Source organism: Erythrolamprus reginae, chromosome 1 (genome assembly GCF_031021105.1).
Source record: "Erythrolamprus reginae isolate rEryReg1 chromosome 1, rEryReg1.hap1, whole genome shotgun sequence".
In the NCBI taxonomy this organism is placed as follows: domain Eukaryota; kingdom Metazoa; phylum Chordata; class Lepidosauria; order Squamata; family Dipsadidae; genus Erythrolamprus; species Erythrolamprus reginae.
Window position 1 is genome coordinate 306,098,022 of NC_091950.1, and position 72,089 is coordinate 306,170,110.

The 72,089-nt window shown below is 40.6% G+C and overlaps 2 protein-coding genes across 4 annotated transcripts in view; both read left to right on the forward strand.

Annotated features, from left to right (window-relative positions):
* Nucleotides 1-292: 292 nt before the first annotated feature.
* Nucleotides 293-60,068, forward strand: PKIB (cAMP-dependent protein kinase inhibitor beta). Of its 3 annotated transcripts, XM_070733465.1 has the most exons (4): nt 293-587; nt 24,270-24,323; nt 55,783-55,960; nt 58,280-60,068. In XM_070733465.1, the coding sequence occupies exons 3-4, from the start codon at nt 55,813-55,815 to the stop codon at nt 58,357-58,359; spliced, it is 228 nt and encodes a 75-aa protein (XP_070589566.1). In that variant the 5' UTR covers nt 293-587; nt 24,270-24,323; nt 55,783-55,812; the 3' UTR covers nt 58,360-60,068. The 3 variants fall into 3 exon arrangements, with proteins under 3 accessions (XP_070589566.1, XP_070589564.1, XP_070589567.1); XM_070733463.1 differs by lacking the exon at nt 24,270-24,323 and having other exon boundaries at nt 297-587; XM_070733466.1 differs by lacking the exons at nt 293-587; nt 24,270-24,323 and adding an exon at nt 34,740-34,843.
* Nucleotides 60,069-69,497: 9,429 nt separating this feature from the next.
* Nucleotides 69,498-72,089, forward strand: part of FABP7 (fatty acid binding protein 7) — a 6,587-nt gene continuing 3,995 nt past the window's right edge. Inside the window, exons 1-2 of the mRNA XM_070739636.1 lie at nt 69,498-69,670; nt 70,667-70,839. Coding sequence (XP_070595737.1) covers nt 69,598-69,670; nt 70,667-70,839 — 246 coding nt within the window. The 5' untranslated portion in view covers nt 69,498-69,597. The remainder of the gene's footprint in view (nt 69,671-70,666; nt 70,840-72,089) is intronic.

The following is a 72,089-nucleotide window of genomic DNA, read 5'->3' on the forward strand; positions in this document are numbered from 1 at the left end:
AGGACTATATGATACACAAGACTCATTACTGTTATACATGGCTGGTGTTTCAAACAGCTTTTGTGCCACAATACACATATAGAGTTGTACGCCTTCAGCATGATTGAAGTGAGTCCCGCTGTGTAAGATTGCAAATAAATCAGCTGAGATTTCCTCCCCTCCGTCCTGCTGCTTCCCCCAGATCCAGCTTCTGTTACCAGGCGGAAATCCCTTCCTCCTGGGATAAGATGATGGGGGGAGGGTGTGTGTGTGTTTGTGTGTTTGTGTGTGAAAGAGAAGCCGGCAGAAAGGTTTTCATCAGATCCACTCAGAAGCCACCCAGATCGAGCGCCCGCCTCCTTCCCTTCCTCAATTCATTCCTATAACGCCAACCGCTGGTGATGTTTGACCGCCTCCTTCCTGGTTGTTAAGTTGCGCGGCTGGCGGCGAGTTGTGTGGACGCTGGAGATCGTGCGCGCAAAAAAATAAACAAACGCAGGCGGGCCGGGGAGAGCTGTGGCGGGATCCCGTCTCGGGGCAGCTGGCGCCTTGCTCCCTCAGCTTCCCCCACCCCCTTTCTTCTTTTTTTCGCTTGAAACGACAAAGCGGTAAGTCCCGGACAAGGATTTGCCCTCTTTAAAGATGGGGCGGCAAACCCCCAAAGTTGAATTTGGGGGGGGAGGGGGGTCCGGCGTCGAAGCTCCTAAACCAGGGCACCATGGAGATCGACTGACGCTGTTCCGTCTCCCTCCAGTATTTCTTTCTGCTGAGGAGAAGCGCGCCACACGTCAGCGCCTTCGAAGCGTACAACATTACCTTCCCTACTTCCCTTTGTGCGCTTCTCCTCGGCTGAGGACTTTGACTTTTTATTACGCTGACCCCTTGTTTATTTCTGATTCAGGAGGGGGAAGAGCAAGTTGGGAGTTGTTGGAAAGGGTGGACTTTGCCGGTGAAGGAACCTATATTTATTTGTCTGTCTGTCTGTCTGTCAAACATGTATAGGATAGTAGTAATCTGTATAAACATAACTTAAGTAAAAAGTAAGGATAAAAGAGGATAGTAGGACAGGGACGGTAGGCACAGTGGTGCGCTTATGCACACCCCTTACAGACCTCTTAAAAATGGGGAGAGGTCCACTGTAGGCAGTTTAAGGTTAAAGTTTTTGGGGGTTTGGGGAAGAAACCAGAGAGTCAGGTGGCCCTTACAGACCTCTTAGAAATGGGGAGAGGTCATCTGTAAACAGTCTAAGGTTAAAGTTTTTGGGGTTTGGGGAAGAAACCAGAGAGACAGGTGGTACATTCCAGGCATTGGTCCCTCTATTGCTGAAATCGTATTTTATATACACTGCTCAAAAAAATAAATAAAGGGAACACTTAAAAAACAAAATATAACTTCAAGTAAATCAAACTTCTGTGAAATCAAACTGTCCACTCCGGAAGCAACACTGATTGGCAGTCAATTTCACATGCTGTTGTGCAAATGGAATAGTTGTGCAAATGAAATATTCAACGAGAATATTTCATTCATTCAGATATAGGCTGTGTTATTTGAGTGTTCCCTTTATTTTTTGGAGCAGTATATACAGAAGTCATATTCTATATCCTTGTAGAAGCAGGACACAGGTAGTCCTCGACTTAACAACAGTTTGTTTACTGACCCTTCAAAGGGTCCTGAAAAATGTGACTTATCACACTTTTTTTCAAAGTTGCGGCCTTTGCGAGCATTCCCCCCATCGTCCTGTAATCGAAAATTCAAATGCTTAGCAATTGGTTCATACTTATGACCGTTGCTGTGTCCCGAGGTCATCTGATCAGCTTTTGTGACCTTCTGACAAGCAAAGTCAATGGAAAACCAGAGTCGCTTATCAACTGCAATATTTCACTTAGCAGAGATGGAAAGAAAAGTTGTAAAATGGGGCAAAAGTCACCTTTCGCTTAACAACGGAAATATAGGACTCAATTGTGGTCATAAGTCGAGGACTATCTATATCTCTGCCACAGTCTGCCTACTGCCTACTTTTGGGGTGCTGGATGAGGTTGGGGGTTCGGTGATCATGCCTCCTGTCTGTGCATACCTGAATATTGTTAATGTTGACTAGAAAGAGGATGTGCTTAAATTAAAGCTGTATTCTAGCCAGTGGGAACATTTTAACTGCAGGTTAGCCACCAACAGGTGTTCATCATATCATTTTTCAAAGGAAGCCTCCAAGGAAGGCTTTAATGCATGTATGTGAATGTAAACACATTTGTGTGGGCTAAACCAAACTGTGGCTTGTTTCGCCTCAGCATAATGTGAATCCAGTTATTGTTTATTTAAAACCACAGCTGAGCAAAGAATGGCTTGATGGAATGTGAGACTGTCATCCCATTGAATGAAGGGAGAAATTTGGAAATTATGAATTGTGCATAGCTTTGGAATATAATTGTTCGCTCCTAGACTGACAGCTTTGCCAAAAAATACAAAAAGCACAGGATAGATCAAAAATTAGAAAACAATGGCTTATTGAAAATCAGCATGTGAGCTTTAGAGTTTAATCTGTAGAGCTGCAGGCAATTTCTACTTAATCTGAATCATACAGGACTCTCAGCTGTACAGACTTAAGCACCAATCACTATGCCCCCCCCCCATTCCATTTGTTTTCCTTGTTTTAAAAGTCTGTTATTTGATGAAGAGTTTTGCTAAAACGAAGGCTTGCATCTATTGCAATGGTTCCCAACAACATTGTTCTAATCCTCCACACTCCTAGGAAATATTTGATTAATGTTTGCAAAAGTAATTGTCACTCATCACTAAGGGACACAAGCCCCTCTTTGTTGCACCCCCTGAAATACCAACTTTTACTCTCTGGGAGCACAGGGACCCCAGGTTGTAAAAAGTCTAATCTATTGTGAAAATCCAGTTGGCTTAATGAAGGCATTGCCAAGATGGATTTGTGACCCTGGTATATTTATAATTTATGGTAAGGGAAAAGCATTCTGCAGATGATCAGCAACACTCTTTTAATTCTTTTCAGAAGGAGAGGCATTTTGCACCCCAGTATGTACAATATCCCATTTATAACACCTTAAATAACAAATGTCCAGCAATCAGAATAGAGCTGGAAGGGACCTTGGAGGTCTTCTAGTCCATCCCCCTTCTTGTCCTGCCCCTCTAGTGCTTTGGAAAATAAATTGATCCCCTCTTCTTTGTGGCAGTCCCTCAAATACTGGAATAATGCTCTCATGTGCTGTCTCTCCCAGTCCTTTTTTTCTCTAGACTAGCCAAACATAAATCCTGCAACCATTCTTCATATGTTTTAATCTACAGGCCTTTAATCATCTTAATTGCTGTTCTTTGCACTCCCCCCCCCCCCAAAGTCTCAACATCTTTCTTGTAATGTAGTCACCCAAACTGAATGCAGTATTTCAGGTGTGGTCTTACTAAGGCTTTGTAAAGCGGTACTAATATTTCACATGATTTTTATTCTATGCCTCTGTTTATACAACCAAGGATTATATTAGCTTTTTTGGCTGCTGCAGCATACTGCTGACTCATGCTTAAGTGATCATCCGCTAAAATGCTAGAGTCCCTTTCACTTACTGTTTTTGAGCCAGGTTTTGCCTAATCTGTACTTGTACCTTTGGTTTTTCCTGCCCAGGTGTAAAACTTTGCTTTTTTCCACATTAAATTTAATTTTGTTAGATAGGGCCTATTGTTTAAATCTGTCAAGATCTTTTTGGATCCTGAGCTTGTCTTCTGGGGTATTGGCTATTCCTGACATCTGCAAATTTGACCAGTTCCCATTCTATTCCCTCAACCAAGTCATTTATGAAGATATTGAAGAGTGGTGAGCCTAAGACGGAACCTTGTAGTATCCCACTGCTTGCTTCCCTCCATGTAGACCAGCGGTGGGTTGCTCCTGGTTCGGCTCGGTTCTAAGAACTGTTAGGGAGGCTATGTCCACCCATTCAGGATGTTTCTGCACATGTGCAGAAATGTCATGTGTACAAGCAAGTGCATGTGCGAACTGGTAATAAAGGGTTTTAGAACCTACTACTGTTGTAGATAATAATAATAATAATAATAATAATAATAATAATAATAATAATAATAATAATTAGATTTGTATGCCACCCCTCTCTGAAGACTTAATGTAGAATTACTTGTTAATTAAGAATTACTTGTTGAGTGCTGTGTGTCAGACACTTACAAATCCATCTGGTCGTGATGCTGTGTATCCCACATTTTTTTAGCTTGCCAAGAAATAAGTTGTGGTTTACTTTGTCAAATGCCTTGCTGAACTTTGTATATACTGCACTATGTTCACAGCAATTAGCTGGTCTACTAATTTAGTCAGTTTGTCAAATAATGACATAAGATTGGTTTGGCATGATCTGTTTTGAACAAACAGATGTGCTGGCTACTTTGTGTCTAGATGTTCACAGATCTGTTTCTTTGAATTATTTTTTCTAGTATCTTCTCAAGCATTGATGTTGTCCTGTTGGTCCGTAGTTTCCTAGGTCTGTTTTCTCCTTTCTTTTTTTGAAGATATACAATAATATATAATATAGCTGGGATGAGAGACTACTTATTTATTTCACCTGTCTACTGCTAATTGGCCACTTGATTATTAACTAACTCAAAGAGTTGCTGAGAAACAGCAGCTAAGGACTGAGTTGGCAACTCCCAGGTGAAATGTTTTTCCATTCATGTACTGAACTGTTTACTCTTCAGTTCACTCCTCTTATCAATTGATAATGTTCTGACTTGGAGGGCAACACCAATGGCAATGTTTTTAGATGGGATGTGTGTTTCATATGGAGCAATAGATTCCTACACTGCTTTTGACCTATTTCATTTATGTCAACACTGCTAGTAAAGTCTGGAGAAAGAGGGGGGATAATAACAAGAGGCTGCAAGGCTGGGGATCAAGAGTTATGCATTTCCCCATTAGAGCTCTCCCTAATCCAGGCCTTTAAACATTTTTTAAAAAAACTTTATTTCATTATAATTGCTGTGCTAAAAGATGTCTTCTAGGGGTTTTCCTGTGCACCAAGCAAAATAATATTTATTTAAAGGAGGCTTTGTTCTGTAATATTTTCCCAAGGGAGAATGTAGAAAAGCACTTACACAGCAGCATTGATGCTGCTGATAAATTCTCAATCTTCTAGGAAAATTCAAAATAGGTAATTGCCAGGAGAAGTAAGTATATAATTCTTTTGATAAGTTAGGTCTTTTTTGAAATACTGTAGTTAACATGGGAAGAAGAGCTTTTGTCACAAACACTCCAGGCAAAAATTCAGTTCCTCCCCTCCCCCCACCCCAACCAGTGAGAGGCTTTGGAAGAGAGGTTAAAATTAGTCCCAACTCTCTAAGGACTTTTTATAATTAGCAAAAATGCCTGATATTCATCACCATTTTCCCTGAAAACTCTTCTGGAATGGAAGCCAGTTCTATTTATTGGATTGTGACCGAAATACCAGTTTATGATAGCTGAAAAGCACTTACTCCTCCTTTTATTGTTTAATTTATTCTACTTGTCCTATCTTGAAATCTGGTGCTTAATTACCTAATTCTGTAATTGCTGATCATTGGCTATAGAACAGTACCACCTGTTTTCAAAAAGGAGAATTAAAAAAGCTGGCTTGGTGACTTTAGGCCACTTATTCTGTTTCAGCCCAACCCACCTCACAGGATCGTTGTGGAGAAAATAGGGAGAGGCATGAATGTTAGGTACATACACAGTTTTGAGTTATTTATAAAAATACTAAAAGCAGGATATAAATAAACAAATAAAGCAGCAACTATTGAGCCATGGCAGCGTAGTGATTAGAGTGCAATACTGCAGGCTACTTCTGTTGACATTGCTAGCTGCCTGCAATTTGACAGTTGAAATCTCACCAGGCTCAAGGTTGACTCATCCTTCCATCCTTCCAAGATGGGTAAAATGAGGACCCAATTTGTTGGGGTCAATATGCTGACTCTCTAAACCACTTAGAGAGGGCTGTAAAGCACTGTGAAGCATTACCTTATATTAGTGCTGTTGCTAACTCAAGCAAAGATTCTTTAGAAGAATTTTTTAAAAACTATAGCACACTTAACTTGAGTGGGGAACAAAACATCAAAGACTGAATAACATCAGAAAGCACAGGAGCGTAACCAGGGGCGGGTTCTAACTTACCTCGCTGCTGGTTCGCTCCCTCCTATGCCTTTTGGGCGTGCCCTATGGCAAAAAACATGCAGTGGCATTTTTTTATAAAAACCAAAAACAATATGGTGACACATGCGCAGTGCTGGAAACTTGGCTTCTGCACATGCACAGAAGAAAATCCAGAAAAAATAAAAATAAATAAAAAATTCTAAAAAGGAGATGGCGGCACCCATGGACCGGCATCAATCGAACTGGTTAATGAACTCAATCTGTATAGTCTGGAGGACAGAAGGAAAAGGGGGAACATGATTGAAACATTTAAATATGTTAAAGGGTTAAATAAGGTCCAGGAGGGAAGTGTTTTTAATAGGAAAGTGAACACAAGAACAAGGGGGCACAATCTGAAGTTAGTTGGGGAAAAGATCAAAAGCAACATGAGAAAATATTATTTTACTGAAAGAGTAGTAGATCCTTGGAACAAACTTCCAGCAGGCGTGGTAGATAAATCCAGAGTAACTGAATTTAAACATGCCTGGGATAAACATATATCCATCCTAAGATAAAATACAGGAAATAGTATAAGGGCAGACTAGATGGACCATGAGCTCTTTTTCTGCCGTCAGACTTCTATGTTTCTATGTTCCGTGACATCACCAGAGGGTTGCTACAGATTCGGGTGAACCTCTGAGCATAATTCAATAAAAAGAAAAACCAACACAAAATAACCAGGGACAACATTGGAATGACATATCTTAGAAAAAAGAATGTTTCCCCAAGTGGCTAGAATCTTTAATAGGAATACCGCAGCACAATACATCTCACTTTTAAGTGCCATATGTTTCTGTAGTCAGTTTGTATAAATCTCTTCCGTATGATCAATAGAAGCAAAGTAAAAATCTCCTTCAACAGAAACTATCCATGCAGTTTTCTTGGCAACAGACTGAAAGCAAAGAATTTCCTGTGCTTTGTTTACAGTATTTATAACAGTAAACTCTTTGTGGGAGAGTCCAATCCACTCTAGATGTACTGTACAGTAGTGGGTTCTAAAATCCTTTACTAGTGGTTCACACACATCTTTCTGCGTATGTGCAGAAATGTCCTGGGTGGGTGACTGAGCCTTACAACGGGGCCGAACCAGGAGCAACCCACCACTGGTACTGTGATTTTTTATGGATCTCTATTGAGAAACTTCACTTCCTTCCTTTACCCAGGGTTTATTTGTAGTACCAGGACATTACAAATAACGGGAGTTTTTCTTGTTCCATGTGTGTGGAAGAGACATGCTGACACAGTTCCTGTGTGGAATGCTGACAGAGGGATAAGAGGAAAACAGATTCTATTGGTTATAAGGAAACTCAGGGAAAAAATATTGTGACAATTTAGAACTGACTGATTCTCTTGAACAAAATGACTGATTTTTACTATGATTAATCTGAATCAATCCACCTTAAAATGAAGATCACTTCCTTGAAGATTATGGATCATCTACCACTTTTCTCCAATGGGGGTTAGTAGATAGATGTTTTCAGTAATGGGCTGCTGCCCCATGGGGGGGGGGGAGAGAGAGAAACGCAGTGGGGGTAGTAAGTTTATGCGCTATTTATTGAACACTTAATAGTTTTTTTGTTCTTCCTTCTCTAGTACCTTAGTATGACCCTTAATTACTTTTAAACTGGGAAATAATTATGTTTTTACCCAAAACTGCTTTAATCATTTTAATCATTATCTAGAACTGAACTTTTGTAGCTATTTTAAGAAAATTGAGCTATTTGCCTCATCTGTTATTATACTGAACCTTGAGGGTTCAGTACAAAATCTTAAAATGTTACTGTGCTCCTCAACAAATAATGCTGTGTATCATTTGTCCTTTTTGTGGCTATTCAAATAATGTGACTAGTGTTGGGCAAACCGCACCCGCACAATTCGGGTCTGTACCGAATTTTGTGGTGTTCGGCATACCGAACCCAAACCCGATTTTTTTTAAAAAAAATTGTGCTCAGTTTGGCGTTCATACCGAACACCGCGAAAGCCACCGCCTGGCTGTCATCTGCTGAGAAGAGAATGGTCCGTGGCGCCAAAGCTCCACCCCCGGAATCCCATCGTTTTTTATTTTTATGGATGTTTTATTTTTATTTATTTTTATTTTTACGAAAAAGGACGCCGCAGCGGCGCCACAAGCAAAGGGAGGTCCTTTCAAGTAAAAATAAAAATCATTTATCTGCTTTTCAGAATGCTTTTAAACCAGAGTTTACATTTCATCCCTGCTGCCAAACATCTAAGACTATTTGATATTATAATTTCATGTCCAAAACTGTGATTACAAAAGCTCTACATGTGACGTTTGTTCAAAACCAGCCACAATTGATGCAATTTTAAGAATTAAAGGGGAAAATAAACCTTTCACAACTAGGATTATATGTTCAGCACAGCAGTAGAAACTCCTTGGAGACTGAGTTTCCTCCAACTTTTGATTGATGTTGTTTCTTTAGATCTGATTCAGGAAATTAAGTTACAGTGGTACCTCTACTTAAGAACGTCTCTACTTAAAAACTTTTCTAGATAAGAACCGGGTGTTCAAGATTTTTTTGCCTCTTAAGAATTATTTTCTACTTAAGAACCCGAGCCCGGAAAAAGTTCCCAGGAAATTTGAGACCGGCACAAGGCCCGGCCAGTTTCCTGCCATTCCCCCTTTAATCCCGGCCATCTCAGGCTTTTCTGGGCTGCCAGAGGAGCCTTTTAGTGAGTGAACAAAGCATTTTCCTTTCTCTGGGCACTTGGAGAGGGAATAAACCAGTGCTCCCTTCACTCTGGGAAGCGACTGTCCTCCTCCTCTTCTTCCCCCTCCTCCTCCTCCTCCCACCCAAATTTCAAGCTTTTATTTCTTTCCTAATGGATTTGCATTATTTGCTTTTACATTGATTCCTATGGGACAAATTGCTTCTACTTACAAACTTTTCTACTTAAGAACATTCGTCATGGAACGAATTAAGTTCTTAAGTAGAGGTACCACTGTATTTGTATTATTCTTTTATGTTAATTAGTCCTTGACTTATGACCACAAACGAGCCCAAAATTTATGTTGTTAAGTGAAACATTTGTTAAGTGAGTTTTGCCCCATTTTATGACTTTTCTTGCCATGGTTAAGCGAATCACTGCAGTTGATAATTTAGTAAACCTGTTGTTAAGTGAATCTGGCTTCCCCATTGACTTTGCTAGTTAGAGGGTCACACAAGGTGATCCCATGACCCCAGGACACAGTAATGGTCTAAATATGAACCAGTTGCCAAGCACCTGAATTTTACCTCATTTTTTTTCTCCAGCATAGAATAAAATACCGCCGGTGGTCTTCATCCCCCGGCACATTTTGCAGGGGACACGAAGCCGCCATTTTAGACATGCGGACGAGATCTCGGTCAGGGTGGCCTGACCAATGACGTGTTCGGGCGGAGCCTGCCAGCCCTATAAAAGGGATGGCAGGCTCGGAATTCGTCCTTTTCGCCCAGACTCGTCATGGAGGCAAACACCCACGCGCCCTCCCTATCTTGCAGTGTGCCACTGGGGGTCGCCCTAGGGGGCCGAATAGGAATTTTTGGCGGTCTGGGCACTTGGCCATGACCGTTTTTTCACCTATTCCATACTGTGGAGACGGATAAGAGGTTAGGGGGTGCTTGCACCTGTTTAGGTTAATTGGCTTACCTTTGGTCATTTGGGTAGGCAGGTTAGGGGCGGAAAACTGGGTGGTGGTTTAGCAACTGCGTGTTCTCCATTGGGCATCTTTGGGGATGATTGACAGGTTCTCTCCAAAGGCTTGTGGTATTGGCGACCTGAGCAGTTGGGGGGAACCTGTCTTTGGGTCCCGCCCATTTAATTCCCCTTGTAGGGGTTAGCCGGCGGGACCTCCCACATGCAAGTGCATGGCAAGATCTCAGGTGAGGGAGTGGTCCCTCACCTGGATTAGCATGGAGCTACGCCCATAAGTTGCCCCGGAAGTTTATTCTACATCATTTTCAGCCTCGGAAGCAATTGTTTGACCCTGCGGGTCCTTGTTAGGGTTATAGTTAATTATGCTAATTGCTAATTTATTTAAATAAATTATGCAAATTTATTTTAATAAAAATGACACAGTTTTAAATCCAGCTCTTGTGTCCATGTCGTTACTCCGGCTCTCCTGCAAAACAATTCATAGTTTCCAACACAAAATCAAGTTTATTATCAGACATATACAATTTTTTCTTTTTTCTTTGTAATCATTCAATGCAGGCTCTTATATCTCTTTCTTTCACAAAAGGACTGTGGAAACATATAATATCGTATATATTCAAAAACCTCTTAAAATATAGCTTTTCTCCATCTAATATTAAAACATTACAATAGTCTTTACATTAATCGCTGGTATGAATTTTGATCACATAGTCATGGGGATGCTGCAAAGTAGTAGTAGGTTGCTACCGGTTAGTAAAGCATTGTTTCCCAACCTTGGCAACTTGAAAATATCTGGACTTCAACTCCCAGAATTCCCCAGCCGGCTGGGGAATTCTGGGAGTTGAAGTCCAAATATCTTCAAGTTGCCAAAGTTGGGAAACACTGCAGTAAAGGATGGTACACTGGTAGCGATTGTTGCGCTGTGTGCATAGCTTCAGCTATCTTGCACACACATGCATTGCGTCCCAGCATAGTTTTGCTTCTGCGCATGCGCAAAAAGCAAAATCACATAAGGGAACGTGTATGTAAGATTTCAGCAAGTTTTTTTTTTTTGCTTCTGCACATAGACAGAAGTAAAAAAAGTCATCAAAATCTCACACATGTGAGATTTCATTTCCAAGATTTTGTTTCCTGTGCATGGGAAGAAGGCAAAACACGCTGGGACATGCATGCCAGCTAACCGAAACTGTGCACGCAATGCACCAGTAGCAGCGGTAATGGGAATCCATCCATGTTGCAAAGGTCATAACTGTGAAAAACAGTCACGAGTCACATTTTCCAGTACTGTTGTAACTTTGAACGATCATTAAGCAAACTGTCGTAAATCAAGGACTACCTGTAGTTAGCAGGATTTTGAGGAGGATTGTGCTGACAGAGAGTGTCTGACCCAAAGACATCCCACCCATTATTCATGATTAAGGCAGGACTACGAATTCACAGGTTCCTAATTTCTAGAACAGCACCTTAAGCACTATACCAAACTGGCCCTCCTGATTTTAAATCAGTTTGAATATCTTGAATTTTGAGATGGATAATTGACCATCAAAGAATTGAGGCAGCCTGAATGTCCATTTTGATTCAGACAAATATCTTATGTGCATGTATAACTGTAACAAATGAGCTCGTTTTGAAAATAGTTGGTATGTTTGGTCATCAAAGCCCCATTCCTTCTTCTTTTCCTTTTATTTTATATTTAAAAAGGCAACGTTTTCTTTGTCCTGTTGTGCCACTTTGGAGCCAGTGATCACAACTGTACTGAAATCCTTTTCATTGTCTGAATCAGATAATTTTAGCAGATTAGACAAATCAAACAGCCAAAGCTTTCACTAAGTTGGCACAAGTATTTGCAGAACTAATAGCATGCGTATGACATTATGACTTGTTCAATAAGTTGACTGTTGTATGTGATGCCTTAATGAGCAAATGGGCAATTTGGTTTCTCATAAATCATCTGATCTTTTTTCTGCAACTAATTCAATTGCATTGCGTCTGTTGGCTTCTGAGGACCCGGATTGTGGGGGCAATATGCTGGCTTTGTTAAAAAGTGCTATTGCTAACATGTTGTAAGCTGCCCTGAGTCTAAGGAGAAAGGCGGCATAAAAATCAAATAAGTAAGTAAGTAAGTAAGTAAGTAAGTAAGTAAGTAAGTAAGTAAGTAAGTAAGTAAGTAAGTGAATAAACAAACAAACAAACAAATAAATAAAGGTAGCTTTGAAAATTTGCTGATTCTTTTTAGTTGGGATTTGCTTTAATGGCAGGCAAAACCATTACATGGAATAACCAAAACCAATTAGTAAGCAACATTTAAAGTAATACTTCAGCCAGGTTCAGCTGTAAACCTATCTTGAAAATATACTATGTGCACCAAAATATTGTTAAGAATGGTCTTAACAAAGACAAAGCTAAGCCAATTTGGAAGTGCCTTCAAAAATTGTATCTCCTTAAACTGCTGTAATGTGGCAGGATTTGTCCATACTAATTATATGTCTCTTAAATTACTGTTTATTTTCTTAAGAAATTGTAAGAATACACCTGAAGGGTTGAAAAGTTTGACTGAACAGTTCTGAAAATGGTGTATTGGTAAAGTGCTGACCTAGAAACCAGGATCTGTCAGTTCTAGTCTTGACCTAGTCCTGAATGCTATCAGGGTGAGTTTGGGCCAATCATTCTCTCTCGGCCCAATACACTGCACAGAGTTGTTCTTGTGGGAAAAATAGGAGGAAGAAGAAATATTAGACAACCCCAACTCCATAAAAGACCTTGGTAATACTGATATCAAATGACCTAAGTACCGAAGCCCACTGCAACAACATCGCAAAAAAAGCTTCAAGAGTTGTTAACCTAATCCTACATAGCATACAAAACTTTTGCCAGACCAATCCTTGAATACAGCTCATCTGTCTGGAACCCACACCGCATTTCATTAGAAAGCATCCAGAGATACTTTAAGAGAAGAGTCCTCTACTCCTCTACTTGTAACAGAGTCTCCTGTCCTAAGTTTCTCTCTTATTAGTATCAATATCATATATATAAACAGTGTTATTTCTTTGTACACTACCAATATGTACTTGACAAATATATACAATTAATAAAAGAAATAAATATGTCTGCCACTTTGAGTTACTTATAAAGTAATAAAGTTGATATAGAAATTTAATGAAATAAGTAAATAAAATGAAACCCAGTAGAATGCCCAACCACCCTGGCTTGTCAATTTAGGTTTCCCGATGCCAGCTAAAACCAATCTTGGGATTTTTTTCCTCTCCGCTAAATGTTTGCATTGACTTAATAACTGCTCATTTAAATTGCCTGCAAAGTTAAGCTTCTCACATACAAACACTAATTGAGCCCTCTCTGCACATGCCAATCTCACATATGGATCCATAAAAATCCATGGAAGAAAACCCCATGACTATGCACATACTGTATTTATTCTGCTCCATTTTTTCCCACCAGACTCATTAAAAAAGAAGGTTCAGGTGATTTTGTATCATCTGCTGCATATTAGGACTGCATATGTTATTTTTGGCTACATCCACAGTGATTTTAATGTATTAAGAGATCATTGTAGACTTGGAGGAACATAGAGGTTGGCTAGACCTGCAGATGTGTGCTATAAAAATCCAGGCAATGAATTTCAGAAATGGCATATAGAAAATTCTACTTCCAGTGATTTTCTAAATTCTGTTATCCACATCTGAGTTGACCAAAAAAGTTCAACACAAGAAAGTTTGTAGCAATAGAATATTGGTACAGTATCTCTAATTTGTCAATATCTTTTTTTCAACAAGGAAGAAGGCTTGCAAACCATATGGTCACTGTTTTGTTCCGTTAATAACATTTTACTTCCCTCGCCCAGTTTTTTCAATGTTATATTTATCAATCTAGAGCACATGTTAATCATTTAATATTGAACTGTGTAGCTATACCTTTTGTTGATTGGTTTAGCAATATAAAGATAATTAAGATGGGACACAGAGAAGATAAGATGATGGGGCAGCTGCACAGAGAAAACAATTGGATATAAAGTGAATAAGAATTCTAATAATAAATAAACATTGAAAGCATTTCCTGCCGTCATACCCTTAGAAAGTCTAATTTGGAACATCTGAGCCTTTACAGCAATTGAGTGGAGCTAAGTGTTAAATGTCCAGTGAGTCTAAAGTACATTTCTTGGCCTTTAGCACTTCCTCTTTCTTTTAGATGCTTACGTCAGGATGTGTCCTTTCCCTGATGTGAAACTGTTTAGAGCTTTTGATCCAGGAAGTGGTATATCTTAGAATAATCTTCAGCCGTTTCATAGTCTGGTACAATTAGCAAATATTATTTTCTTTGTTTTCTAGGGAGTGATTTTTTAAAAAAAGAATGAGATCAGCTCTGAGAAAGAGTCCCTTTTCTAACAATTTTGCACTTTGGTCATAATTTATTAGCATACTGTATTTATAGTCCCCAGGACAGGAACTGTAGTCCAACTGCTTGGAACTAGATTTAGAGAATGGCTTTTATTATAAAATGGCTTTTATAATAAAAGTTTAACTGAAAAAATCTCATTCATTTGATTATCTCTAGAAATTGTAATTTGTCTACTTATATCTGTACTCTGAACATCTGTGTTGCTATGTGTTTTCTTTTTGCACTTTTTCAATGCATGGAAAGGTAAACATTTGCATTCTTATTGTATGCTCATTATTATAATTGATTAGCTCTTAGATGAGGAATTATACATTGTGTATGTGTTTCCCCCCACTTTCCAATAAACAGGACTTAAATATTTGGGGCTGTTACTGTTGTGACAAGTTTATTTAAAACAGATTAAAATGAATATTATCTTTCTAAAATGAACAAATATTTGTCACCTTCTCATGTGAACCTCGACTATTATTGACCTGGATATGAGATATGTTCTGATGATCTCTCAGCTTGGTTATTTTCTTGCAGGCATTTCATTACGCAAACTAGGTAACATCATCAGTGTTAGCACCGGTGAGCACCAAGGACCCCTCATTTCAACACTGAGCCACAAAACAAATATTATTTTTTATTGATGTATATTCTTCATTTTAGTCATTTATTAACCATGGCCTCAATAGAAGGCCCTGGCTCATGGAATCCAACCCAGGTTGTAATAGGACATTGAAAAAACAGGGCTAAAGAGGAAATTCTGAAACCAGAAGTAAGTTTACTGAAAGGGGAAAGCACTCAGAAAATATTCCATTGAACAATGTGCTATCTTATTGCAGAAGAGACGGAGTAACGACTCGGACACAAGAGCTGGATTTAAACTTGGGTCATTTTTATTATAATAAATTTGCATAATTTATTAATTAAATTAGCATGAATTAGCATAAATTTGCATAATCAACATACTTAACTATGACCCGGAACCAAATGGACCTGCAGGGTCAAACAAACACTTCCGGGGCGGAAATGACGTAAAAGGTCAACATTCCTGGGCAACTATGGGCGTAATCGATGCTGGTCCAGGTGAGGGACCTCTCCCTCACCTGAGACCCTGCCATACACTCGCATGAGGGGGGTCCCGCCGGCTCACCCCTACCCTGGGACTTCAATAGCGGGACCCAAAGACAGGTTCCCCCCAAGTGCGCAGGTAGCACCCACCATGGTCTTGGAGAGAACCTGTCAATCATCCCCAAAGATGCCCAAGGGAGAACGCGCAGTTGCTGAAACCACCCAGATTTCCGCCCCTAACCTGCCTACCCAATGACCAGAGGTAAGCCAATTAACCTAATTAAATGCATACACCCCCTAACCGCACATCCATCTCCCCAGTGTGGAATGGGCGAAAAAACAGCCTGGCCTAATGGGCGAGGCTGCAAAAAATTCCCATTCGGCCCCCGCAGGCGACCCCGAGGCACACTGCAAAATAGGGAAGGGCGGGTGGGTGTCTGCTCAGGCAACCAGGTCCGGGCGAAAAGGCTGCTTCCCGGCCTGCTGCCCCTTAAATAGGGCCAGCAGGCCCCGCCCGGACCCGACGTCATGCCCAGCCACGTGGGCAGGGCATTCCCGGCCGAAATCTCGTCTCGCGAGATTTCGGCCGAAAACAAGATGGCGGCCGCCATCTGAAGGGTCCGAGTCTGCCCGGCCCTTCAGCAACATCGCCGTGGGGCCGGTGAGTCAGCCGGCGTTATTGCAGAAGAGACGGAGTAACGACTCGGACACAAGAGCTGGATTTAAACCTGGGTCATTTTTATTATAATAAATTTGCATAATTTATTAATTAAATTAGCGTGAATTAGCATAAATTTGCATAATCAACATACTTAACTATGACCCGGAACCAAATGGACCTGCAGGGTCAAACAAACACTTCCGGGGCGGAAATGACGTAAAAGGTCAACATTCCTGGGCAACTATGGGCGTAATCGATGCTGGTCCAGGTGAGGGACCTCTCCCTCACCTGAGACCCTGCCATACACTCGCATGAGGGGGGTCCCGCCGGCTCACCCCTACCCTGGGACTTCAATAGCGGGACCCAAAGACAGGTTCCCCCCAAGTGCGCAGGTAGCACCCACCATGGTCTTGGAGAGAACCTGTCAATCATCCCCAAAGATGCCCAAGGGAGAACGCGCAGTTGCTGAAACCACCCAGATTTCCGCCCCTAACCTGCCACGGAGCGGGGGTCAGATCTCTATCTTGGCCCCCCGACTCCCCCCTCTATCTGCGCCAGCTCACGCAGAGACCTCTGCAGGTCCTGTAAGAAAATGGCGTTCCCCTGTTCTGACAGGTGAACGCCATCGGCCCGGTAAAGCCACGGCCGATCTATAGTGATGAGGGGATGGGCAACTACAATCCCCCCTAATTCTTTGACAGTTTTTCCCACGGCCTTATTCACCCTACGTCTAACCCGGTGGATGGCCCTAAGGGAAATGGCGTCCCTCCAAACGATCCGTGGGAGGATCTCTGACCACACCACTTGCGTGGTGGGCCATAACGTGCGAAGCCGCCGCAGGTCTTCGCGCGCCTGGACGATCAACGGTAGACCGCCAAGCAGGCATAGGTCATTGCCACCGAGGTGCAAGACCAGCCATCTGGGTGCGGCTATGGGCTGCCGACCACCCAGTCCCATCTGGGCGCGACCCTGGGTAGCCGCCCGCCCAGCAGCGCCGGGTACCGCCCTGAGATGCTGCGTACCCAGCAGCGTCGGTAGGAGGCCCTCCCACCGCATACCCCTCCGGCCCATCCAAACAACATTGACCCACCGTCCCAACGACAGCTGGGTCCCGATGGCACTTCTGGCTGCCGAGCGGCCGGCCCAGAAGACCATGCTGTGGCCACACAGCAGCGCCGTCGGTTTCTGCCTGGACTGGGAACCTGGAAGAGGACACACACAGAGAGGTTACCTAGCCTAAACCCTGCCCCGGATCCTCAGCGGGCCTAACATAACCCAAATATGCCGCTGACCGCCAGCGGCCGATCTCCTGAATCCGTTGGGCCGGGAGACCAGAAAGTGCCGCGCTAGTGGCGGCGCCGATACGGAACGAATGCGTTCCATAGCCGGCGGGATCCATGCCTACCTGAGACATAGCCTTAAACACTATCGCCCAGAATTGATACCGGGTCAGGGGGGAACCATCCTGGTGTATAAAAAGGTACCCACGCCCTGACCCGCGCAAGACACAAAATTGCTGCAAAGCAGCCACCGGGCAAACAGACTTATCGGTGGCTGCGCTAAGTTCAAGTCTAACCCCTCTGTGCAACTGATCTGTCTTGGAGTGTCTCACCAAAAGAGAGACACCCCCCTGTCTAAAGGTCAGATCAGCGAGCTGGAAGGCGCGGAGCGACAAGTCAGACTGCGAGGAGGCCATTGCCTCGCTGACCCTGAGGGCCCCGAAAAACATAACGCAAGTCGCTGCCCTGAACAGCCGAGCCTCGTAAGGAGAGGCACACAGACTGCCAAATGTCTGATTAATCAGAGACAGCTGCTGAACCGTCAGGGCCCGACGAGTGTCAGAGGGAAACCCCTGTCGCTCCCTCACCCAACCTTCCAGCATCCTCCGGATGCGAAAATCACCCGTAAAATCACCAAACCCCCCCGCCTTGGACAGAAAGGCGAGGCCGGCTAACCTAGCCCTGATAGTCCTCACTGAAAGGCCACGCCCCTTCAGCAGGACACAGAATTCAGCTAGGTGCTCAACCGGGGCAGGCCAGCAATGGGGGTAACCCTTACCCAGCCTGAAATCCCCAAACTCCTTACCTGCACGCTGATAAGCTCGCAGGGTACTAGGAGCTACCGATAAGGCGATCGCCCTGGAGGCCTCGTCTCTCCAGCTCTCGAGAGCCCGCCCAGGCTCCACAGGTGGGCTGGAAACACCTCCGGCGACTCTCGGGCCCACGGGGCCAGGGTCCGAAACCTGGACAACTGACCACGGGACAAGGCGTCAGCCACCCCGTTATCTAAACCAGGGACGTGCCTAGCCAAAAACAAGGCGTTCAAAGACAAGGACCTGTGCACAAAATGGCGGACAAGCCGCATCACCCTATCACTCTTAGAGGACAGGGCGTTCACGACATGGACAACCGCTAGATTGTCACACCAAAAATGCACAGTCTTATCCCTGAACTGCTCCCCCCAGAGCTCTAAGGCCACTATTAAGGGGAAAAGCTCCAAAAAAGTTAAGTCCTTAACCAATGAACAGGCACTCCATTCCGGAGGCCACGCCGACCAGCACCACTGGTCACCTAACACTACCCCAAAACCGCAAGTCCCTGCGGCGTCGGAACACAGCTGCAGCTCCGCTTCCAAAAGAAGCTCCTGCCGCCAAAACGACAACCCGTTAAAACGTTCCAAAAACTCCCGCCACACGCAGAGGTCAGCCCTGACCCCTGCACATAAGCGGGTACGATGGTGGGGCAAACTTAGCCCCTTCATCGCATCATACAACCGGCGAGAAAAAGCCCTACCAGGCACCACTACCCGACAGGCAAAATTAAGAATCCCAGCCAACTCCTGGAGCTGCCGAAGAGTAACCTTCCTGCAGCCCAGGACCGCCTCAAGCTTGGACCTGATTTTAATCAACTTATCCAGGGGCAATCTGGAAGATTGCTCCACTGAATCCAATTCAATACCCAGGAAGGTAATCCTGGTGGCAGGGCCCTCGGTCTTCTCGGAGGCTAAAGGCACCCCCAATTGAGCACAAAGGGCTTCGAAGTCCCGCATCAAAGCAAAGCATTGCTCCGATTGCGCAGGCCCGGCCATCAAGAAATCATCAAGGTAATGAACGACAGACCCCAGGCCACTCCGCCTCCTGAGCACCCACTCGAGGAAGGTACTAAAGCTCTCAAAGAGGGAGCAGGAAATAGAGCAGCCCATCGGCAATGCCCTATCCACGTAAAACCCACCTTCGAAATGGAAGCCCAGCAGCTCGAAGTCGCCTGGGTGAATGGGGAGGAGCCGAAATGCCGACTTAATGTCGCATTTACCCATAAGGGCTCCCACCCCACACTCCCTAACCATAGCCACGGCCGCATCAAAGGATGCGTACCGGACGGAACAAAGCTCGTCAGGAATGAAGTCATTCACTGACTCCCCTTTCGGAAAAGACAAATGGTGAATCAACCTAAATTCACCACTCGCCTTTTTGGGGACCACACCTAAGGGGGACACACGAAGATTCGGAAAGGGCGGCTCCGGGAAGGGCCCAAGGACCCTGCCCTCAGCCACCTCCTTTCGAATCTTAGCCCGTACAATGTCTTCATGTCCGACAACCGACCTGAGGTTGTCGGACATGAAGGCCCTCCTAATACCCACATAAGGGATCCTAAATCCCTCGGAGAAGCCCCTCAAGAGCAACTCGGCTCTCGGGCGAGGGTGGTAGTCGATCAACCAACCCTCAAGCACAGAAACATTAATTGGGCTGGGCCCCTTTTCCTCCAGCTGGTGGGGGAGGTTTTCCTGGACCCCCGCCCTTCTTCTCCGCCCCTTTCTTGGGGCGGGGACAGACTGAAGCCGCGTGGGACCCCCCACAATTCCCGCAGGCATGCTTGTACTTACAAAAGGGACGAAAACACGCCCCTTTTGCAGCAAACTCATGACAAGCGGGCGAGGCCCCCTTGCCAGCCACACCAGGAGTCGCCTTGGCCGGCGAAGCCGCGCCGGGCTCCTCCTCCATAAAGTGCCCACTATCCGTGCGCTCACACCCTTCCTTCCCGGACATATGCGTGGCCCGGAACCACAGGTCCGGGACCACCATATCCCACGGCAAGTTGGGCTCCACAGACATCCTCATGCGGAAACCCTTATCATAATGGCGCCAGATGGTGCCCTTATATTCAAAGTGGGCCCTGGCAATTAAGTCTATATACTTAAACATGGCAGAGGCCATAGCCGGCTGCCGTTGGATCACTACCGACCCATAGGTAAGAAAGGCATACAGCCAGGAGCTGAAGCATTTCGTTACCTTGGTCTTCTTCGTTTTCTCCCCCGGGACAATCTCTTTCTCCTGCTTGGGAACCTCACGGTTCAAAAGCGAAAAGAGATCCACGTACTCGCCCCGCCAAATAGCCTCCTTGACCGACGGGTGAAGGTGGCAACCTAGAGGGGTGGACGGAAGCCCGCACGGTATGGCCCCCGCTTTAATACAAGCAAAGGGGTCCCACACCGAGTTGGCCGCCACGCCAAAAACACCCGCCCCATGGGGGTAGGGGAAAACCGGGAGCGGGGGCATGACAGGAGGGGCCGGAGGAACCCACCCCCCTGCCCCTGGCACCGCAGATGTCCCCGCAGGACCCGTCCCGGACAGCGGAGCAGCGCCAGCCGCCGACTGCCCTGGAGGAGGAACCGGCGGAGCCCACACCTGCCCGCAGGTGCCCGCGAGGGACCCCAAAAGGCTGGACCCACTCCCGACCCCCGCCGGGGGAAAACCCGGGGCGGGGGGAGGAAGGAAAGACAGGGATGTGGTGTGTGGTGCAGCCTCACCTGCCCCGTACGGGGTTGAAGACATCCACGGGGGGCCCAATGGTGTGGGGCCCGGAAAAGCCGCCATCGGCCCTGCAGGGGCCTGCCGTCCGAACGGAGCCGGCTGCCCAGCCTGGGCCGCCGCCGGCTCTCTCCCCAACGCCGCGGGCACTTGATCGCTGGACGCTCCGGGGACCGCACCGCTCCTCCACTGCTCGAGCTCATCGAGCCTCTCCAACACCCTGGCCCAAGACAAAGCAGGAGAAACATCAGGTTGAGGGGCAGGAGGCAACGAGACCACCCCCCCCTGTCCAGGGACCACCCCAGCAGCCCCCTCCCTGCTGGCCCGGGCCCGGGCAGAAGGCCTAAGAGCCCTCCTGGGGCGCGCCGCTGGCGGAGCCATAGGAGCAGTGGCGGGCCTTTTCTTGGGAGCCATCACCCTTCTTCCCTTTGTATGCAATAAGACACAAAACCTCCTAGGAGAAACCCCCAGCACGAGTGGCAGGCCCAACTCCCCAACCACAGGGCCCTACTTAGGGCCCGAGAGCACCTGCTACCCCTTTAACCCCTTCAAGGGACAATCCTTGCAATTATATATAATTGACTGTATTTATGGTTTATGTATTATCCCGATAGCAAGCCTCCCTGCGCAGGCAGGCCTGAAAAGCCTGCAATCCGGTAACACCAACCCTCAAAACCAGGGCCCAGACCCAACACCCCCCACCGCGCCCTCCTCCCAGCCGGGAGGAGGTTACCAGTCCCCCTCGGGCCCGAGGGGGATCGCTGAAGACCGTTCGAGGGAAAGGAGAAGGCCTCAAACGTTGTCTTGAAGATAAGTATTGGCAGCAGAGCACTCTTCGCCCCCTCGGCAGGCCACAAAATGGCGGCCGCAACACGAGGGAGACTCAAAATGGCGGCCGAGCAGCACCAAACAAGTGTCTGCTCAGGCAACCAGGTCCGGGCGAAAAGGCTGCTTCCCGGCCTGCTGCCCCTTAAATAGGGCCAGCAGGCCCCGCCCGGACCCGACGTCATGCCCAGCCACGTGGGCAGGGCATTCCCGGCCGAAATCTCGTCTCGCGAGATTTCGGCCGAAAACAAGATGGCGGCCGCCATCTGAAGGGTCCGAGTCTGCCCGGCCCTTCAGCAACATCGCCGTGGGGCCGGTGAGTCAGCCGGCGTTATTCTGTAGTTGTCACGCTTGTTACCATATGTAGGGTGCAAAAAATCCAGACAAGCCAGCAGCAAAGAATGTTTTCTGTTTCTCATTCTAGCTTGGATATGATCGCTACATTTGGATCACTGTTCATGTGCTTTATGCTTTACATACTAATATTAACAATAATAATATAGTCAATTTATATGCTGTCCTACTCCCAGTGACTCATATAAGTATGGTTATCTCCCCCTTCCTTTTTTGCTGACCTTATTATGTTTATTATGTTTTTTATTTAGTTGGACTGAGTGTGTATGACTGTGTAGTAGATAAGTTTTTATAATGTATTTTTAAATTAGTTTTTTCAATTTTTAACATTAGATTTGTATCTATATTGTATTGCTATTGTGTTGTGAGCTGCCCCGAGTCTTCGGAGAGGGGCGGCATACAAATCTAATAAATTATTATTATTTTTGTTGTTGTTGTTAAATACGGTGAATGGAAGAGGCAGACAGAAGTCTCTATCTGACTGTCAGCCATTTTATAGGGAGCTGCCAGACAGACTAGCCCAGTGATGACCAACCTATGGCTCGGATGCACAGGTGGCACACAGAGCCATATCTGCTGGCAGACAAGCCGTTGCCTAGCTCAGCTCCAAACAGGCATGTGTGTGTCGGCCAGCTGATTTTTGGCTTGCAGAGAGGCTCTGGGAGGGTGTTTTTTGGTTTCCGGAGAGCCTCCTGGGGGGATGGGGCAGGGTGTTTTTTTTACCCTCCCTCAGCTCCAGGGAAGCCTTTGGACCCTGGGGAGGGTGAAACACGAGTCTACTGGGCCCACCAGAAGTTGGATAGCAGGCCATTTCCAGCCTCCAGAGGGTGGGGGAAGCTGTTTTTGACTTCCCCAGGCATTGAATTATGGGTATGGGCACTCGCACATACACATAAGTGTGCGTGCATGCTCTTTCTGCACCCGAGGAAAAAAAGATTCACCATCACTGCTCTAGCCAATCAGCAATCAGTATTTTCCCTCCAGAATTGAAATAACCAGTTTGTTAAAAGAGCAGAAATTATATAAGTAGCCAATGTTCCATCATTCATTCGCGTTGGCTTAAAAGCAGTCCTTGATTTAGATTACAATTTTACCAGAATTTCCATTGTTAAGCAACAGTAGTTAAACATGTATCAAATATTACTACTTTTCCCACCCACCCCTTTGGTTGTTAAACAAATTACTGTTCTTGTTAAGTAAATCATAAGTGAATCTGGCTTCTTCCATTGACTATTCATTGGAAGCTGGCTGGGAAAGTTACAAATGGTGATCACATGACTCTGGGACACTACTGCAGTCATAGTAAAAACTTCGGGGTTGCCAAGTGCCCAAATTTGGATCATATGCCTGTTGTGATGGTTGTGATGGTCCAGTTGTAGGTCACTTCTTTCAGTGCTGTTGTAACTTTGAATGATTGCTTAAACACATGGTTGTCGGTCAAGAGCTACCTGTAATATACCAATGGTAATCTAGCAAAGATTAATGAATGAATTGAAAAATAAGACTCATAGTTTTTCTCACGTTTGTTACTTTTCTAAAGGGGTTTCAACTTTTCAAACCTAGGCAGTAAAAGTAGTTGCTGTTATGAGGGAAATAGGAGGAAGAAGGAATGCTGGTGTGTTCTCTGTTCTGTATGTAAGTTGAGAAACTGTCAACTGTGCCCATTTATTTCTGGTTTCATGACACCGGTTTGGTTTGGTTTAGTTTGGTTTAAAGGAATTAGACAACATGAATGGTGAGGGACATTATCAATTTTGGTCTTCTTTTTGCATGGCAGGACTTCTTTTTTTCATCCCAAGATCCAGAGGGATTTGACAACAGGTCTGAACTCTCTTGTTACTTGGTTGGGTCTTCTTGGTAGACCCAGAAGCTAAACTAAGCAATGTTAGGCTGTGTACATCAATGAGAAACTAAATCTCGGGGCTGTAAAATAAATTGGAGGTTTTAACAAAAGCATTCTGAAATAAAACAATTTCTGTATTTTCCCAAGAAAACCATATGAGACATGCTTTTGACGTCAGCAGGAACTTACCATGGTTTGAAGAAGGCCAATTTTTATCAGTCAAGGAAAGGAAGGGTCAAAAAGAAGATGACAGCAGGCCACCATCCAGCTGGTTTTGTGGGAGGCTGGGGAATAAAAATGGACTGGCATGGAATTTTACAGACAGATTGCTCTATGTTGAAAAGTTTTTCTAACTCTTTCCTCCTTTAATAGATTTGTATGGGAAAAAATATACAGTAGGAAATGTGAATCTTACAGATAGAAGGCAGTGTTAACCAAATCCTTTTATTTTTATGACTAAGGCAACTTCACAGGACAATCTTTCCTTAATTTCTTTCAGATTCAGTTTTCATTCTCTCCTTTTAAAGTGAAAAATGGGCTGAAATGTAATAAGGTAAAGTTCCTTTCTTTCTCAAATATTCCAGTTCTTCTTAAAAATGTGAAGAGGAGAGCCACAATCCAGAATATAACATCTATGGAAAGTCTTTTAATGTTCTTTTCATCAATCACCTTCCAAGTTTGCTTATAGAATTTGAAACAATCTTTTGGGAGGAAGGTGAGGAACATTCTTTGGAGTGGGGGGAAAGGTTAAATTGGATACTGATGTATTCAGTTGTTGTTCCAGGGAATAAGGGTATTAAATTTGATTGCTTATTTACCTGTGGGATGCCCAATAGGTTAAAAAAAAGAACACAACTATTCCATTGAAACACCTCTTTTTTTCATGTACATATGTTATAGTGATAGAATGTAGTGGTGAGATAGATGCATGCCCAGGAGGGAGGGGGTGCATTTCGAAATAGTAAGTGGCCACTTACCCATATATTATATGTAAGGAAAAAAGGTGAAGACAGCCCTTCACAGAGTTTATTGTAGATATAGATAACAAAGTCCTCACTCTGGCAAGATTTTGCCTATCGGTATGAAACAATAAAGAACTCGGAAGAATTGTTATGTGTCATTCTTGGTTTTGAGACTAATACCGGTAGTTACATTAATCAGAAGACTGAAACTGATTTGGTTTTGGTTTTAATTTTCATACTGATTTCAGTAAAACACATTTTGTGTTAAAAAAAACTCTCCCGGTTCTATGTCTGTTTTTTACATAATTTCTTTTGGTATATTTTTTAGTATCAATGATATTCTATAGTAATTGGACCAAAAGTGACAGCATAGACTAGTGATGGCTAACTTTTTTATTATTGTGTGCCAAAATCATGTGCACGTGTGACAACGCACACCTGTGTGTGTGCTGACACTGATAATGCAGTGCGCGTGCTATCCCCGCACTGTTCCCCAGCCTCACCGTGCATGCACGTATAACCTCCCTGCACTACCCCGCCCCCTCTGGAGCCCAGGAGAGGCCATTTTAGTCCTTCTGGAGGCTCTGGCGTCTGGGGAGAGCAAAAATCTTCCTCCCGGAAGTCCAGGCACAGGCCAAAAATCAGCTGGCTGGCAGGAGGCGCATGCACATGTGTGGTGGAACTGAGCTAGGCTAATGGCTCACATGCCCATAGAGAGGGCTCGACACGCGTGCAATAGGTTCACCATCACAGGTATAGACTGTAAGAGGAGAGACCAAATGATTGTACTGCTCCATCAGTGCCAAAAATTTTCAACCCATTTAAAATAGTGAGATTTATAAATACCTTAAGCTAATGATGTTTTGATTTCCTAGGTTGATTCATTGCTTTTCTGTATAAATAGGAATCATTGAATATTAACTTTATTAAAAAGAAGAAAAGATAGAAGCTGTGATGTTTAAACCTCTAGTTTAACTATTGGGCTGTTTCTACATATTTTAAAAAAGCTAATCTTCATTGTAAACATAAACTATGGTTTTGTTAACTGTAATTTACCACAGTGATAATTGTGAACTACTGCAATGTATAGCTGGAGCAGCGCAGCAAGAGAATTCACCCATTATGTTAAACCATGGCTCGTATACCCTAACTATGGATACCATAACTGGCCTAATTCAAACAATAGAATGATTTCTCTCTGGTTCACTATGGAATAGGAAACAGTTATTTCCTTTTTTCCAGCTTCTATATTGGGCAATTATTAATTTTATTTTTTTTTTCTGGAAAAAGATTCAGAAAAATGTATGAATCTACATAATATAGTACGTCATACATATGGGTCCCTGCATTTGTATATTTTGAAAAGGCCTGGCCCAGCTGTTGAATGCATCTTTAAAGTATCAGCCAGATGTTTTCATACTTGAGAACAACAAATACAGTATAAAAAAATTCAGCAACACCAGCATTTTTGTTCTTTGCTCTTAAAACGCCATCTTTAAATGGCTTCCCAGCAGCTGGGGAACGCCTCTGAAAGCTTTTGTTTAATGAAGACTCTGGAGGAGATATATGTTCTCTGCTAATCTGCTATTAGGATTTATTTAAGTCTGACTGGGATGGAAGATGGATTGTGCCCATTACTGATCTGGCCATACTTATGTAAACAGGTGGGATGTTCTTCTCTGCAAATTGGCTAGAAGTTGTGTCTGTGCTTAGAGAAATGCATCTGACCACTCTGAGACATTATGTAAAAATCCATAATTAAGGGAGGCAATTATAGTTACCTCTTGAGGGTTAAAAACTTTTGGTGATTGGATATTTGCTTTGAAGGAAGAAATTGAAGGAAGTTAAAGGCTTAAAAGGAATTGAAGATAAGTCTATACAGTATCTGTATCTTGAACAAACAGTGACTTTCTTTGCTGGCAGAATGTTATGCATTATTTCCATGTTTTCCTCTAAAGGCAGATCTCAAGTCCCTTTGCTCTACTCATTTCATTTTGTGATGGGATTTGCACCTTGCGCTTAGCCATCCTGTAGCTTGTTTGGTTTTAGATTAGGGAGCTTTGTAAACCTAATCATAGCCTGGGGTTAATCATCCAGACTGACTGCCAAGAGTTTTTTACAGCAGAATGTGCTGTGGCTGTGAACAAAAAGCCTTCAATAAGAAATGTTTGGCTTTTCTCCAGGGTTTTAAAAACTAGCATTCACCTGTTATCCTGAAATAAATTCAGATCCTGGTACTGATTACTAGCTTCCAGGGACTGGCAAGTGCTGGAGCAACTGGGACACTGATGTACAAATGTATTATTAAGGTATCATTATGGGTTTGTTGTTTGTTTTATGGGAAAACATTAACCCTAATAAATTAATAAACATTAACCATTACAAAAAGATTCTGAGATTGTTCTAAAAGAAGTAGTGTAAGTAATGCCCTTAAGTATGTACCTAAGATCCCATATGAGACATTGGAAAAGTTTTTAAAAGACAATGGGATTCTTCTATTGATGGTTCTCAATAATTAATTGGGTTGTTAAGCACTTTTGTACCTGTCTTTTTCCCCATTAGGCTGGCAACCTGTTTATACAAGCAGCCCCCTACTTACAACAGTTTGATTAGTGACCATTTAAAGTTACAACAGTGCTGTGTATGGAAATATAGAAACACTGCACTATAAATTGATGGAACATAAAACCTCTAAAAATGAATCCCTATCTTCTCAGAAATATCCAAAATGAATACAATACAATATACAGAACTAAAGAAAACAAACACACTAGATACAAATACTCAATATTAGGTTGCTTGATAGTGATAGTCAACAATATGGTTGACAAATTATATCTTCTATATAACCAATAAATATATGTATGTAGTGAAATAAAATATTAATTGATAATAAACAAATAACTATCTATGTGCCTATATATATAGAACGCCACTGAAACTGAATATGTTTTATATGTTATTCTTCTTTCTTTCTTTCTTTTTAATTTGTACGTTCTGTTTGTTTAAATTGTTTTTCTTTCCTTTCTATTTTTATATGTTGAAATTAAATAAAGATTTTTTTAAAAAAATAAAGTTACAACAGTACTGAAAAAAGTGACTTATGACCATTTTTCACACTTTATGACCATTGGAACATTCCCATGGTCACATGATTCATGTTTGGATGCTTGACAATTGGATCAAATTTATGAAAGTTGTAGTGTCCTGGGTCATGTGATCACGTGTTGCAACTTTTGACAAGCAAAGCTGATGGGAAAGCCAGATTCACTCAACAATTGTGTGACTAAGTTAACAATGGCAGGGATTCTGTTAACAAATGTGACAAGGAAAGTTGTAATATGGGACAAACCTCATTGAATACATTTCTCATTTAGCAGCTTAAATGTTGGGTTCAATAGCAGTCATAAGTCAAGGACTACCTGTAATAACTGCCTCAATTTTTAAACTTTTCATCTCAGCACACACAACAGGAGTTGTGTTTCTGAAAAAGTCTTGTTCCACAAAAGCAAAGAACTGAGACAAAGCAAGAGCAAAGGAACTAGCTTTCCTCTCCTGCAGCTTTTATTTCATCATCAAGCTATTTTTTTTAAAAAAAAAAGCAAAGCATCATGAATTTAATATAAACATCCTTGGCAATGAGGGTAGTTGTTCTATAAATCACATTTGTGGTTTTTCTTATAAGGAGAATTATACAGTATGGTGGGAATCATATCTGCAATTCTTGTGCATCATTCTTAACTATTTTCCCCTAGAACTATATTTCATCTAATTAATCTGGTATGCAACAGATGTTTCTCACCCTAGGTTGTGAATGCTGTCTACTAAAAGAAAAGGAACCGGTGCAAAAGTCCCAATATAAAAGCCATCTGGTGAACTAATTGTGTTTCACTTCTCCTTTGATTGCTATGATGCATAAATGTATATTATTTATGCATCATATTTATGCATCAATTTTATATATCTTTTTATTTTAATATTAGATTTGTTCACTGTTATATTGTTTTTTATTATTGTTGTGAGCCACCCCGAGTCTTTGGAGAGGGGAGGCATACAAATCTAATAAAAATAATAATAATAATAATAATAATAATAATAATAATAATTATTATTATTATTATTATTATTATTATTATTATTATTATTATTATTATTATAATAAATGGGGGCTCTTCTGCACCTGTGGAGGCAGCAAAATCACACACGGAGCCAAAGGTGCACAGGTGTTTCGGCAAGCTGTTTTTGCTTCCGCGCATGCCGAAACACGGGTGCACCTGTGGCTCCATGTGTGATTTTTCTACCTGCACAGGTGCAGAAGCATAATCGCATTGGCCCCACAAGCACTTACGAGCTGTGGCGGCGAGCGCAATTTAGCGCTCCGGCTCATAGCCCACTGCTGCTTATATGGCCAAATTATATGAAATCAATATATAAACTGACTTGAAAGACATTTATCTTTTCAAGCTGTTGTGTGAAGCAACTGTTAAAGGGATGTGTATCAGATGGAATGAAAATTTTCAATGTAGCTATTGGGTTCACTACCAGTTCAGTAAGTTGTATAATTCCCTGGTGGGTCTATTTTATGCAAATTTTGCATAAGATAATATAAATCCACCCATAAAGCTTATATGGCTTGTTCCATGTTGGTTTCTAACTGCAGATGTTCAGGCATCCTATGAGCTATCCAGAGTCCTGTGTCAGTATTTCTAGATTTTCAGAAATTTCAGGCTTTCTCAAAATAGCCATAGTTTATTAAGTAAGTTTTATTTATTTATTTTATTTATTTATTTATTAGATTTGTATGCCACCCCTCTCCGAAGACTCGGGGTGGCTCACAACAGTAATAAAAACAATATAGCAGTGGAACAAATCTAATATTAAAAAACAGATAAAACCCTATCATTATTTTAAAAAATCAAACAGCATATTCATACCAACCATAAAACAAAGTAAAAAAAAAAGCCTGGGGGAAAGGTGTCTCAACTCCTCCATGCCTGGCGGTATAAGTGAGTCTTGAGTAGTTTACCAAAGACAACTCCGGGGGGAGTTGGTTCCGGAGGGCCGGGGCCGCCCTAGAGAAGGCTCTTCCCCTGAGGCCCGCCAAACGACATTGTTTAGTCGACAGGATCCAGAGAAGGCCAACTCTGTGGGACCTTATCGGTCACTGGGATTCGTGCAGTAGCAGGTGGTTCCCGTAGAGCTCCATGGTTCCAATGATCCATTCCATATATAATGCAGGTTCATAAGCTATTTATAAAGATCAATGGTGGGATTAATGCAGTGCTTCTATATAATGGGGTGAGCCCTCCAGGATGGGTGTGTGGCCCCGAGGAATGTGCTTTTTTTTTTTTTGCTGCAGGCAGTAGGGGAGTTTTGCACTAAATAATAGCACACAGCACAGAGCAGGAGATATGAAGCGCAGATAACAAACCCTTGAGAGACCCCATGGAAAAATAGGATGAAAAGAAAGGAGAGACAAAGATAATGAGACAAATGTAAGTCTCCTGAAAACTAAGATGAAATGGCTGTGGGTTTTGCTTCTCAAGGACAATTCCATCTGTCCTTCCATTACCCTGGGGGGGTGGAATTATTGACCCCCTCGGAGAGGGTCCGCAACTTGGGCGTCCTCCTCGATTCACAGCTCACATTAGAGAACCATCTTTCAGCTGTGGCGAGGGGGGCGTTTGCCCAGGTTCGCCTGGTGCACCAGTTGCGGCCCTATTTAGACTGGGACTCACTGCTCACAGTCACTCATGCCCTCATCACCTCGAGGTTCGACTACTGTAATGCTCTCTACATGGGGCTACCTTTGAAAAGTGTTCGGAAACTCCCGATCATGCAGAATGCAGCTGCGAGAGCAGTCATGGGCTTACCTAGGTATGCCCATGTTTCACCAACACTCCGCAGTCTGCATTGGTTGCCGATCAATTTCCGGTCACAATTCAAAGTGTTGGTTATGACCTTTAAAGCCCTTCATGGCATTGGACCAGAATATCTCCGAGACCGCCTTCTGCCGCATGAATCCCAGCGACCGATTAGGTCCCACAGAGTGGGCCTTCTCCGGGTCCCATCAACTAAACAATGTCGGTTGGCGGGCCCCAGGGGAAGAGCCTTCTCTGTGGCGGCCCCGGCCCTCTGGAACCAACTCCCCCCGGAGATTAGAACTGCCCCTACTCTCCTTGCCTTCCATAAGCTCCTTAAAACCCACCTTTGTTGTCAGGCATGGGGGAACTGAGACATCTCCCCCGGGCATATACAATTTATGAATGGTATGTTTGTATGTATGTTTGTTTAGCAAAAGGGTTTTTTAAATATTTTAAACTTCAATTTAGATTTGTGATGAATTGTTTTGTTTTGCTGTGAGCCGCCCCGAGTCTGCGGAGAGGGGCGGCATACAAATCTAAATAATAAATAAAATAAATAATAAAATATGATGATACAATACTATATTTGTATGACAAACAAACAAATAAATCAAGCAAGCAAGCATCTGTAGCACTTGGCTTCACTGTGACTACGGTAGGAGATGAGGAAAGGCCAGTATGTTTAGTGTGTCTAAATATGTTGAAAGTGGACAGCATGAAGCCAAATAAATTAAGGCATTATTTAAACTTATTACACCCCAACCGGGCTGATAAGTCACTTGTGTTTTTTCAGTAAAAACATGTCGAATATTGCAAACAATCATCCCAGTGGAAAGTTGGGGGCGCACAAAATGTTTACTTCTTCCTGGGATGGATGTAACAGAAAATAATTGAGAAGCACTGGATTAATGCAGTGTATCATACCCATATTAGGAAACCAATTAGAGTATTATGTCATTAGTTGTACAAATTCAAATAATAATTTAAGGTCAACAATTATTTTTTAACAAAAGGGGAAAGGAGAGAACATCAAGAAGGTCTCCCCAGGACTTTAATGTTTTTTTAGACCCACATAATAGTCTTGATCAAGACATAGTTAAGCATATTTATGTATCAAGTACTTTAATATAGATGAGGAAATACCTCTATCTCTGAACCAAAATACAATTGAACAGATATTTTGTTTATGTTTTGTTGTGTGTACTTTCTTTGGATTTCTCTGATTTACTTCATTACATTGGGCTGGGTGAGTTGGGCACAAATTAAAAGGTTGCAGAATTTTGCTCTTGGTTGACTATGTTATCACAAGGTGAATGAAAAGCAATAGTGGACTTTAAACATTTAAAATCTAAAATCTACAACCTGTAACTGTATTAATTATGGACATAAACCTGCTCTAACATATGTTTGTAATATCCAGTTTGCTGTCATTCCTTCTTCACAAACATTGCAAAATGAGATTATTTCCTATGAGATAATATTAGTAAGTAGAGCAATATTTAAGCATCAATAAAAACTGCATAATTTTAGAAGCTGCTGGAAACCCGCGTGACATCAAATTTGTGTTAATATATCATACTTGGTTATTATTTTGAAAAACGATTTGAAAAATAGCAGATATTTGGCCCCAAACAAACAAACAAAACCCAACCCAAAGTTATGGAAACCAAAATGCAAAAGCGGATGCAAAATGTTAATTTTTTTTCTCAGCTTAAGCCTATTTGATCAACCTATTTTGTCTGAAATAGCTATTCATAGCTAGTATATTCAACAATCCACCTGGAAATAGAGTAATCAAGTGCTTTGATTCCATGTCTTTCTCAGCACACAAACCCAAAATTCTGAACAACGTTGGCTTAGAATTAACTAGCTTGATTGTTTTCCATGGCTTTCTCCTGCCAGTGGAATGGATTAAGCGTAATGCAGAAGTTCATGCGGTTTATTTAGGAGGTCAAATTTTTATTTTTGGTTTCCAATTAAGGATTTGTTTGGAGGGGAGCGAACCAAAATGCCTGGAGTGTGTATGTCATGCCAAAGACTGTAGCTATTCTCAGTGATGGTAGAGAAAGCCAAATGGTAGAAATTGAGCAGGATGTGCCAACACGTTGTTTATATCTTGTTAAATCACAAATCTTCAGAAATATGACCAATTGCAGTGGGTAAGCACAGCTGTTCTTTTCATGTATACTGCAAGCAGAACTGCGGCAATTTATATTTATCCTGGTGCTGATTTCTTTTCTTTCTCCTGGCAGAATTCAGTGTCAAGATAGACAGCATCCATTTTCCTTAAAATGTATCTGAAGTAGTTAGGCATTTGCAGATTGCATAAATCTATGCATCATGTATCTACAGTAGATGAGAATTGATTAATGGTTGATTCGTAAAACTTTGCTCTTATGAAACTAATGTCAAAAGTAAGCTTACAGAACAGAAAAGTTAGAAAATTGCTCCTCAGATTGCTGTGATTCTCCATGTATAAATTATTTTGTGTTAAGACATATTGATAAAAGTCAATGTTTCTTAAAAATTAAGTTGAAAATTACAGCACTGCTTTAGGGGCATAACAAAATCCTATCTGGATCAAGAAACTGGATTTCAGTTTTTTTAAAAAAATATCAACCACAGTAGGTGTTGTGGTTAGCTCTGGCCCAGCTCCTGCCCCAAGGAATGTGGAGGTGGATATGGGAGAGACATCCACATGTCTGCGGAGAGGGGCGGCATACAAATCCAATAAATAGATAGATAGATAGATAGATAGATAGATAGATAGATAGATAGATAGATAGATAGATAGATAGATAGATAGATAAAGCCACAGGCCTGTTTTGCTCCCAGTAGAATCTGCCAACGAAGTCTCCTCTGACCAAGGAAGTGTGAGTGACAGGGAAGAGGGGAGTTTGGCAGACAGCTCAGGAGGAGATCAGTCATCTGTATCATCCCTGGATTCTGAACAAGAATTAATGACACATCCATGCATGCGTACAGTGATGCATAGGAGACAACAACTGAAGGATTATTACAAGAGAAAATGAGGCCACCTGTGGTTGGGTGGGGCTGCTGTAATTAGTGCTACAGATAAAAGTGCAGCCTGGTGTTTTAGTCTCATGGCAGTTTATCTGATTCATTGTTTCATCAAGATAGTGGTTTTTGCTCTTCAGGATTGTGTGTGTGGACTCTCTGGACTTTAGAATTGAACTCAATTTCCCAGTTATTGGGTGAGTAATTGGACTGCATTTAACCTGTGCTTTGTGTGTACCAGAAAATCCCTTTGACATTTAAAAAGGGATCTGTTTCTGTTTTTCTGTTTATAAAAACTTTTGGGTTTTCATTTTATCGTGTGGTGTGTGTCTTCCTGGACTAATTACCCTGTAATTACGGGTGGTTGAGACACACTGGCAGAACAGTAGGTATGGGGGGGAAATATTTATTGTCTATATTCCACCTAGCCTTCAAGAACAGCTTGGGGTGGGGGGAAATCATCCCTTGTTCCCATAATAACACAGTGGTATAGATTGAACTGAGAGAAAGTGACTGGCTTAAAATCCCCCAATAAGTGTGGACCAAAAATTATTGTGCTTCTCTTTTAAATCTACCTTTCTTCGATTCATATATCTCTTCTATTCTTTAATTGATATGTTTTATTCCTATATCTTCTCTTCTATTCTTTCTTAGATATATTTTACTATGATTATATTCTCTATAACCTTCATTATGTATTTTACTATGTGTATACCCACTAAAACCCTCATTGTGTTTTGGACAAAATCAATAAAATCAATCAATAAATAAATAAAAATAAAACTCCAGATGATATCGCTGGAAATACTGATTGTAGGAATGGATACTTCTACAACAGATATTGTACTTGCTAATACTATCCTACAACAGATACTCTACTTGCTACAACTATCTCAGGATATTATCTTTGTGTAACCCTCTCTGTCACTTATACAGCTACTAAAAATTAAAAGAAGGCAACTGGAGCTGTGGTTCTCAATGGCTTAATAGTTGTGGAAGAAAAGTCTGTCAGTAGCTAGCATTAGTTATTCCATTCCCTTTGTTTTCTCTCAGGGGACTTTAAGAAAGCCAGAAGGACACTGTACCACACCTGGTCTCAATTAGAAGGTAAAATGCTGAGTGCACTAGGAGTGTGGGTGTGTGAGTAGACACATTTGCTGTGGGGGAGCCAAAAGCAAACATTTGCAACCAAGGGAGTGGAGCAGTCATCAGAAAAACAAGCAACTGAGGTAATGAAGTCTTGAATTTTACCAAATCAGCAGCAGGTAAAGTGAAGGAAGTGACAGAGCTAGCAACTTCCCTTTTCTAGTAGAGGAACTACAGCCAACCGGTCGCTCATAAAACATGTTTATCTTTGGTAGAATAGTCTGAGAAACTACAATGTGAATGCTGCAGCAGCAATTTGGAAAAGCAACTGAGAGAAGCCAACTTGCAAGTGGCTTAAAGATAACTGATTACTTTGGTTGATGTTCAAGTGACAGATCGTTATATAGATGGTGGGAGAATAAGATAGGCATAGATAGGAGTATAATTATAGTATAGTATAAGCCTAATTATGTTGACTTTTGGTTAGTAAAAGCCCCCTGGGAACCTAGAGAAGATATGATACTGATCTGCACCATTTCCCAAAAGAACCTCTCACAAAGTTCTACAGCACCTAGTTCTATATTCATGCTGATAGTTCTTCAAATCAGATGATACATTTAGTTGCACTTCCTCTCAACTACAAATACTCTTTTATCCTTTAATTATGATAAAAACATACACTGACCTAAATCAATGACAGATATTTTCCCTGACTAGGGTACAATACTTTGTGGTTTTTCCTTTCTAATATAGTGAGCATATTCTGTTATAATTTATAATATATTATCTTATAATAAATAAAGTTTGTTCTTTAGTATTTCCTAGTTCATGCATTTAGAGGTTGTATTGTCACAAAATCTCTGCGAACAGCAGATGAGTATTGACAGAAAGGGAACTGATCTAACTTTCAGAATCCCCAATGAGGCTTTTTTTTTTGCTTCTTGCAATCAGATGTGTCTGTAGTGCTAGCAAAAGAAAGATCTGGAAAAGGAAAATAAAGTATTTTCATTTTTGGTATATTTCATACTACTGTTCATTTACTGTTTCTTATGGACTTTTTGCATAAAAATAAGAAAAAAATCCAAACATATACCGTATTTTTCGCTCCATAAGACGCAGTTTTTTTCCTCCCAAAGTAGGATGAAAAATCAGCGGCGTCTTATGGAGCGAAGATGCAGGCAGGGAGGGGGGGGAGGCGCTGGAGCAGAGGGGGGGCGGCGATATACTCACCAAAAGTGTCCCGCCTCTGTCGCCGCCTCTCCTCTTCCCAACCCCGAAGAGAGCCGCGCCTTTCGGCCTCCAGAAGTGCTGGGCCGGAGGACGCCTCCACCGCGCAGGTTTAGGAGGCGAAGCGGCACCGGAGGAGCGTTGGCGGCTCCGAGCCTTTGGGAAGGCTACGGGAATCGCTTCAGGAGGCGGGGAGGTCTCGAAGACCCAAAACCCAGCCAGTCGCTCGCAGCCGGTCGGAGCTGCCCGTCCGACACCTCTGTCCGACCCGTCCGATGCTGGCGCCTCCCTCCCTCCCTCCCTGCCTGCCTGCCAGCCCCTGCGCGCCCCAACCCTGCCCGAACTCCCGCGGAAGGCAGTCCCCGTTCCCCCCCGCTTGCCAGCTCTCGCTTTGGTGTTTCTCCGGTGGAAGCAAGGCGGTTGAGTTGCTCCGAGGTTCTGCTTCCAAGCAACCGTTTGCCGCCTCCCCGCAAGCCCCCTGCCCGAAGCTGCAAGCGCGAGATCCTGGGGCGAGGGGGAGGCGGCAGTCCTGTGCTTTGCACTGGGGAGGTGCAGCGGGGAACCGGGGAGGAAGCCACCCCTCTGTGCTGGGAGGGAAGAAGGAACAATGTTCACTATCTCCCAGGACCACCAAGCCCCCTTCCAACAGCACATGCGAGGCTCCTGGCCTGCCAGCTCTCAGCTTCTCATTTCTGCTTTCTCTCTTTCTCTCTTTCTCTTTCATTCTTTTTTCTTTCTTTCTCTTTCTTTCTTTCTTTCTCTTGCTTTCTCTCCTTCCTTCCTTCCCTCCTTCCATTTCTTTCATTCCCCCTCTCTATTTTTATTTCTCTTTCATTCTCTTTCTCTCTTTTTCTTTCTTTCTTGCTCTTTTTCTTTCTCTCTTTTACCTTCCCTCCTTCAATTTCTTTCATTCCCCCTCTCTATTTTTATTTCTCTTTCATTCTCTTTCTTTCTCTCTTTTTCTTTCTTTCTTGCTCTTTTTTTTCTCTCTTTTACCTTCCCTTCCTCTATTTCTTCTTTTCTTTCTCCTTCCTACCTTCTTCCCTCCCTCCCTTCCTTCAGTCCTTCCTCTCTTACTCTCCCCTTTCATAAGTTTCCTTGCTTCCTTCCTCTGTTCTGTCCCTTCCCCCTTTCTTTCTTTCTTTCTTTCTTTCTTTCTTTCTTTCTTTCTATTTTTTTTCTATTTTCCTCCTCTAAAATCTAGGTGCGTCTTATCAGCAGGTGCGTCTTATAGAGCGAAAAATACGGTAGTTTTGAAGATTACATAGAGATTATAGAAAGAAGAGTATTTCAACATAATTTTAGAGGTTGAAATATATTTGCATTTACAACTGCTGTGAAAAATATTGGAAGCTATTTATACCTTTTTTTCTATTTCAACTTATTTCTTTTCTTGCATTTTTTTTTGCTTTTTTATTTTCAGTACTCTATATTAATTTGTTATTTTTCTTGTTTAAAAATTTCAATGGAATCATGAATTTAAAACAACGTTCATTGCACTGAGGTAGCAAGAGTTGAGCTAGAGTTGATGTTCATGGAATTCTATATAATTTCCCTTTTTTCCTCTCTTCTCCCTGAAGTTTCTGCTTTCATAGTGTTGGAAATTATTTCCTCTGAAGTACTGGCTGTACAAGTTTAGGTATCTGCTTTGTATCCCAAATCAATACCCAATTTGCCTCCCCCCCCCATTCTAGAAAGGCCCCTTCCTTTTAAGAACAAAAGATAATCCCTCCTTTGACTAATATCAGCTGCATTGGATTCATAGGAAAAGGGAGGGCTAAAACTTGCTAACTTTCCATGCTTTGCTCTTCATTCAGTAGTGTGAATGGTAGTGCAGTGGTTAAAATGCGATACTGCAGGCTACTTCTGCTGCTGCAGACTGCCTGCAATTCGGCAGCTCAAATTTCACCAGGCTTGAGGTTGATTTAGCCTTCCATCCTTCCAAGTTGGGTAAAATGAGGACCCAGATTGTTGGGGGCTTTGTAAACCACTTAGAGAGGGCTGTAAAGCACTGTGAAGTGGCATATACAGTAAGTCTAAGTGCTATTGCTTTTCTGCACATAATGGAGGATGTATTTGTTAGCAGCTCAGGACCTTCATTTTTCAGCTATAGAATGATGCAGTTTCTGGTAAGGTAATGACAAGGCTTACTGAGTTGACCACTCAACTCTGGTCTTTTATAGATTCTGCTTCTTTAAAAGGATATTTTACCTGGCCAGAAATAGATATCGAATGTTTTCAAGAAAAACTACTTTAGAAATTTAGTAGATTTATACTTCCAATGTTCCTGCTTACATAGTGGTCAAATATTCCCATGTACTGCTGGACTTCTCTTGATATGAACGGTGAGTCCAAGTTGTTTTATTGACAACAATGTGGATAATGGTTTATTATACATATAAGTATATGTGTATTGCCAATCAATAGGATTCACTAATTGAACTTTTGAATAATGGCAGCAACTCGAGAATGAAGTCTCAGGGTTTAATGCCCATACACAATAAGTTTGCTATTCAATTGTACAGCTAAATTATCCACTACATGATTGCTCATTCAAACATGTTTGCTTAGCCTGAGCTTAGTTCTGATTGACTGCTTATGAGCCATCACATCAATGTTAATTCTCAGTGACCACATAGATAGATTTTCTCCATAACTTTCTATTCAAGAATCATCCTAGATTTCCATTTATATAGGGGGGGGGGGGGGGTTTCTCACTTTAATGTGAAAAACCATTTCTACAATTTGACTTTTGCCGCTCAACTCAGCATGGTTCACTCTGGAAGCAGCAAATAAATAGCTTGGAGGCCTCACTGTGAGTTGTGGATTGTTTACGCCTGCACTAATGTGATATTAAAATGCTCTGTTTGACATGTAAGACAATTCAGTGCATGTTAATTTGGAAATGAGTCATGCAGGAATAGGATCAAACATCTAGCTTTTTTCTCTTTTGCCCTGAAAAAAGTATAACATGGAGCACAAAAGGAAGAGCTGGGCTAAGCCAATGCATTATTTCATTCTTTTGATCGCAGTCCTTCAAGAACTAATCTGTAATGTTTATGTCCTTCAAATTATATGAAATATTCTCATTACAAAACCTGCCTTTAACAAAAGTATACTGCTCAAAAAAAATAAAGGGAACGAATCCTAGATCTGAATGAATGAAATATTCTCATTGAATACAGTGGTACCTCGGTTCTCGACCACAATCCGTTCCAGAAGTGTGGTTGAGAACTGATTTGGTAGAGAAACGAATTAATTTATCCCATAGGAAATAATGGAAATGGATTTAATTGGTTCCCAGCCCATTGACTTGCTGGGAACCAATTAAATCTACAGTATTTCCTCTATTTCCTATGGGATAAGGATCTGAGGGGACGGGGTGAGAGGGAATGGGAGTCGGAATCCCGACACGCCCCTCCTGGCCGCCCTCTTAACAGCCTCCCAGTCTCTACCTTGTAACTGCTCCAAGCTGCAGGAAGGGTAGGGCTGGCTGCAATACCGGCAGTTTTGGGGGGCTCCTTTCCTCAGCGGTTCAGTTCGGTACCTCCAGGCAGCTGCACCAACTTTTTCCTTCCCGGCAGCGATGGCTCCGGCGGCTTACCTTCATCACATGACGTTCCTGACACTGCTCCTCCTCGTAGGGAAGCCGCCGGAGCCACCGCCGCCGGGAAGGAAAAAGTTGGTGCAGCTGCCTGGAGGTACCGAACTGAACCGCTGAGGAAAGGAGCCCCCCGAAGCTGCCGGTATTGCAGCCAGCCCTACCCTTCCTGCAGCTTGGAGCAGTTACAAGGTAGAGACTGGGAGGCTGTTAAGAGGGCGGCCAGGAGGGGTGTGTCGGGATTCCGACTCCCATTCCCTCTGACCTCGTCCCCTCAGATCTTACATTTCGGATAGTAAACAAAATTTTCTGTTCACTATCCGAATTTTTGTTTGGATACCGAAGCAAATTTTTGCAGAAAAATTTGTTTGAAATCCGAAATGTATGAAAACCGAGGCGTTTGAGAACCGAGGTACCACTGTACTTTGTTCTGTACAAACTTGAATGTACACAAGAACATGTGAAATTGATTGTCAATCAGTGTTGCTTCCCATGGGGACAGTTTGATTTCACAGAAGTTTGATTTACTTGGAGTTATATTGTGTTGTTTAAGTGTTCCCTTTATTTTTTTGAGTAGTGTATTTTCAGATTAATCAAGAATCTGATCTGTAAAGGAAAATACCTTGTGTAGTATATGTGTGTGTACGTACACACACATGCGCCCAAAATGCAAAAATGTAGACTGTAATCAAATGTAATAAAACACAAAAGGAAAAGCACCAGTAGCGGGTTGCTACTGGCACGGTAAAGGATGGCGCACTGGTAGTGATCTCTGTGCGGCGCATGCAGCTTCAGTTATCTTGCTTGTACACACATCCACTCAGCATGTTTTTTCTTCTGCGTAGGGGACTCACGCAAAAGCGAGATTTTGGCAAATAATTTGCTTTCGCACATGCGCAGAAACAAAAACTTGCCAAAATCTCATGCACATGTCTCCTTGTGAGATTTTGCTTCATGTGCATGCACAGAAGAAAAATTATGCTGGTATGCGCACGCATGCAAGCTAACCAAAGCTGCACACACAGCACACCGGTAGCAGCAGGAATAGGAATCCATCCCTGAAAAGCACCTTATTTAGTCTACAGAGAGGGGCGGCATACAAATCTAATAAATAAATATTTAAAACAAGCTAAAATACAATCAAACTCTAGCCAATGGCATCAGAATCTCTAAAGTCTGCAGCTTCAGGAATTGGGAGCCAATTTCAGTTCCACAGCATGCATGGAGATTGTTTAAAAAATGATGTGCATTTTTTTGCAAACTTTGCCTTTTGTTGAGATGTGAAGCAGCCCCAAGGCTCCCAAGAGAATAAAAAAAACATCTTGGGTGGTACAACTATGTGGGAAATCTCAGTTATAAGCTCAGTTATAAGTATAATGTAATGTGGTAAACAAAAGAATCCTTTGGTTTGTGCATGATGCTGGGGAATCAGTTTCTTTGTCTTTCCTCTTGTAACATTAGCATAGGCGATACTTATGGATGTGGATAAATGCAAGAATGGCTCATAGGAGCTGTTTGATATCTGCCAAACATGGTACATGAATAAGCTTTAGCGGACTGCTTGTTAGTTGCACAATGTATTCCCACTGTCAAGCTTTACAAAAAGGGGAAAAAATGAATCAAAGGGCTCCGTAGGCCTCAACATCAGCTCATTTGCCTTTCCCTACATTTTTTGCCAAAGCTGATATAGTATTTTAATATCTCTCCTCAGGTTATTTTAGATACAGTGGTACCTCTAGATACAAGCTGCTCCACATGCGAGTATTCTAAGTTATGAGCCACGATGCGAGCGGAATTTCTGTTCGACACCCGAGCTCAAATTCGGGATACGAGCCAAGCTTCCGCTAGGTGGCACAAGAATCTCCTTGCTTTCGGTTATCTCGGCGCAAAAAACAAAGTCTAAAGGCATTCATTCGAGATGTGAGTTGATCGACTTACGAGCTCGGGTCTGGAACAAATTAAACTCGTATGTTGAGGTACCACTGTACTCTGATTAGGAGGCTATCATGTTCCTAAGTAATAATCAAACAATTATGCATGTTTGCAAGTTTATTTACAAATGATCTTCAACAGTTATATAAATATACTAGTAGTTGGATACCTGTTCTTTGCTACAAAGCTGTGTGATTGGGATTGATAAATTGATATTTAAAGCTTGAAAATGAAGATTGGGCTTTACACCGACACTTAAAGCTTGAAAATTTATGCAGAATGTATAACTCCTTAGTATCAGAGCTTGTTAATATAGGGCAACTGGCAGTTGGAACAGAGTTATTTACAGGTGGGAAGGGGGAATAGAATGTCTAAACTCCTAGCCTGCAGGCCACATGAGTCACACGCTGGCCACGCCCATGTCCATTCAGGTGGGGAAGGGGAGTAGAATGTGTAACTCCTTAGTATTAGAACGTGTTAATATAATACGGTGTAAGAAATACTAATGATGTGGTGGTCATTTTAAAAAAAAATCCTTTCTTAGCAAGCACTTAGAAGCCAAGAGGAAAATACGTGCCAAGTTTCAAATTTGTAGGCTTTACAGTTCTGGAGATTTTGTGATGAGTGAGTGGTATTTGCCTTTAATATATAGATAGATAGATAGCTATTGTTCAGTAGTTTCTTACTGAATAAGGCCATCATTGGGGATTTAGGACTGTAAATCTCAGTTATACATTTTAAGTGCTTAGGTTGATATGAATGATTCGTATTAATGTATGTCAGGTTGATCCGAGACTGTAGAAAGTCTGCCCATTTGTTACCCATTATGAACAAATTCATATCTCTTGAGAAACAGCCTTGTTCTCATTTGAAATAGACATATGATAGCACTTACATCTTTCAATTTGAGTGTACTTGTTTGAGCTTTAAATTGTGACCTTCCTATATTCTGTGATGACCTACTTCCTAATGACTGGAGACAAGCAATTTACTCATGCAGTAATAGCAATAGCACTTAGACTTATATACCACTTCACAGTATTTGCAGCTGTCTCTAAGTGGTTACAGAGTCACCAATTGCCCCCAACAATAATTTTACTGATTTTGGAAGGATGGAAGGCTGAGTCAATTTTGAGCTGGCGAGAATTGAACTACTGGCAGTCAGCAGAATAATGCTGCCTTCTAATCATTGTGCCATCACAACTCTTGTCACCACAGCTCTTATCACTGCACCTTGTATCAGAAGTTAGTATTTTCACACTATCAATAGAAGACTGTTCACAAGGATATGTATAAGGAAAGCCCTGTTCTTTTTAAAATTCAGTTATAGCAGAGACACAATTGGGAACGGCAATAATATGTTGTAGCATATACAGTGGTACCTCTCTTACGAACTTAATTCATTCCATGGCCACGTTCTTAAGTAGAGAAGTTTGTCAGAAGAAGCAATTTTTCCCATAAGAATCAATGTAAAAGCAAATAATGTGTGCGATTGGGGAAACCACAGGGAGGGTGGAGGCCCCGTTTCCTCCCAGGAGATTCCTAGAGAGGCCCCATGGAGGCTTCTCCCCGTCTTTTCCGGCCCTGTTTCCTCCCAGGAGATTACTAGAGAGGCCCCACAGAGACTTCTCCCCACCTTTTCTGTCCATGTTTCCTTCCAGGAGACTCCTAGAGAGGCCCCATGGAGGCTTCTCCCTGCCTTTTCTGGTTACAGTTTCGGAGGCTCAGATTTGTAAGTAAAAAATGGTTCTTGAGAAGAGGCAAAAAAATCTTGAACATCCAGTTCTTATCTAGAAAAGTTTGTAAATAGAGGCGTTCTTGGGTAGAGGTACCACTGTATCTCTTTTCCTCCATTTGACCATTTCTGAATTATTTTGGAGTCCTAAGGAGGAGGTTCTATAGAGGGGATTCCCAAATACTATACAGATCTCTATATGGGTTATTTTCCACTATGCTAACAAGCATCATATCTAGATTTTTCCCCCTAGATCTGAAAGAAAGCACAAACCTTTCAATAAATATCCTAGGAATTCATAAAATCTTTCTGGCATGGCCAAAGTGAAATGAATCAGGTAAAATTAGATGAAATTAAGCAGTTCAACTCAACGGCCTAAGCTACTTATTTCCTGTGCTGCTCCTGGATATTCCTAAAGCCAATTTAACAAATTCCAATTCTGATATAACACCTTGGCTACGTGACTAGTTTGACGTTCAGTCTATACAATTGGCCACAATAGATCCTGATTGGTTATTCCCCTCTACTTGTCCTTCCTGTCCATGGGGAAGACATAATTCCAAGTATCTGCTTTCGGAATCGGACCTCTCCCAATTTGTAAGAGGTCAGTAAGGGGTGTGCATAAGTGCACCAGTGTGCTTTCCGTTCCCTATCCTAATGTTTCTCTCTTTTTCTTTGCTTTCCAAGATGTTTGTAGCCATGGCTGCCTTCACACCCTCTTCCCAAGTTTTCTGTTTTGCACTACACTGTATCTCTCCTCTGCCCCCTTGCCCACATCATTAGTTATTACTTCGATGCTGCAGTGGAATCATGTTGAAACATTGTTCCTTATTTTGGTAGGTAGGAAGATAGATAAGTAGATAGGTAAGTACAGTAATACCTCTAGATACGAGCTGCTCCACATGCGAGTATTCCAAGTTACGAGCCACGAGGGGAGAGAAATTTCTGTTCCAGACCCGAGCTCAAATTCGGGATACGAGCTGAGCGTCCACTAGGTGGCGCAAGAATCCTTGATTCTGGTTATCTCGGAGGGGAAAAACAAAGTCTAAAGCCATTTGTTCCAGATACGAGTTGTTCAACATACAAGCTCCCTTCTGGAACGAATTAAACTCGTATCTAGAGGTACTACTGTACATATAAAAAGAAAACGATGCGGCCATTTAACTTAATGAAATGTAGAAGTTGTAAATACCATATGTAGTACATGCTGTCAATAATAAAAAATTATGCTGTAGTTGTTTCTTAATTACCTCCTACATTATCTATACCAAGCATTTGCCAGCAGTATGAATTTTACTCCCCAATATATTGTTGCTGCCACCATACAACCCTCAAATTTTCCAGAGCTTTGTGAGATGTAGGGGGATGTGTATATCAGCCAAATAAAAGCAAAGAAAGATCTGTGAAAGTCAAATTATTTTAAAAGTGTTTTATAATAGCTACGATTACCAAAGATAATGCTTTTCGCATAGTCTGAGTTGTAATTTTTACAATCATTCCCAGTTTTAGTAGAATTGTGCTTAGAACAAAAAAAACCTACAAAAGCTAGTTGAATACTGTTAATGGCATGCACATTAGTTAAATACTAAATTGGGGTAACTGTGAAAAGAACAGAATCTTTTATGAAATAGAGAGGATTTAATCATAAGCAATAGGAAATAATGTTCTGAAGAAGCAAGTTTGTGTGAAGGCACCTGAGTTATTCTTACACCTCATGCCATTTGCACCATTTCCCCAACCTTCCAAAGCAGAGGAAGAGGTTACAGTGTTGAGAGTACAATGCAATGGGAAGAAGGCAGGAGTGAAATTCAGTAGGTTATGACAGGTTCCGGAGAACTGGTAGCGGACATTTTGCAGTAGTTCAGAGAACCGGCAAATACCACCTTTGGCTGGCCCCATAGTTGGGTGGGAATGGACATTTTGCAGTATCCTTCCCCCGGGAGTAGAAAGGGAATGGCGATTTAGCAGTATCCTTTCCCCAGGAGTAGAAAGGGAATGGAGATTTTGCAGTATCCTTCCCCCGGGAGTAGACAAGGAATGGAGATTTTACAGTATCCTTCCCCCAGGAGTAGAAAGGGAATGGAGATTTTACAGTATCCTTCCCCCAGGAGTAGAAAGGGAATGGACATTTTGCAGTATCCTTCCCCCAGGAGTAGAAAGGGAATGGAGATTTTGCAGTATCCTTCCCCCAGGAGTAGAAAGGGAATGGACATTTTGCAGTATCCTTTCCCCAGGAGTAGAAAGGGAATGGAGATTTTGCAGTATCCTTCCCCCGGGAGTAGACAAGGAATGGAGATTTTACAGTATCCTTCCCCCGGGAGTAGAAAGGGAATGGAGATTTTACAGTATCCTTCCCCAGGAGTAGAAAGGGAATGGACATTTTGCAGTATCCTTCCCCCAGGAGTAGAAAGGGAATGGAGATTTTGCAGTATTCTTCCCCCAGGAGTAGAAAGGGAATGGACATTTTGCAGTATCCTTTCCCCAGGAGTAGAAAGGGAATGGACATTTTGCAGTATCCTTCCCCCAGGAGTAGAAAGGGAATGGACATTTTGCAGTATCCTTCCCCCAGGAGTAGAAAGGGAATGGACATTTTGCAGTATCCTTCCCCCAGGAGTAGAAAGGGAATGGACATTTTGCAGTATCCTTCCCCCAGGGTTAGAAAGGGAATGGAGATTTTACAGTATCCTTCCCCCAGGAGTAGAAAGGGAATGGAGATTTTACAGTATCCTTCCCCCAGGAGTAGAAAGGCAATGGAGATTTTGCAGTATCCTTCCCAGCGAAGGACTGCCATCTTCGGCACTACCAGTGTGCCCTCCAAGGCCGTCTGGGCATGGCAGGTCTGGTGGGTGGGTGTGCACCGGTCGGCAGTGTTCCCTCTAATTTTTTTGGGAGGGTGGGCGGAAAAGTATAGTGTCTGGGAGGCACAGAAATAATAAATAAACAAACAAACAAACAAAAAACCCACCCTGTTTTACCTCAGAGAATTTCAAAATAAAATACTGTACTGTGTGTCTATAACAGTGAGCTCATAATAGGGCAACTCTATCAATATCAAAATGCCACTTAAATAGTTGAGCTAGTTTCAAACTAGATTTTGATTTTCTTTCTCTCTTCCTTACTCCCATTCTTTTTCTTTCTCTTTTCCTTCCTCTCTTTTTTCTGTCTGTTTCTCTCTCTTCTTCTCTTCCTCTCTCTCTTCTTCCCTCTCACTCTTTCCCTCTCGGCTTCTGGGCAGGTTTGGAAAACTCTGAGTTGATGATGATTTTTAAGTGAGCGATTGCTCACTGCTCAGCTTAGAGGGAACTATGCTAGTCGGCATGAGATTTGGCTTCTGCACATGCTCAGCAAGCAAATTCTTGCATGAGGGTATGCACATGAGCAAGATTTCAGTGATTTTTGCTGATATTTTTGCTTCCACATGTGCGCAGAAGCAAAAACTCAGCAAAAATTGCTGAAAGCTCACTCGTGCAAGTACCTTCACATGAGATGTCACTTGCTGCACATGTGCAGAAGCCAAATCTTAGACTGGCACACATAGGCACATGTCGGGGATGCACAGCTGCATGTGCATCCTGAAAATTGCTACCGGAACGTAGCACCTTACCGTTCCGGTAGCAGGCCATCACTGATCCTTCCCCTGTCATGCCCACCAACCACCCCTATGGAACTGGTAGGGAAAAATTTTCAATTTTACCCCTGAAGAAGGAATAACAAAAATTACCTCTCATTCTACTGATAAATAACTTCCATCAACAGTGGCTACTAATGAGTCAACCAGTTATACTTCAGCCCTCAATGGGCTTCATGCAATGCAAGATGTTACCTGTGGTTCTATTCCAGTGATTCATAAATAACAGAATAACAGAGTTGGGAGGGACTTTGGGTTCTTCTAATCCAATCCCCTGCTCAAGTAGAAAACCGTATACCATTTCAGACAAATGGTTGTCCAATCCCCTCTTTAAAATCTCCAGTGTTGGAGCACCCACAACTTCTAGAGGCAACTTGTTTCACATATTATTTGTTCTCACTGTCGGGAAATTTTTCCTTAGTTCTAGACTCCTTTTCTCCTTGCTTAGTTTCAATCTATAACTTCTTGTCCTGCCTTCAGGTACTTTGGAGAACAGTTTGACCCAGTTACCACTTTGGGTTTTTTTGAATAATAATATTACACAAAGAGAGAGAGAGAGAGAACTGTTTTTTAAAAATGTCTTAAATCACTGCAATCCCATCTGGATCCTCAACTCACAAACAAGCAATGACATAGTACTCCATTATCCCAAATTACTCCAAATTAGTGTTTACCTCCATACATAATGAGGGCTTCCTGTTGATATATGGGCCACGTGCTTTAGAGAAAGCAAAATCAGTTCAAGGTGTTAATTACCCTCAGTTTTATGAGCCACTGATCTACTGTCTGACATTATCTTCACCAAAATCCACCCCTGAAGCCAGATGAACAAGATTATCTGGAAAGTTTTTGGTTTAATGCCAATCTTTGGGCAATTATACCATCTTGATGCCCGGTATTAGCATCAGATGTGTCATAACATTCAATTTCCTTCTAGAACATACACTAGGGCCATAAGCGGAACCTGATTACACTCTGTCAGTGTCTCCTTTACTCAGAGTTGCATTCTCCCAAGCTACCTTATATACCCATGAAAAATAGGAGATTTATGGCTCTCTCTGCAACATCCTTTTGATTTCCACTGTAATGGCTAACACATAATATCTACATGGACACAGGAAAATGTGTAAATGAGTTGAGTAGATAGAAGAAATTACTAGGATTGATTGCATCTGGAGTAGCAACTTTAGACTGACAAGGTGTAAGATGGACATGCACGTATTTTTTCTCCTTTTATATCATATTTTCCTTTCATTCTTCCCTTTTCAAGGGTATCAAGTCTTACCTTCAGAGGCATCTTCTTTTCTAATAATACAGTATTGCTCTTCCGTCTATTTCTTTCTTGGCTCTTGGCTGCTATTGGTTTTTTAAAGTAATAATTATTTTGTTATTCATTGCCTTGCTCCTGAAATGGAAAAGTACATCTAAATACTTCAAGCAAATGAATCACCCTGGGACAACATCATTAATAACTTGCATTCATTAACTCTAAACTTATAATTTTCTATATTATTTATGAATGATGTCAGACTTTGACAATGAAAGTGGGTAAGCTGTTTGAAGATGACTTTGTTATAAAGCTATGACCTCATTTGTTTCCATATGATTTTTTTTTTGTTATAGCATATAATAAATAATGGCATCTTGTTAATTATGTTCTAGAAACTATTGTAATGTTAGTAAGACATGAGTTAGAAAGTAATAATAGGACCCTTTTGCAACTAGCAATGTCCCATAAATAAGGAATAATCCATCCATAAATAAAAAGAAGCAGACAATATCCCCTTTCTGTCAAGGAAATACAGTAGTCCCTCACCTATCGCTGGTGTTACGTTCCAGACCTGGCCGCAATAGGTGAAATCCGCGATGGGGAATTTATCAACTGATAGTACTTATTTAAGTATTTATATTGTAATTGTTTGGTAAGTTTACATTGTTTTAAGTGTTTATAAACCCTTCCCACACAGTATTTATTTTAGATACAGTATTTAAATACAGTATTTACAATTTTAGATATATATTTTTTTTAGAAAACCTGCCGATCGAGTTCGGCGGGCTGTTTAAATCTGCTGATCGACTTCCTCAGAAACCCGCGATGAAGTGAAGCCGCAGTAGGTGAAGCGCAGTATAGCGAGGGACTACTGTATATGGTTTTACACCAAATCCTTCTGTCCATCTGTGTGATGCCAATATTAACGTGGGAGCTATAGATTTGACATCTGAAGAGATGACTCCAGAGAGCTGTATAATGATAATTAAAAATGTTTAGTTCTGAAAGCAAGAGATCAATGATCAGTATTTTTTTTTAAAAGGTAACAATTGGCTAGTTTCTAGTTAAGAACACACAGTTTCCTAAGTTAATGAAAAAAATTGGTTTGGAGGTTTTGAATGGGAGAAATATAATGTACAAATTCACCCATATAGAAAGTATGATTGCTCTCAATTACGATGGATACAGAGTTGAGGTTGCTATGTTATTGGGTCTCCTGCAAATATTTTGCTGCAAAGACTTTTGTAAAGATGACCTTGTAGGCATAATAAATTGTTCTACTGATATGAAGCAGATGGTAATATTTATGTCCAAGTTAGGCTTGGTACAAGGACTCAAATGTTTAATTCCATCAGGACTAGTGCAGTGTCACCAACCGAGTATTGGGAGTAGAAATGATTTATTGCCTATTAATCTACAGCAGGTTGGGCATACTAAATGTGCTGGTTCACAAGAGCAATGGAATGCTGAGTGAGTAACTCTGCAGGTGTTATTATTTGCAAAACTATTCATTTCTGATGAAAGCATATTTGTGAGATATCAACATTTGAGGAACACAAAGTTTCAGTTGCTTACAAAATTGCTGATATATTATCTATTTTTACTGGAACGTATGAAAAACAAACATCCTGAGTGGCACTAAGAGCGAAGAAAGGTGAAAGCATGACTTGATAAATGTTCAGTCAAGCCAACAAAGACGCTGACTGGAGAAGAACCACGTGTTCAAGCTATTTTTGAAAAGGGCATACCTTGGCACTTACATAGTAGTAAGTGCCAAGGTATGCCAATAGTAACTTAGAGTCTTCAAGCAAAAATACATTGGCAACAGAGAATAAGTTCCTTTATTCGTGTTTTGTTTATATCATTTAGGCTAGTCCTTCTCAACCTTGGTGACTTCAAGATGGGTGGATTTCAACTCCCAGAATCAAAACAAAGCTGGCCGAGGTATTCTGGGACTTGAAGTCCACCCATCTTAAAGTCACCAAACATTGATTTAGGTATTTAAAAGCATAACACACATATGTTAACAGTGAGAGAGGTGGAAATAAAGATGAACTATACAAAACAATTTTGTATATCTGAATTCGAAATTCAAATAATTTTTGAACTTACAAATAAACCAAGGAGAGTTGTAGCACAAGGTAGTTCACACTTCCATTACTGTTGGAATTTTGGGCAACACAATTTTCTCTGAGAACCCAACAGAGAAATTTTGATGACAATAGACAGAGAGCCATTCTTACTATTTGATAGAAAATAATCTGCTCTACTTCAGGAGTACACATTCTTCTATATACAGATCCAATGGATCAGTAACGCTGCAGCAGCTCCTGGTCCATCTGGTAGCATACATTTGAAAAATAACAAGTTGTCGTCAAGTTAAGCTTTTACCCTGACAGCAACTGTATGAACACTTCCATGAATACACAGTATATTTCCTTCAGGATGTTTTATACACAGCTTCGTCTATCTCTTTGGAGAGACAAAAAAAGATAAAGCTGAAGAGCCCAGTCAGGATTACATTAGCCTAAGGCTAAAGATGTCATACTCGAGGCCTGTGGGCCGAATCTGGCCCATGGAGTGTTTATATCTGGCCCACAGGGCTTCCCTGGAAACAGCACAGGACCGGCCCACAGAGCCTCTGCCAGCAAAAACAGAGTTCGGGAGGGCCGCATGCCCTGGCATCATTGGCAGAGGGTTGCCGGAGGCCATCATAGCCAAAAATGGAGCTCAGGAGCCCTTTTTCACTGGCAGAGAACTTGGGCCACAACAGGTGCCCTTGACACAAGTGACATCAGGCAGGCCATGGCCCCTGGACCCACCAAGGTCAAACACAACCCTGAGGCAGTCCTCAATGAAATCAAGTTTGACACCCCTGGCCTAAGGCAACTAATAAGTGCCATTTATAAAAGGGATGAATTAAGTGCCCATTTTGTCAACAGTTTCATTGAAGATCTTCATAAACCAATTACCGTATTTTTCAGAGTATAAGATGCCCCTTCCCCCCCTAAAAGCATCTGGAAATGGTGCATTTTATACACCGAATACAGACATTTTTTGGCCTTCCAAAGCCCTGCCCCACTTGCCATTTTGGTCCCCGCACCATGGCCCATCTTCTTGGCACCCCTGCAGGAGGTCACATGGCGGAGCAAAATAAGGGCCAGGTGGGCCGCTCGCAGGTGGGCGGGGCCATGTCAGAGTGAGCGGTGGGCGGGCCACTTGCGGCAGAAATGCCACTCATGACGGGGTGAGCGGTGGTGGTCAGTTATCTTATTTGGCCTATTTCTGGGCCTTTTTGCTTCTGCGCATACGCAGAATTGGAAAAACCCAGAAATCTCATGCGCGCATCCTCGCGCAAGATTTGACTTCTGCTCATGCACAGAAACTGAATCCTGCACTGGGCGCGTGCACACACACACACAGTCCGTTTCGATAGAGCCAGAAATGGTGGCCCACCCCTGCTCTTTTTCCGCTCTAGAATCTACAATAGAAGGATTAAATATGGAAAGACAGGTGAATTGAATTATATTAATGAGATAAGATCAGCCAAAAAGATTAATGATATTGGGAAAATAAATTAAGTTGGTTATTTGTTTCTGGGTAGCATTGCAAAGACTTTGGATCTTTAATCTGTTAAATGTGTTGTATAACAGCAAAACTTTGGGGCGGGGATGTTTCCTTTGGGCAAAAAATATTACAAATAATAATAAAATATATACCATTATGTTCATTACCTTGACACTAGCTCTCGTGACAATTGCAGTAATACATTGTTTATTGTTAACCTCTTGCTGATCCTGTATATTCTTAAGTGTTGGTTATGACCTATAAAGCCCTTCATGGCACCGGACCAGAATATCTTCGGGACCGCCTCCTGCCGCACGAATCCCAGCGACCGGTTAGGTCCCACAGAGTTGGCCTTCTCCGGGTCCCGTCGACTAAACAATGTCGTCTGGCGGGACCCAGGGGAAGAGCCTTCTCTGTGGGGGCCCCGACCCTCTGGAACCAGCTCCCCCCTGAGATTAGGATTGCCCCCACCCTCCCTGCCTTTCGTAAACTCCTTAAGACCCACCTTTGCCGTCAGGCATGGGGGAACTAAAACACCTCCCCCTTGCCCATGTTGTTTTGTTGATTGATTGACTGTGTGCCTGTTTTTTATATATACTGTTTTTTATGAGATTATTAATTTCAATTGGAACCGGATGGGTGGGCATTGGATTTGGTATTGTGTACTGTACTGTTTTTTATTATTGTTGTGAGCCGCCCCGAATTTGCGGAGAGGGGCGGCATATAAATCCAATAAACCTAACCTAATAAACCTAAACAAGCCAGTCAAGTGATGGTCTTGAATAATGTAGGTCTTAAAAGAGGATAGAAAACCTGATTCCATAAACTACCATTATGATAATTGCCAATTCGGCCAAGATGAAGTGTGAACCCGTTGGAATCCAAAATATTTGAAAAACATCAGACTTGTCCCCCTGTTCTAGACTATAAAAATAATGGAAAGTGTCAATCTTTTAGTGATTTCAGTATTGCTGAAATATGGCCAGGGGAAGTTAGAATACAGCAGTTAATTTGAAAAATTAGTGGGGAGAAGAGAATAATGTAATTAATTTATGTGGAAATCCTATTTATACTTGCTTGAGAAAAATGTTCATCAAATTCAGTGGGACTTGTTGCTAAGTAGACATGTAGGAATGTGTTTGCTAACTACAGTGTTTAGTTTTTGTATTAGGTATTTCTGTACGTTAGTTAAGAAATGGGATGTTACCAAGCATTGTGATTTGATTTAACGTGCAATAGTTAGCAGACTGGATAAATATACCTGTAAATCATGTTCTAATTATTGTCTGATACTGTTATGCATTTTCATGCACATACCATAACAGATTACTGATGTACAAATACTGCTGTGTCTGATGATCTACATAAACACTTAGATATGAGATTAAAGAGATGGAAATGTATCTCCTGGGAATATTTTAATGTTAGCAAAGATTCCACTAATTTATGAGAGCGCTCCATTAGACTACTGGAAAATTACTGTACTGTACTTTGATCCTGTGGCTTAGTTTCACTGTGCTATATGTAGGGCTGTCATGGCCACAGCCTAGGCCAAGGACTATCCTTCGTTCAAGAGAAAATATTTCAGCATGACAGCAGCTAACATGACAGTATTGTTTAATGTTTCCCTGTAAAGCAAGCATCACACTGCAATCAACAATTCTGTAAATAACCAAAGCAGCAACAGCAACAGATGGCAAGAAACTGCCATCTTGACTTCACTTGTGGGAGTTGATGGTTGTAGTATCCTTGTCAGAGGTGCTTGTTTGAAGTGTGAGCAGTTCATTTCTATTTGGATTGATCATGAAAAGAATATTAACATTCTAAGAATTAGTGCCTGGATTTCTTTTCCCTTTCTTGTCATTTTTCCTCCCATAGCTTTTCTTTATAGACCATAAAATGGGATTATCTTGTTTTCATTACTTTGTGAAATCATGCTGGCAGTGGTTTTGGCTTGAACATTTTAGGAAAAAGTTCTTTAAGGGACAGCAGTCAGGGTAAATGTATTTTTATAGTAAGAAACATGTTAACCATCACAAATATCTTTACAATGATATTTGCGATATCTTTACAAAGAACTAATTGTTTAAAATTGTCCCCTATTCACAGGTGGGTTTCAGAAGGTTCTGACCAGTTCCAGAGAACTGGTAGTGGGAATTTTGGGTAGTTTAGAGCAGTGTTTCCCAACCTTGGCAACCTGAAGATATTTGGACTTCAACTCCCAGAATTCCCCAGCCAGCGAATGTTGGCTGGGGAAATCTGGGAGCTGAAGTCCAAATATCTTCAAGTTGTCAAGGTTGGGAAACACTGGTTTAGAGAGCCAGTAAATACCATCTCTGACTGGCCCCATCTGTTCTCTGCTGGGGTGGCACAGTGGTGAGAGTGCAAGCACTGCAGGTTACTTCAGCTAATTGCTTAGTTGTAGTCCAGCAGTTCAAATCTCACCAAGGTTGACTGAGTCTTCCATCCTTCCAAGGTGGGTAAAATGAGGACCAAGATTGTTGGGGGCATTATGCTGATACTGTAAACCGCTTAGGGAGGGCTGTAAAAGCACTATGAAGCGGTATAAAAGTCTAAATGCTATTGCTATTGCCTCCCGAGTCCCAGGTTATCGGGAGGAAATGGAGATTTTACAGTATCCTTCCCGTGTCATGCCTATCAAGCCACATCAACCAACCAAGCCACCCCATGCCCACCAAGCCACATCCACAGAACCGGTAGTAAAAAATATTTAAACCCCACCACTGCTTCTATTACTGAATCCACACCCTTGTATTGCTTAAATCTCTTTGCCTGTGTTAATGTTCACCATTTCTCTGAAGATGAGAATGCACATTTCTGCCCAAAAAACTGAATTAATCTAAGAACAGCAAATATATTTATTATGGTTGCTTGCACAGTCAGCCAAGTGTTCCGATTGGATTTGGCATTTTTATCCACCTAAAGGACCTAGGATGGGCAGATGTGGCTGTTTGATGGTGTTAAAGGCATTGTCACAGGATGTAAGCAATTTCTAAAAAAGCTTCCTTTTGCAATTAACTGATAGTGATTCTGACAGTGTTGATGGTGTTCAAGTGATGTTTCAGATGGTTGGGGATTACGAAACGCTACAGTATTACAAACTAAAATCCAGAACAGGTTATTTGTTGATCCTATTTATAGCTTCTCAGTTAGAAATAAAAGAAGGACATCAGTGAAATATAGGAAATAAGTTGAGAGAGATGTAAATAATATGATGGTTATTATTATGACTATTAGGATTGTTATGTTTAATATTACTATTGTATTTTTTATTAGAAGATATGTTAAGAGGAATAAGTATAGATCAGAGAATCTATATCAACGTAATGAACACTGTTGTAAATTTGATTATTACTGCACAAATATATTTGTACCCAGTCAACACACTCTTTCATGGAGGATGGAATTATTACTCTAAAAATATATATATTTTTAAAAAATGACCGTTTTGGGAAAAAGAGTTTGGTATAATTGATTGCTGAAATTCACAATTAACAAGTCTCCAGAGATTTCAATAAACATAATAGGGTATTAACATACTGCAGTTCTTAGTAAGATATTGTAATCCACCTTGGCCTCATCCCAATTTAAATTCCATATTACTTTAGCTACTCCAAGCATCTGATTAAATGAGCTGTAACTTGTGAAAGCTAATGCCTTTTAGTAACATGCGTTAGTTAGTTATGCTTACAGTTTTAATTTGGGTTGACCTAGACTAACTTATCTCTTTTCCTGTCTAATGACACCATTGAAGACTGCTTCTTAGTTAGTCAAAAAGAATATCTGATAGAAAAAAACAGTTTATCATAGATTAGTCAATTGTATTATAAAGTATGTGGCCCTTTTGTAACTTTGTCTCTTGATATTGCTTTGAAACTAAGCTTTCTGCAGTATTTTCAAATTCTACGAAGGACTTGGTTTTCATTTTTAAAAAGTTCCTCTGAAATAGTATTCTTTTTCTTGATTGGCGAACAATATAAAAATGAACAAAGAAAGAAACAGTTCACTCAAATGTGTAGAGTTACAAGAAGTCTTCTCTTAAAACAAGATTGGGTTCCATTTGGCCATCAGATTGAAACTGAGACTTTTGATGTTTTTCAGGTGATGTTGCTATGAGGAAAGACGTCAGAGATGACTGATGTTGAGCCTGTAGTCACAGATTTTGCTGCATCAGGACGGGCAGGGCGGCGAAATGCCTTACCAGATATTCTGGGTTCTTCTGCTGGAGCTGGAACATCAGAACTGCCACACAAATTAGCAGAACTCTCAATGTCAGAAGGTAATACTTTAGAGAATCAAAAGCTACCTTTTACTCTTTGAATAACTTTCATAAATGTTCTTCATTTAGGCATCATATTACTAAATAATATTTTAATTGCCAGCACTTAGAAGCTTGGCTTCTGAGGTTTGTAATTTTGTAATTTGTAAGTTTGTAATTTCCCCACAATAACAGGTGCATATCACTTTATAGCTGTTACATTTATTTATTTTATTTACTAGAGTAGGTGTTCTGTCGGGCTCTCTGGTAGAATCCTCCTAAAAATTCACAGGTACAAATTTCAGACACACACACGTTTGAACATTCAAAACAATGTTCTTTATAATGAAAATTCACTTAAACCAAGCCCTCTTTTGGTATAGCCAAGAGCACTCGTCTCCAAGCAAACTGGTAATTTGTACAAATCCCTTATCAGTTCTGTGATACTTAGCTTGCACCTGTGAGGTACCGTAATTCAAAGTCCTTCTTTCACAAAGTGAAACACACTTTGCTCTGGTTTAGTTTCAAAGCAGGGAAAAATCAGCACACAAAAAGTCAAAGTCAGTAAAGCAATCACGAAACACAACAATCAGATAATCCTCCACACTGGCCAAACCCACAGGCTGCTATTTATAGCAGCCTCATTAATTACCACAACCCCACCCAACCACAGGTGGCCTCATTTTCTTTGATAATAATCTCTCAGTTGTTGTTGCCTATGCATTGCTCTCCTCATGTGTGGCTGTATCATTAACTCTTGTTCTGAATCCAAGGAGGAGCTAGATAATTGATCTCATTCTGAGCTGTCTGCCACACTCTCCTCCTCCCTGTCACTCATGTCTTCTTGGTCAGAGGAGCCTTCATCAGCAGATTCCACTGGGGGCAAAATAGGCCTGCAGCATGTGGATGTCTCCCCCACATCCACAGTCCTTGGGGCAGGAGCAGAGCCAGAGCTAACCACAACAGTAGGAAGGCACCTTGTAGGTCATCTAGTCCAGTCCCCTGCTCAAGCAGGAATCCTACACCACCCTGACAAATGGCAGTCCAATCTCTTCTTGAAAGTATCAAGTGTTGCAGCATTTACAACCTCCGCAGGCAAGCTATTACACTGGTTGAACTCTCTCACCATTAGAAAGTTTCTCCTTGTTTCCATGTTAAATCTCTCTTAGGTCAGCTTCCATCCGTTGTTCTTTGTCTGGCTTTCTGATACTTTGGTAAACAGCCTGACCCCTCTTCTATGTGGCAGCCCCTCAAGTATTGGAAGACTGCTATCATGTCTCCCCTGGTCCTTCTCTTCTATCCATGCCCAGTTCCTGCAACCTCTCTTCGTATGTTTTAGTTTCCAGTCCCCTTATCATCCTGGTTGCTCCCTTTTGCACCTTCTCTTGTGTTTCAATGTCTTTTTATAGTGTGGTGACCAAAACTGAATGCAATACTTTAGGTGTGGTCTAACTAGGGCTTTATAGAGTGGTATTAGTAGCTCCCTAGCCTTAGAGTATATATGGGGGGTGGACAAAAAAATGAAAATACTTGACTTTTTGGCATCATAATGTTTGAACATGTTTAAATCAATCAAAACTTGACATATTTTAATGTTTTTTTTAATTCTGTTGTTTGGTATGTTTTTTTAAACTATCTTTTTTTTTTTTACAGAAATGTAAGGAAATTGGTTATAACCTTATAGAAATGGCAGACCTCTCAGACTTTCAAAGAGGCCAAATTGTTGGTGCTCGAATGGCAGGCGCTAGTGTAACAGAAAGTGCCTGAATGTTTGGCGTTTCAAGAGGTAGTGTCTCAAAAGTAATGACTGCTTTTGAAAAGGAAGGGAAAACATCCTCAGCCAAGCACAGGTCTGGTCGAAAGTCAAAGTTGTCTGAGAGAGACCATCGGACTCTAAAGTGAATTGTTAGAGTGGATCGCAAGACCGCAGATCCTGAAATCACTGCAGAGTTCAATAGACATGTACAGAAAACTGTTCGAAGGGAGCTTCACAAATCTGGATTCCACGGAAGAGCTGCAAGGTGTTTCCATTTTTTTGTCCACCCCCTGTACCTCTGTTGATGCAAATTAGGATTGTATTGGCTTTCTTGGCCGCTGCTGCACATTGCTGACTCATATTTAGTTGGTTGTCCACCAAGACTCCAAGGTCTCTCTTACAGTCACATAATGAATACCTGCTAGGCTTTTTTTCATCAGATGCACATGTTCTTTAAATTTGGTGGATATCCAATATTACAGTGAGCAAATATTGTGAAAAGGTCTTCCAAACTCCAGATGTTTTGACTGAGTCCTTCTTTGTAGAGCTAATACTTTCTCATGTTCATATCTCTTTAATTAAAGGAGCTGAAGGAGGAGAAGCCTCATCCTCTGATGCCACTATGGAAGACCAAGAGATGGAAGGAAAAACAATGGATTCCTAATGTTTATAAAATGTTCAGCTTTGGTGATTACCTATGAACTTCACTGCCAGAGTATCCAAGACTCTGAAATATGTAATATTTGTAACTAGCTAATTTGAATACGGCGCATTGAAAAATTAGTTATGTTTTCAAATCCACCAAGAAGCAATTTATTTATTTACAAATCATAGCCAAGATCTGCAGAAAAAAAAAGAAAATTGTTTTCAGTCATTTAACAAATTAATTCCAATGTAATCAGCTGATTATTGCAAATAACCAAATACAACAACAAAGATCATTAATAATGGGGTCTTTTCTGATAATAAAATGTAGATATCAGGTTTGGTTTGAGCTTAGTATATATGTGTACATACATGCGCATGCACACAAACACACATTTTATACATAGAACAATGCACAAAAGCACATATCTAAATCTGTAAATTCCAGGCTCAGAATTTAACAATTTTACATGTAAGATTCACCATATCAAAAAAATAATAATAATAATCAGTGAACTTAGACTGAGTATGTTTCTGAATAGACCACACAACAAATGTTTAAAAACGTAGGACATTGCTAAATAGTGGGAGAATTTGCTAGTGATTTTCTTGGTTAAGGTACTCATGAGAAATTCCATGATTTCAACAATATAGTAAAAAGAACATCCAGTTCTAAACTATAACAGATAAGTAATGAAGGTTGCTGTTTTGCACCAAAAGATAGGTATCCATATTTATCATACAATGAGATTCCATATAGGAGTTATATATTATTTCATATAGGAATAAGCTGGTGAATAGTGAAGATATAACTAGAGGAATATGGAGGAAATTTTGAGATAGGGCCAGGGGTGGGCTACTGCCCAGATGTGGGGGGAACGCAGTGAGGTAGCAAAAATTGGGCTCCACCCCAGAGCACCCAATTTGCACTGAAAGATGTCGAAAGAAAATGCAGGGCATCCTGCATAAGCCACGCCTACAGTGTGGTAGTAACAATTTTGGTAGCCCTTCACTGGGTAGGAAACACCTTCCCCTGGTCACCTCCTCCCACCCAGAAAGTCCATTTCAGTCCCCATTGTAACAGCTATTATTATAGTTCTGCACAGTAATCTTGAAAGCTTTAAAGTGATATTTCTCTGTCACCCTGGATACCAAAGTTTAATTTTTCCCAGAAGCCGAGACCCAGAGTATTTTCGACACAGCAGGAAGCTTGATTTTTTTTAAAGAAAAAGGAAATGTATCTGGAGATTAGCCCCACAAAACCTTTTTCAAATCTGAACTCGACTGAGAAATGTACAGAAGTTCAAGACATACAAAAATGCCTTTTTGTCTCCTTTAAGAATGTCAAGATATGAACCAAGTTCACCTAGGATTTCAAAGTCCCTTTGAGTGCATTTGCTATTTTGCCTTCTTAAAACTGGCTTTTCGGGTGAAGTCAAAATTCTGTTTATTAGAATTTTTAAAACAAATCCTTAACAACTGCAGTTGTTTTTAAATTATACTTCAGCATGAGGAATGAAATAGATTATCCTTACATTAGAAAAATATGTTCTATCTGTCAGGCTTTCACAAGATCTAAGAAGATAAAACTTTTTGCTTCAGTCACGGTATGAGTTCATCAGCTTATGGCTGATCCTATTATGATTATTAAAGCATTTTCTTCCTGATACGTTTTATCTATTCCAAAGAATTGATCCATATTTTATAATAAAGATTGTATTGTTAAAATGCAGTACGTGTGTATTATTTGCAGAAAAATTCCTTGACCCAATTGTATATGGTTTTGCTGCATGAAAAATCAGTTAAGTATGTTCCAGATTAGAGCATAATCACTGAAATTGAACTGGGAATAGAATCATTTTTAAATGAATTTAAATTTTTCATGCTTGATGTAAATTCTGAATATAATCCCTTTCAATAGAATTAGTTGGGACACCAAACAACATATTTTGGATTGGCTACTTTGCTTCAGACAACTACAATTGTAATTTAGGGGCATGACTCTGGACCAAATGTATTAGACAATATGTACCATACTAATATTAGTATTAAGATTTGTCTTTGTTGATTAAGACAGTGTGCATTGTGCTATTCTGATACTTTTGTAAAGATCTGTGCACAAAACCCACATTTCTTCCAAACAAATGAATCCTCTACAATATATCTCAACACTTCAAAAACCAGCTATTTTTTCCTATTTATACCAGTATTCATATAGTATATTCATACTATTGGATGCCAAATTTATTAATCATGCAACATTTTGAGTTCTGTTGCTTTCAGATTTCAGGTTGATCCTAAACATAAGGCACAATAAAGTGATATGGTTGCACTTCCTCTCTATAATCAGTAGGTGGCACTCTGCACCCATTTGAAGCAACGATGCCACTCTAATAGCACAGATACTGTACATTTCATCAGATTGTGACTCACCCTAGCTAGTATTCAAGGAACAAAACCTTGGATATACACGGACCTATCAAAGTACTGCTTCATTCCTGCTGAACAGTACTTCCCACCACAGGATTTATTGTATTGTAATAAATATATCAAAATTCATACAGATTCCTGAGTTCTATCCAGCAGTTTCCTCCACGCCAGTACCCAAATGTATCAGGATCACACTCACCAGCCAATATCAATGCATTTATACTTAAATAGGTGACTTCCAAGAATAACTGACCATAATGTGAGATTTTTCAACTTTTAACAAATATGAAATACAAATATTCTAAAGAAGGATAAGAAAGAGCATGTTCTGAGACACTTGAAAGAGAGAGAAAGTAAAATAACAGTTAAATAGGAATTAACACTGTATTTTATTATTTTCTCCTGTCTCCAAAGAAATAACAACAGAAATTTGTAGGAACTTGACTTGGGCTGTAATAAGCATCAATATCTCTGGAATTGCTGAGTGAAAACAAAGTTAAGGTTATCCAAATAAAAGGTCTCTGTGTTGTATATGCCACTAATATTTTCAACTCTGTTTTCTCTCTTTTATTCTATTATGTAAAAGTGTATACACTAATATTTCCCCTTTCTCTTATTTCTATGTCTTATTCTAATTTTTAATCAAGTTCTTTTATTAAAAGACTATTTCTTTCTATCCTACCCAACATCTAATCATGTCACCTACCTAAAAAAGAAAGGAAAGAGTGAGAAAAAGAAAAGAAAATGAAAAGAACAAGAAAAAAATTCATATATTCATCATCTCTTGGAATAATTAAGTAATGACAGACTATAACAATATAAATGTATTATTAGAAATATATAAGTTGGTTGAATGTAATACTATGATTAATTCTACTAGCTTTATTTGTATTAGAATATATGACACCAAGGCACTATTCATGCATCGATACATATAGCAACTGAATTTAAACATGCCTGGGATAAACATATATCCACCCTAAGATAAAATACAGGAAATAGTGTAAGGGCAGAATAGATGGACCATGAGGTCTTTTTCTGCCGTCAATCTTCTATGTTTCTATGTTTCTTTATGTAAAACAAAATAAAAAACTTGACATGAGCACTCTAGATCAGGAGTGTCAAGCTCACGGTGTCATGGCATCACATGATGTATCAGAACTCCCCCCCTTCGCTGACCAAGCATGGGCGTGGCCAATGTGTGACCCACCCCTCTACTGGCTGGGAGTTTGACAGCTCTTGATAGTGGTATCTGGATTTTATGGAGAGGAGCCATGAAAGAAAGCAAATTAGATTTATTACATCTAACATAATTATGTATCATTTTAGTGCCAAGGACAGATAAGAATGATTTTGTGTCACATACCATAGAATGGAATGGAATGGAATGGAGTAGAGTAGAGTAGAGTAGAGTAGAGTAGAGTAGAACAGAACAGAACAGAACAGAATAAAATGGAACAGAATAGAATTCTCTATTGGCCAGAGTGTGTGTTTTCAGTGTACATAAAAGAAAAGATAAATTTGTCAAGAATCATAAGGTACAACACTTAATGATAGTCATAGGGTACAAATAAGCAATCAAATTACATTAGGAATCCAATATTTTTGGATTGGTTGCAGCAGATCTTAATGGGCCTCTACTAATAAGGGATTAGCCACCATTCCACAGGAAGAATGCCAATTGCAAATGAGTGTGTCAAATATTAGCCTTCCAAGATGAAAGTCCTGGCTCAGGTCTCTAAAAAGAGGACTTGATGAATCTACTGCCCCTAGGCGTTATAGGTAGTCCTTGATTTTGTTTAGTGGCCATTTGAAGTTAGAACAACATTTTAAAAAGTGGCTTATAGCTGTTTTTTCACACTTTTGGCTACTGCAGCATCCCCGTGGTCATGTAGTCAAAGTTCAGACGCTTGGCAACTGGTTCATATTTATGACTCTTACAGTGTCCCGACCCAAGGAGCCGAGGTGGTGCAGTGGTTAGAGTGTGGCACTGCAGGCTACTTCAGCTAACTGTTAGCTGTAGTTCAGCAGTTCAAATCTCATCACCAACTCTAGGTTGACTCAGCCTTCCATCCTTCCGAGGTGGGTAAAATGAGGTCCCAGATTGTTGGGGGCAGTAGGCTGATTCTGTAAACTGCTAGAGAGGGCTGTAAAAGTACTATGAAGTGGTATATAAGTCTAAATGTTATGTCACTACCTGTTGGGACCTTTTCACAAGCAAAGCCAATGGGGAAGCCAGATTCACTTAATAACCATGTTACTAACTTAACAACTGCAGTGATTCACTGAACAATTGTGGTAAGAAAAGTTGTAAAATGGGGCAAAATTCACTTAACAACTGTCTCATTTAGCAACAGTTTTGGGCTCAATTGTGGTCATAAGCCGAAGATTACCTGTATTTGCTACTTTGGTATTTTCAGTTTACTAAGTCAATAGGAAAGTTAGTGAGCTTTACTGAGCCAATTTAGGCTAAAAATGATAGATCCTTTTACAAGCTGATTTTATCTATTTTTAAAAAAGATGTTCCCTTCAATTTATACTGTTTGTTTTGAAGAAATACATATTTCCCGGCTTATAATTGTATGAAGTGATGAATTGATGCATAGAAGCATATTCATTTATAAACTTAAAGCCAGTTTAAAAAAACACTTCTGCATGTATAAGCAGTTTATAATTGTAACTGTATTCAGCCAAACGATGTATCTTAGTTTTATCAAAGTAGTTCCATAAAGTTCTACACTGGCCTGAAAACATTTTCCATTTTATTCTTGCCTCTAAATTTTTTTGTTATTGCACTTTTTCTTTGGCCTGCCATAATTGCCTTTTTCTACCCAAAAGGTCCTCTATGTTCCTGGAAAACCCTGATATAACTCCACTATGCTCTAGAAGCCAATAATATAGCCTAGAGCAGTGATTTATTTAATTTAATTTAATTTAATTTAATTTAATTTAATTTAATTTAATTTAATTTAATTTAATTTAATTTAATTTAATTTAATTTAATTTAATTTAATTTAATTTAATTTAATTTAATTTAATTTAATTTAATTTAATTTAATTTAATTTAATTTAATTTAATTTAATTTAATTTAATTTAATTTAATTTAATTTAATTTAATTTAATTTAATTTAATTTAATTTAATTTAATTTAATTTAATTTAATTTAATTTAATTTAATTTAATTTAATTTAATTTAATTTAATTTAATTTAATTTAATTTAATTTAATTTAATTTAATTTAATTTAATTTAATTTAATTTAATTTAATTTAATTTAATTTAATTTAAATTTAAATTTAAATTTAAATTTTATTTTTATTTTTATTTTTATTTTTATTTTTATTTTTATTTTTATTTTTATTTTTATTTACTTACTTACTTACTTACTTACTTACTTACTTACTTACTTACTTATTTATTTATTTATTAGATTTGTATGCCGCCCCTCTCTGCAGACTCGGGGCGGTTAACAGCAGTAAAAAAGACATCCCAACGATGTATAGTGTGATAACAAAAATTTACGAGGTAGTAGAAATGACCAAACTAACATTCGAATTACAGGACAAGAATATGGAGGTCTTTCACAACAGCTGGGACAGATGGTATATCTGGACTGCCAAAAACAAATTAAATTGAAAGAAAATTAGGAACCCTAAACCCAAATTTAGAGAGAAAATAAAATTGATATTAAGAAAAAATAATAACAAATCAAGCATTACTATACCATTGAAAAAACAAAAATACAAAAAATACAAAAAATTGACATAATAACAAGAAACTGAAAGGTTGTATATATGCAATAAATATGTAATAATTATTAAAAGGAAGATTTTCCTTTTTGTACTATGTATAAGCTGCAAGTCAAATACACTACCTCTTAGGTGGTGCAGAGTTTAAGTAAAGATACCAAACATTGTATGTATAAAGCAATATGCTTTATTTTCTTTTTCTTTTTCCTCTTTTCTCTTTTCTATATTTGTATGTAGTGTATATATTCTTATTTTGTCGTTTTTTTTCTTATGTTATATGTTTATATGTTTTAATGTATATATTTAATAAAGTCTTTTTCAAAAAATTTTTTTAAAAAAGACAAATATAACAAATCTAATATAAAAAGTAATTTTAAAAACCCCAATTTAAGAGACCAATCATACAAACATACATACCATGCATAAATTTTATAAGCCTAGGGGGAAGGGAATATCTCAATTCCCCCATGCCTGACGATAGAGGTGGGTTTTAAGGAGCTTACGAAAGGCAAGGAGGGTGGGGGCAACCATGATATCCGGGGGGAGTTGGTTCCAGAGGGTCGGGGCCACCACAGAGAAGGCTCTTCCCCTGGGTCCCGCCAAACGACACTGTTTAATCGACAGGACCCGGAGAAGGCCAACTCTGTGGGACCTAACTGGTTGCTGGGATTCGTGCAGCAGAAGACGGTCCTGGTGATGACAAATCTTTTTTGGTTCACCTGCCCTACGTGCCCACACCCGTAATTCCATTCTGGGATTACCAAGGCATGAGTGACTGTGAGCTCATGAAATGAAATACAAGTAGACCAGAGTGGGTTTCAGCAGGTTCTGTCCAGTTCTGGAGAACTGGTAGCAGAAATTTTGAGTAGTTCAGAGAACCAGTAAATACCACCTCTGACTGGCGTCGGCCTCATCTATTCTCTGCCTCCAGAGTCCCAGCTGATTGTGAGGAAATTGAGATTTTGCAGTATCCTTTCCTGCCATGCCTGCCAAGCTACACCACCCTCATCAAGCTACGCCCACAGAACCGGTAGTAAAAAAAATTAAATCCCAACATTGAAATAGACCTCATTAACCAACTGCCTCATGCAGCAACTGTCCAAACGTATGATAGCACTGAAAAAAGAACTTGAAATAATAAGCAATGTCTGCATTTGCAATCTTTGCAGTCTCTCTTTCTCTTTCAACCATGTGTTTGCTATTAGTAGGCACTGTTCTATGCCTAACCTTCTCCCTCCACACACAGGGCAGAGAGATTGCTTAATGAGCCGGGGTGGTGCAGCAGGTAGAGTGCTGTAGTGCAGGCCACTGAAGCTGACTGTAGATCTGAAGGTCAGCGGTTCAAATCTCATCAGCGGCTCAAGGTTGACTCAGCCTTCCATCCTTCCGAGGTGGGTAAAATGAAGACCCGGATTGTGGGGGCAATATGCTGGCTCTGTTAAAAAGTGCTATTGCTAACGTGTTGTAAGCCGCCCTAAGTCTAAGGAGAAGGGCGGCATAAAAATAGAATAAATAAATAAATTGCTTACGTAAGTGATCACTTTAGGCAAGGGATAGGGAACTATGGCTCTTTTAAGAGTTGTGGATTCCAAGTCCCAGAATTCCTGACCCCAAACAGCCGGCCTCAGGAATTCCCCACTTCTGCTTAAGCAATCTCTCTTGTACCTGATCTATTCTTTTTTGGTCTGTTTCCCCCTCCGCCCCTCAGAGCAGAACAGTATTATCAGCAGAGCTCAGAATTTCTAAATTTTGAAACTAAATTTCATTTTGCTTGATAGTGCCCAATGTATACTTAGACTTTAGCAAGGCATTTCACAAAATAGACTACAACCACTTCTCCGTAAGCTAGAAAAATGTGGGATAGACAGCATCAAAGTGTTGGTAATGATCTTTAAAGCCTTACATGGCATTGGACCAGAATACCTCCGGAACCGCCTTCTACCGCACGAATCCCAGCGGCCGATAAGATCCCACAGAGTTGGCCTTCTCCGGGTCCCGTGGACCAAACAATGTTGTTTGGCGGGCCCCAGGGGAAGAGCCTTCTCTGTGGCGGCCCCGGCCCTCTGGAATCAACTCCCCCCAGAGATTAGAATGGCCCCCACACTCCTTGTCTTTTGCAAATTACTCAAGACCCACCTTTATCGCCAGGCATGGGGGAACTGAGACATCCTCCCCCAGGCTTTTATATTTTATGTTTGGTATGTATGTGTTGTATGGTTTTAAATTGCTGGGGTTTTAGATATGTTTTATTTTAATATTAGATTTGTTTCACTGTTATATTGTTTCTATTATTGTTGTGAGCGGCCCCGAGTCTTTGGAGAGGGGCGGCATACAAATCTAATAAATAATAATAAATAATAATAATAATAATCACCAACAAATGGATATATAATTGGCTGACAACCATATTCAGAAATGTCCTTAAGCAGACTTCCAAGATGCCAGCAGTTTGATCCTGACCAGCTCACGGTTGATTGAGCCTTCCATACTTCTAAGGTCAATGAAATGAAGACCCAGATTGTTGGGTGCAATATGCTGATAGTGTAAGTCACTTAGAGATGGCTTTTTTTCTGGTCCAAGCTTAGAAATGCTTTTCTCAGCCAGATAAAACTCCACGTAAATGGGTAAATCATACAGATTACATTTATTGTCTGGTATCTGCATATCATAGGCTTACTACGAGATGAAATTCCTCAAATCTTATGTCCATAATCCATCCCATTAAATGTAAATGAAAAGAGTTTCATTTCTCCCATCTGCTGGCAGCTGCAAGGTCCTTTGTTAAGATTTTAAAAATTATGTTGGAGAGCATGGCACAATTATCCAGCTGCCTAGGTATAGCTAAATGGCTAAGAAGAACACACAGATGAAGCCACTTATTATGGACTACATTACCCAGAGTGCAATATGTGTTACTACATTCTCATAATACAGTGATGGTGAACCTTTTTTTCCTTGAGTGCCGAAAGAGTGTGCATGCCTGCTTTGCGCATGCGTGAGTGCCCACATCCATAATTTAATGCCTGGGGAGGGCAAAAACAGCTTCCCCCACCCCTCAGAGTCCCTCTGGAGGCCGGAAATGGCTTGTTTCCCAACTTCTGGTGAGCCCAGTAGGATCATGCTTCACCCTCCCCAGGCTCCAAAGGCTTCCCTGAAGCTGGAGGAGGGTAAAAATGCCCTCCCTCATCCCCCTGGAGGCTCTCTGGAAGCCAAAAATGCCCTCCCGGGGCCTCTGTGCAAGCTGGCTGGCACACACATGCATGTTGTAGCTGAGCTAGGACAATAGCTCACGTGCCAGCAGATATGGCTCCAAGTGCCACCTGTGGCACTTGTGCCATAGGTTCGCCATCACTACCCTAATACAATCTCTTAAAGAAATAGCTCTTAAACCAAGCTAAATATCCCTTTAGTCTATCAGCACAGCTGTAAAGCAGCCTAAAGCAGTATATAGGTTTAATTGTTATTTCTATTGCTAACATGGTATGCTTGTGTGTGTGTCTGTTAGTATATGGGGTTCTTTTAAATCTTTAAATATTTTAATGTTATTTGGATTATTTATGATTTGTTCTATCTTGTTGTGAGCCGCCCCGAGTCTTCGGAGAGGGGCGGCCTACAAATCTTAATAATAATAATAATAATAATAATAATAATAATAATAATAATAATTCGTTTTACAGACATTGTAAAGCCAGGGTGTCCAACCTTGGCAACTTTAAGACCTGTGGATTTCAATTCCTAGAATTCTCCAGCCAACAATTCTGAAAGGTCTCAAAAGTTGCCAAGGTTGAACATTTCTTGAACATGTTTTAGGATAACAGGTTAGGCTCCCTGTATTCAATCTTCTTTTACTGTATGTCTCTATTTCCTTTGTTTCTATGTTAAGCCAGGAATTTACAGAGAGAGAGAGAGAGAGAGAGAGAGATTTTCATGATGTATTTAATTCATTACATGACAGTTCATTAAGTAAAAACGTATCACTATTTCACTTGGTTTCCCTTGGCTGAAGAGACTACTAAATGCAAAAGTATTAAATGTTATTGCAGTATCTACAAATGAGTTTGGGGAAAAGGGTTTTGTTAAGTCATCATACATTTTCAGTATGCTTCGAAGAAAAAACCTTCTGTTCACATTTTTTCAAGTCCTTTGCTGTAACATTTTGCATTGCAGGACAACCTTCTTGGTTTTTGACAAAACTATGTCTTTCTAAATGATCATACAAACAAGTTTTAATTATTTTATTGTATTGATGTCCCTCAAGGGAGGAAATGGACAGGCAGGGAGATTTCTGAATACTTTTAAAAACTCTAGGAATAGGGAAATAAAGAACTTGCACCAAGTTATATTTTGCTTTCACTCTTTCAAAAAAAAATCTATTATTTGAAGAAAAATACCAAATATTAAAAAAAAAAAACCTGTAAAAATACTCTGACAAAAATAATCAAAATATAAGAAGGGGATAACCAAGAAAGCATGATTGCAATAACTAGTTATGGTTTTGTAATACAAATTAATGTATTCTTTTATTCTAGCATTAAAGGGCCCAGTCCAAAATCCAATAACTTTTGCTTTTCTTTCCAAAGGCATCCAGCATTCTTTTAAAATTGTCGCCCGCATAGAGTGTCAGCGGAAATGCATCTGATTATCGTATTGTGTGGCTCCCATTCCGAGGCTGCACTATCCTTTGCCAAGTTTTCAAACAGGACTTAAAAGACCCTCACATCATTTGGCATTCCTCTCGTTTGCAGAAAAGCCCTTTCTTCTCCCCCCCTCACGTTTCCCAGGCTGAATAGGATGGCTAGTCCAACCAGCTCTGTTGACCCAGTGGCCTGATCCAATCATCTGCTGAATATCAACCTTCCCACCAGCTCGCACTCCCCACCCCCTCCCAACTCAAAGGAGTAATGAAAAAAATCCAGGAGGATGCAACAGTTTAAATTGTTTTCAGTTTCATTGGATGGTTCCTCAGTGAGGAAGCTGAGCAGGAGTAACCATCCAGGATTTAAGCCCAGTTTTAGGGAGAGTAGCAGTTGGTATCATAGCAGCTTTTGCCTCTTTCTCTCACTCGTCCCACAGTGAAAATGGTTGAGGCATTTTGTGCTACCTGGAAGCTGATTGACAGCCAGAACTTTGATGAGTACATGAAAGCATTAGGTATGTAGAAACAGCAGCATATAAAATCATCAGTGGATCCTGTTTTAACTTTTATATTTCTTTCAAGTTGATATAAAGGTTGCAGAGTTTGGATTCTGCAAAGAACAAACTAACTGAAGCAAAGCCATGCTGAATAGTATGTAATGGAAAGCTAAAATGTGAAGAGGTATATGGTAAAAATATATGTTAGTCAAAAGCATATTTATTTCAAAGATTTATTGTTAATGTTCTATTAAATGCAATGAATCGATAGTCTTGTTAGGTTTTTAAAATGTGAATGTAAATGAATTGGAAAGCGAATTTCTCTTTCAGTATAACAAAAATGGATTGCATGGAGTGTGTTTCTTGTCTGCTTTTAGAAAATAGATGATTGGAGTGGAAAGAGGGACAACTGAAAAAGTATTTTGGCCAAGTCTATGTATGGTCTATTTCGTACATCTTTAGGATATATGGGAAATAAATGGTATTCAGTACAATAACAAATCCATGTACAAATCTAGGTTGTAGAAATTCAAACAATCTGGATTAACATAAATATCATGCAAATAACCTGAAGCAATAATTTGCATCACTCCATATTCTCATACGAATTTGGTGAAATCAAATAATATTGGAAAAGGAACAAGTTTTTTTTTCTACAAAGAAAAGTGCAGGTTCATTGGAATAGAAGAGCTATGTCAAAAATAAAATTAATATGGTATTTTATCTGAAGATTCAGAAATAAATAGGCTGATCATTACTACCTTTGTTACAAAGAATTGTTCTTAATTTAACATTTTGCATTGCAAGACAACCTTCCTTGTTTTTGACAAAACTATGTCTTTCTAAATGATCATACAAACAAGTTTTAATTATTGTGCTGTATTGATGTCCCTTAAGTTCTGTTTTGCTTTCGTGCCTTGGTGCCACATTAGACAGACTGCTTCTTTCTTATTTAAGAACTCCAACAACATAAAATGGATGTTTGTGTTTTTCAATTTATTTTATATATTAAAGGAGTTGGTTTTGCTACTCGTCAAGTGGGGAATGTTACCAAACCAACTGTGATCATCTGCCAGGAAGGTGACAAAGTGGTGATTCGAACACAGAGTACTTTCAAGAACACAGAAATAAGCTTCAAACTGGGAGAAGAATTTGATGAAGTTACTGCAGATGACAGGAATTGCAAAGTAAGTAAGAAAAAAAAGTGTTTTATTTTTCAGAGTTGGGAGGAAAGAGGCTTTGAGTGCAGAGGGGCATCTTTCCTCTGAAACAAACAGTAAGTTTGTTGGAGAAACATTACAACTTAATTTCAGTGTAATCTACAATGGCGTAAGAGAAAGATAAAAAGATCCATCAGCTTGCTTTGCAAATTACGTTATGGTGCTAAACATACATTTTTCAAATCCTGAAAGATCAATAAATTGTAATTGAAGATACTTTAATGATTATATGTTTGTATTATTATTATTTTGCTGGGACTCTTAACAGTGGGCAACTATCTGCTCTGCTTATCAGGAAACTCCCAAGTACGTAACAGAAAATGCACTTTGTCTCTAAACCTCATACTTGTTGCTGTTATGCCCTATTCTATTGGGATTCCTGAAAGGTTCAGAAATTGTTTTTTGGGGGGGAAAACAATCCTAAATTCTGTTCCAGATTGGTATTTTAATCTCAATGGAACAGAGTAGAGTAGAGTATATGTAGAGTAGAATGGAGTATAGTATAGTAGAGTAGAGTAGAGTAGAGTAGAGTGTGTGTAGAGTAGAGTAGAGTGTGTGTAGAGTAGAAAGGAGTAGAGTAGACTTCTATTGGCCAAATATGATTGGAAATATAGGGAATTTGTCATTGGTGCAAAAAAGTTCTCTTTTGGTTCCTATTTGAGGCATAACTACTTAACCCCATGTCTTAAACTGCAAATGTATTAAAGCTGAAGTCTTTTCACTAAAATGCTTGTTAAATGCGACACCTTTAACACGAACAGACATAGAATTGCGCACAGGAAAATAATTCATTCAGTTTTCACGTTTATTTCTTTTTATAAATGATCTACTAAAAATATCTTGCTAACAAATTCATTTCTCTGGAACTAGTGGTCTAAAGGAGTGTTTGCTGGGTGATCTAAAACAGGGGATCTCCAACCAGGGCAAATGTAAGCCTAGAGGAATTCAACTCCCAGAATTCTTGCTGGCTGGGGAATTCTGGGAGTTGAAGGCTTCCAGGCTTAAAGTTGTGATGGTGTGGTTGAACCCCCTCCCTTTAATGTGAAAAGTTGCAAAACTTTGATCAAGCAGTAACAGACATCACCTAGAATTTTTAGACCCCTGCAACACATGCCCCTAATGGTCTATCATCATTCGAAGTCTGAAGTCTCCTACTGATAAATATTTTCAGGTTTTAACTATTAAACCTGAATGAATTGTTTGGGCAATTTTTATGA

Excerpts from the sequence above, each read along its gene's own strand:
- PKIB (XM_070733465.1), top strand. The coding sequence starts at position 55,813 with ATGACTGATGTTGAGCCTGTAGTCACAGATTTTGCTGCATCAGGACGG. Across the intron at positions 55,961-58,279 it reads AGAACTCTCAATGTCAGAAG|GAGCTGAAGGAGGAGAAGCC; the intron begins GTAATACTTTAG and ends CTTTAATTAAAG.